This window comes from Hibiscus syriacus, unplaced genomic scaffold, assembly GCF_006381635.1.
Source record: "Hibiscus syriacus cultivar Baekdansim isolate YM2019G1 unplaced genomic scaffold, ASM638163v2 tig00117005_pilon, whole genome shotgun sequence".
Classification (NCBI taxonomy): Eukaryota; Viridiplantae; Streptophyta; class Magnoliopsida; order Malvales; family Malvaceae; genus Hibiscus; species Hibiscus syriacus.
The window spans coordinates 1,987,201-2,059,289 of NW_024063519.1; the positions used below are offsets into that span (position 1 = coordinate 1,987,201).

The 72,089-nt window shown below is 35.4% G+C and overlaps 1 protein-coding gene, 1 long non-coding RNA gene, 1 other non-coding gene and 2 pseudogenes across 3 annotated transcripts in view; 3 read left to right on the forward strand and 2 right to left on the reverse strand.

Annotated features, from left to right (window-relative positions):
* The first annotated feature begins 24,892 nt into the window (after positions 1–24,892).
* LOC120195054 lies at positions 24,893–26,827 on the forward strand (annotated as a pseudogene).
* A 148-nt stretch (positions 26,828–26,975) lies between these two features.
* TRNAM-CAU lies at positions 26,976–27,060 on the forward strand. The gene is given in 2 exon segments: positions 26,976–27,013; positions 27,025–27,060. It is a non-coding gene; the product is annotated as a tRNA-Met (tRNA).
* A 7,625-nt stretch (positions 27,061–34,685) lies between these two features.
* LOC120195099 lies at positions 34,686–38,052 on the reverse strand (annotated as a pseudogene).
* Positions 38,053–66,758: 28,706 nt separating this feature from the next.
* Positions 66,759–68,077, reverse strand: LOC120194988. The gene is made up of 3 exons (XR_005523024.1): positions 67,853–68,077; positions 67,541–67,723; positions 66,759–67,163 (listed from the first exon to the last, which is right to left on the reverse strand). It is a non-coding gene; the product is annotated as an uncharacterized LOC120194988 (long non-coding RNA).
* A 1,925-nt stretch (positions 68,078–70,002) lies between these two features.
* Positions 70,003–72,089, forward strand: part of LOC120194874 (14-3-3 protein 7-like) — a 2,637-nt gene continuing 550 nt past the window's right edge. Inside the window, exons 1-5 of the mRNA XM_039197051.1 lie at positions 70,003–70,165; positions 70,832–71,138; positions 71,216–71,303; positions 71,444–71,553; positions 71,816–71,964. Of these exons, the coding sequence (XP_039052982.1) occupies positions 70,099–70,165; positions 70,832–71,138; positions 71,216–71,303; positions 71,444–71,553; positions 71,816–71,964 (721 nt within the window). The 5' untranslated portion in view covers positions 70,003–70,098. The remainder of the gene's footprint in view (positions 70,166–70,831; positions 71,139–71,215; positions 71,304–71,443; positions 71,554–71,815; positions 71,965–72,089) is intronic.

The window sequence follows — 72,089 nt, forward strand, 5'->3', positions numbered from 1 at the left end:
GAGTTGAGTCCTGGCATGTCTTATGAGGAGAAATCGATAATAATTCTAGCCAAGGAAGTGAAAGAGCTGAGAAACAAGAAGATCCATTTGGTAAAAGTACTTTGGAGAAATCATAGGGTCGAAGATACTACTTAAGAAATTGATGAAGATATGAAGCTTCAATATTCAAATATTTTTTATCTAGGTAATTTTGAGGATAAAATTTCATATTAAGAGGGGAGAGTTGTAACACCTTGAATCTCGGGTTAGTAGTTCGGGTCAACCCAAAGCCCAAAGTTAAGCCATTAGACCTTATTATATTAGTTGGACCAAGTTGTTGTTAGTGGACTTCAGTTAGGGCCCAAGAGTTAATGAAGAGAGATGAACAATTCATGATAATAGAAGTAAAGGGACTAAAAGTATAATTACCCATAGTTATTTTGAAAGTTGAAAATTCCTCATTATATTATGTTTTCACTATGAACAACCCCCTAACACAACTCACCGAATGTTCTTCCCATCTTCTCATTTTTCTCTCTTCTTTTATCTTTTTTTTTAAGTAGGAATCTCAAAGAAATTCAAGCCTAGTTGGATCCATCCAAGGTAATATTATTAAACCTCATTAATCTAGCTTCATTTTGAGATCTCTTTAACTAGTTTTTATCTATATAACCAAAAATAGGTCTTGAGAGATTTGTGGGAATCTATGGATTCTAGCTAAGTTTTGAGTTATAGAATTTGTTTAGATGTTATTCAACCCCTAGATGGATTGGTAATATATTTTCTCATTTTGTTTAGTGAAGGAGATAGAAGAAAGCTCAAGAGCTAAAGGAAACGAAAAGTTGAATCTTGAGTAAGTTGAGAAAGTTTCTAGCCATCCAAAAAGCAAGGTAACACCTTTACAACTCTTCCATACTCTTAGTGAGTCATTAGAAGTTCAAAATAATTTAAATGGTTGAGTTAAACATGATAAGAATTTTCATGGTTAAATTCTTGTTTTAGAGTTATAAATGTGTTTAAAGCCTCTATTATGACCATTGTTGATCAAATAAAACTTTAAGCATGTTTAAGGACCTCATTAAGGTCTTTAGGATTGAATTAGCATTTTAGTATGTGTTATATGATTTCTGCAAGTAAAGTATCGATACTATTGGGATAGTATTGATACTAGTTCTTCATTTTGGGGAAATTCATGAGTTTCTTAGCAAAAATATCAATACTCTTTTAAGGGTGTCGAAACTTTAGGTCATAGCTTTGAAAATCTCATAAAGTTTCGAAACTAGGCATAACATAATGTTTAAAAGTATCGATACCTATATAAAGTATCGAAACTTTTATAGTAGTACAAGACTCTTGGGTTAGTACTGATACTTTCAGTCTGTTTTGGGAAAAATGTCAGTTTTTAAGGGAATTAGACTTGAGGTTCCCAACACTTATTTTTATCATAAAATAAGGCTACAAGTGAGAATATTATTGATATTAATTACACTTAGTAACAAGATTTATTAGGATGACATAAAAATAGCCTTGGATGATGCTTGGGAAATGACCAGAACACCCGAGTTCCTCTAGAAAATGCTAGCATTATCGAAAGTATAGATTCAGTTTGGATATATCCTTAGGTAGGGCCGAGACCCTTCTGGCTAACTATGTTTATCGATGCCTTAACACTCTTTAGAAGAAATGGTGGGTTAGTCGGGGTATGGTTTTTGATGCAGAGAATTCTTAGGGTCATATCCATGGTAAAATAGAAGGGTGTGTAAGCTCCAAGATGCAGAACCCTCAGCCGCACCATGATGTCTACCATATCGTAGAGAGTGAGTATTCGATAATACTCACTAAAGCAATTTTAAAGCAGACTAGCTTGGGAGCAAAGTCCAACACTCAAGGAATGGGCTAGTAGATAGCAGAACAAATAGTAGTTGACTCGATAGCTTGAGCGTGTCATGAACACTTTTAGTATGACTCAGTTGTTAGTGTAGCACTGGGCTAGTTAGCTCAACATTTGGAATTTGTTTCATTACACAAGTTAGTTGGAGAGCAGTCTGAGGACCTTTTGTCAATAGTGATCCAGACCCAGCTAGTGCAGAGTATGTTTCGACTTCATCTTTATAGGGCATGTATATTTGTAAACTCCGATTTGTATATTTTTGTATGAGTCGTAACTCATTATAAACTATGGTTTGTATGATTTAAACATTATTTTGTGAGCTCCTAATGTAAACTATTTTATTTAAATTATAGTTGATTATTTTAGCATGAGTGGTTACAAATGGTAATTTTAAAAGAAAAAAATTGGTCAGACACTCTGGTGGTTCCGTGTGGCATTCTGATCGGCCGACTGTGTGTCATAATAGTTTAGGGTGTTACATTTAGATTAGCTATGCTTTTGAAAAAATAATAGTTGAGTGACCAAAACATAAATTTATTAATAGATGGGTGACCAAATAGTTAGTTTACCCTAAATAAAAAAATGTTTGAATTATGTTAAAAAATTAATTGATCCATTTAATATTTTTCTAGATTTAATCCATATATTTATATAATTTATTATATTTAAAATTTTTAAAAAAACTAGCATATAAATTATTTTAGATAAAATTTTGTTATTTTATATTATTCATTCTATAAAATTTTCTAGGTTCGCCACTACATGTGTTAATATATTTAGTTAAATTAATTTATGTTGGCTTGTATAGCTGCATCAAATTTAGTAATGTTGACAAACCAACTTATCTCAGTTTTTAAAGGAATCATTGTTAAATAGCTGAGAGTATTTAGATCATATAATGTTTAATAATCACCTTAAATTGATATATATATATATATCTATATATATATATATATCTATATAATATATATATATATATATATATAAAAGATTCGTCGAACTCTCTACAATTGAGTATTATGTACACAATGTATCTATGTATGATTGTGAAGAGCCTTACAAGATTTAATTTAGGTCAAGGAAAATCATAATTCGTTTTTGGTGGAATTAGATGCTATATCCAATTTGGCCGGATGGTCTTCTTGATGCCGACTAAAGTCTAAACGCATCAACCGCACTAAACACAATTAATGCTCGTTTTTTAAAAGGAAAAACAAATTTACAATACTAAAAAGCACAACTCCACGAACAACGCAATAATTGTATTATATTCGATTATTTTTCTCCTTACATGCCTCCCCTTCTGCTCTTCCTCAGTCATTTTCCCTTTCCTTATTCATCAAAATAAGTTGAAGGTTGCCGCATATCTGACAACCTTGCAGAAAGTAATATGGTACTGATATTAAACTAAAGTTGCAATTTTGAGCTTTTTTGTTTTTTGGTTTGACAAGTACATGCAAATATGCGAAAAAATAGAGATATTTGCATATTCCCACATGAATCCATGTTCCAAACCTCCTATAATCACAACATGATATAAGTAAAAAGCCAACTTCCGCACAAGACAAGTGCCAGCACAAAACACGAAGTCTCGCCATTTTCTCTTGAAGGAAATGTATGTTTATTATATCCTTTGTTGTAAAGCTAGCTACCTATGGTTTAAAACACACTCCATCGTGTTTTTTATGATTTGTTGCCAAACAAAACTAGGCCTTTATGTGGGGTTCATGAGCAGAGATTTTATCATGGTAATAAAAATAAGGGTAAATTACAGGGTTTTTCACTCTACTTTACTCTCTCTCTTATTTTACTCACCGAACTTTTAATTTTTCTAATTTGCTCACTGAACTTTACAGATTGAATCATTTTGCTCACTCTATCGTTAATTTTTTAATGGCGTTATGATGTGTCATAGGAATCAAAACGATGTCGTTTTGAAAAACTCAAATATACTCTAAAACGATGTAGTTTTGGTGAGTAAAATATGATATAGAGTAAAGTTTAATGATTCATGGTGTAATTTACCCTTTTTCCTAATGACTCATGGTGTAATTTACACTTTTTCCTTCTCTTCTCCATTTTCTCTCTGCCAGCCACCACACCATTTTCATTCAAACCACCGTCGACCGTTGTAGATGATGGTCGTTCGGTCCCAAAATGGGATGGATCGGTTCGTTTCGACCCCGTGAGTTCGGATCTGATGTTTGTTTCACCAAAAAATATCCCAAAACCCGTGAATTTGGACTAAAACGTTTCAGTTCCTAATTTTTTTTAATCTCAAATTTTTGGATTTCAGAGCAACTTTTGATAAAATAAAGGTCGGATTCGAACTCACGAAGTCGAAGCAAAGCGACCCATCCCAATTTAGGACCAAACGGTCGATAATGGCATCCAACCACCTTATGTTTTTACTTCAGTTTTTAAAATTATTTTCTATTCCATAATAATAAAAAAAATGCCATGTTAAAGAGAAAACGAGAGAGTATTCAATTTGTAAAGTTTAGTGAACAAATTAAAAAAATTAAAAGGTTTGTAAGCAAAATAGAAGAGAAAGTAAAGTAGAGTGATGAATGATGTAATTTACCTTAAAAATAGTTAAAATTAAAATAAAAAATAAAAATATTAATAATAAACAGGGGTTAGTTTGCCTAAGTTAGGATGTTGGCAGTGCTAGCGTTAGGGACGATGAGACAACTATAAGGAAACTCTTGAGTTGTTTTTTTATGAAAACTGTGAAAGTCGGTAAACTGGCTGGCTATTTTCTCCACGTGGGGGGTCGTATCACTCTTTGAGAACAATGAGCTGGACTTCATCTACTTTCTTCTCTCCATTTTATTGTTCTATATTATTTCCTTTTCCTTTTCCTTTTCATTGTAGTGATTTGATGGCTGAGTTGAGACCCACTCCACTGGTTCTGGCTCCGTGATTTCCTTCCCATCAAACCATGCCAATCAATTGGCCATTTCATGTTGCATCTATCACTCCAAAACCCACGTCCTTGCTTCATACAAAAGTCAATATTCTATCCTCACCACTATCACATCAAATGTGAGCAATTTAAATTTGATTTAATCAAAGTTATATAAAAATTTGATTCAGATTGACTCAATTTAAGATTTTAATGAGTTAAGTTGAATCAATTTTAATTTGACTAAATAAGTTTATTAATAACTTGTTAATATTTTTTAAAATTTTAAATAGTTATTTTAAAAACTTATTTTATTAAAAAGATTATTAATTTATTAATTAATAATAAAAACGTGGTAAATGATTAATCTATTAATTTATAATATTAGAAAATTTTACCTATAGTAAAAAAAATAAGATAAAAAATTTAGTGAGCTAAATGAGCAACGAGCTGAGCAATGGGTTTAATGAGAACAAGTCGAGCAACAAAATTTTTAACAAGCATGATTCGAGCAAAATTTAAACGAATTTAACGAGTCGAGACAAAATTTTTTAACAAGCATGATTCGAGCAAAATTTAAACGAATTTAACGAGTCGAGCAACAAAAAATTTTGACGAATAAAGAATCGAACAATATCCAAATCGCAATTGACTCGCTTAATAAACAACCCTAATTGTATCGGATTGAACTCAGAATTGCCTTTTTTTTACCTTGTGATGAACCACTGTTTCAGTATCTGATACCCAATATATATATATATATATATATTAGATCAGCGTCAAGATGTTTTTATTGCAGTCGGTCTTAAAACAAATCTTTGTACAGTTGTCTTAAAGTAACCTCCTAGGTTCATGATGTCTAAAATACGAAAATCTTAATATATTAATAAGAAAAAACGCTATAAAAAATGTTAATAAATTTTAACGGTAACACGTTATCTAAAACATTATTTTTTTATCGAAAATATTAATATTAGGCACTATCTAAAATGTTTAACATTTATAGTAAAGTGCTACCTAAAATATTATTTTTTATCGAAAATATTAATATTGGGTGCTACCTAAAATGTTGTTTTTTCTACAGTAAATTAGGTAGCGAAATTAACATTTCCGGTAAAAAAAATAATGTTTTACCGAAAATATTAAAAAATATTAATATTTCTTATAAAATTTTTTCTTAATCGTATATTAAGACTGCTTACAACAGAACTGAAGTAGATCCATGGAAGCTACGTATGAGAAAATCAGAAGGGTAGGTTAGGGTTAAAAAATATTTGACTTATAGGTGACCTATCTTTGGACGTATAGGAGCTGTTTCAGCAGCTGCTTTTAACTCTTTAGTAAATGTTGTGTTACAATTGTAGATGTTCGGTTTTGTCCGGGACCAAGTCGGAGCAGACCCGAAGCAATGAAAGCCCAATGATCCAGCAGAGAAGCCTCCAACCCACGTGAATACTCCCTGGAAAACAAGAACAGTTATGGGGGTTAACAAGTTATCAGAAGTTACCTAAAAATGGGGTAACCACTGGAAACTAAAGAGAGGGGGATATTAGAGAGCATTTAGCAGAAAACAAGGAACAAGGGGGGAACGAAAGGGGGATCAACAAAAAAAACAGAGAGGATTTCATCAATAAGGGGGGTCCGAACAGAAAATAAAAACAAACAAAAGGAATCATTTTGCAACAGTGGATTCAACGAACAAGAAGAATAGCCATTGTAACGGAAATTTCACTCACCATTGTATCAAAAACCGAGGAATCAATAGAAAGCAAAGAACTTTTTCTGGTATCACCCATATTTCTTTCAATTTTCAGCTTTCTTTATGAATGTTTTTCTTTCTAAGTAAGTAGAAAACGTGAAAAATCAAGAGTTTATTTTTGTTACCTTTTCTTTTGTTCATCCCATCGCTGCTGGAATCTAGGTCATCGATACTTAGTAGAGATTGTGTTGTGGTCTAGGTGGATTTAGGTTTTGGTTCTGTCATAGGGTGGGTTATTTGTGACCATCGAGAGTGGAACCACTGGAGAATGGACGATTTATGGCATGGATAAACGATTGGGTCTCGAATGAGGGGAGGAATGAGGACTAAAAAAACTTGAAAGCTTTTAGATAGATTAGGTTGGTCGCTTGGGTTTTGTGTAGTCGTGGTAGGTAGTGATCGGAGCGGGAGCCACCGACGAACAAGGGGTGGCGTGCAATGGTTCTGAGACTTTTGAAGTCTCTGCCGCTGCGTGAAGAAGGAATAGAGTTGAAGAATGAGTCTTGATGTGTGTGCTTAGGATTAGATTTAAATCTTAGTTTAGGTTTTATATTAGAACTTTAAGGTAAATAGTTTTTTAGCCATTAAAGTTTTAGGGTTATTTATGTTTTAATTTTGTCTTCTTATTTCATGAACATTTGAATTTAGTCATGGATGCTAGTAAATTTATTTTTCGTTTACTTATACATTTGGCTCGTAATTCTTTTCATGTTATATCTTAGTGATTGAATATAATCTTTTCTGCTTTTTTTTTAATTTAGTTATCCATTGTTTCGTTCATTTAATTTTAGTCACTAAATCGAAATTTCCATATTTTTAATTTGATTTTCATATTTGTAAGTGTTTCTTTTTTAGTCATCAGTTTATGTTATTTTTTTTCTTTTTCTTTTTTGTTTGTCTTCGCATTTAGCATGTAATTATTGGCGTTTTAGTCTTTAAGTCTAATATGTTGTTTTTTAATTTGATCTTTGTATTTCATGCTTATTTAATTTTAGTCATAAATATTAAAACATATGCATGGTTTATGATTATTAATTAAAATATATGTATATAAATTTTTTTTGCATGTCACGTTGTATGTTATTTTTTATTTTTGTATAATTAATTTTTGGTATGACATACTTTTTTCACAAATTGCATGATAGCCTCATTTGCATAACTCGACATATTACATAATTGGATTAAGGGTAATACTCTTTTTAATTTAAAATTGTTTTAAGTGGGCCGTCATAACTGATTTGAGGTCTGTTTTTAATAATTTTAAAATAAAAGTGTATCCCGAAAGTGAAACCAAAAAATTGATTCGTCACCTAGAATTTGGGAACGAGAGAAAAAGAAATGTTTGTTTATTTAAATATATCGAGAAAAGGTTGTTATATCTTTAAGATCTGGTCTCGATATTTGTAAATAATCGAACATTCTTTATCTTTCTAAAAACGACTTGGTAATTTTAATTTAATTTGTTTGAGTGCTTTTGAATGTTTTTAAATTTACGTCATTGTTTTATGGGATCAAAAATCAAATTAAGTTCGAATTTATAAAGTTCAATGTAAGGACGTTAATTAACCGACTAGGTACCAATTTAGGGCGTCGTGGGGGTGCTAATCCTTCCCTATACGTAACCGACTCCCAAACTCGGATTTTGGTAACGCAGACCTTAATTTGTTGTTTTAATTAAAATTAATTTTTATTTAAAATAACAAATATCTTTAGGTGCCCAATCACACCCTAATCAAAGATTGGTGGCGACTCTTTGAACAATATGTTTTTAACGAAAAGAAAATTTCAAATTTTTCGAAACAAGAGGTTTTTAAATCTCATTTGTTTTTAAATTAAAAATCAATTGAAAAGGGTAAATTAAAAATTAATGTGGTTTTTCAAAATCTCACCTTTTTTTCACCCTTTTAGAAAAAAATCGTTTCGACAGCTTGACAACTCTGCTGGGGACTTTTTTTTGGAGGGTCAGGCCGATAGTCAATTAATTAGGTGTCTTTGCAATTGAAAATTACAAATTCGTTTTAATTTGGTTTTTGATCCCTTGTTTGGTTTTTAATAAGTTTCGTTTGTATTTTGATTTCTTTAATTTAATTCGATTGACAATTAAATAGTTGTATTAATCTGTTTGTTAATGATTTCAGAATAATTGTTTGTTTTAAGATTTGATTTTGAGTGTATTTGTTTTTTTCGCTTTTCCTCACACACTGCACAGTTGCATTTTCATGACATGAGCTAAAACCCCGCTCCGTCCTAATTAAGTAGGAGAGAGAGACTATGCCCTCGTGTGGTTTTCACCTCCGCATGGGATAGTGGATCGCTCCTGGAGCTCACGCCTTATGGTCCTCGTGATGGTAATCACCTCCGTATGGACATAGGGAGGTGTGTTCCCTCGAAATTGAACTCGATCCCCTAAAGCCTGTGATGGGCCAGGATTGAGGGTTCGAAAGCCCAAGGGGGCACCGACAAGGACAATTCGAGAACATATTACTTTAGAACCTAACCTAGCATATAGTGGACATAGAGCCTAAACTTAGGTGGAGCCTAACCCGAACCTTAAGAATCCCGTGAGGAGGGTACACAAGGAAAAGCTATTTTGAGTCATTTATTTTCGTTTTTTCGAATAAATGCATGCGAACTAGATATCATGCGGTTAGATTTATTTTTCGAACAAGCATGCGAATTAGATATCATGCGGTTAGGATTTATTTTTGTGAATAACAAAGCATGGGGGTAGATATCATGTTGGGTAGGATCTGATAAAGCATGATTGGGTAGCCAGCATGTAGGTAGGATTCTTGAACAAATTATTATCCCGACTTAATTGCTTTATGTTTGCTAACCGATCTCTTGTTGTCTTTTGTCTTGTTTCTTTTCTGTTTTGCATTGTACTATCCATTACATGGTGTTGATTTGGGATCGATGTCCATATAGAAGGCCAATAATATGGAACGAACGGTTCAGAAAGAGGTTGAAGACAATGTTGATGTTCTGAGGTGGTCGGAACAGTCCCAACTGACCAATGGGGACAGTGTGATGCCTGGATACGTGTCGGAGTTATTTGGTTATACTCACATCAACGTGCGTCAGAATGATCTAAGTGAGCTAAAGGAGATATGGGGAAGATGGACAGTAGCCGATAAGGAGATGTTTTATCAGTTATATGGCGATATTCCTTATCTTCTCGATGTTCCTATTGACCGAAATTTGTTTAGAGCGTTGGCGCAATTCTGGAATCCGGCTTACAACTGTTTCACATTTAGTAGAGTGGATCTAACACCAACGATAGAGGAGTATCAAGCTTTGGTCCGTTGTCCGAGGTCCCAAATAGATAGAATATATACCAAGCTGCCAGTCACTCCTTCGTTTAAGAAGAAATTATTATTGATGACCGGAATTAGTGAAGATTGGGTAGTCAGAAATATTAAGAAGAAGGGAGACAATGAGTGCATTTCTTGGGCTGCTCTGAAACAAGTAATTGATTATCACCCTGACAAGAGAAAGAAGCTTGACTTGTTTGCTTTAGGGATTTTTGGGCTCGTTATTTTTCCAAAGGTGCTAGGATATGTAGATGTATCAATCGTTGATATGTTTGAAAGATTAGACAAGCGCGTGGATCCAGTTCCAGCTATTCTAACTGAGACGTTCCGGTCTTTGAGTTCTTGTAGGCGCGAGGGAGAATGACGCTTTATAGGATGTGCGTCTTTGCTGCTAGTGTGGATTCTGAGTTATTTCAAACATGTTGAAAGAGCACCAGGACGAGTGTTTCTAGAGGGGTTTTCGCCTTTGAAGGATTTTCTTTCTAGAGAATGGCCTGGGGACTTCACTGAAGAAAAATGGATGGTCATCTTCAAGGATATCAGAGATGGTGATATTTTATGGCAAGCTTCGTGGAATGTCTCTTCGGCTATACTTTATCGATGTGGAGAGCGAGATTGGGTTCCTTTTCCAGGTATATGGGGTTCTGTTGGGTATGCACCGCTACTAGTTTCCAGACAGTATGGGTCAAGGCAGTTCATTCCAGCCACATGGGACTTGGTAGGGTCGGATTTTGCATTCAAATGAGATCAGTATAAGGGTAAAGTTAAAGGGGTTGCTGAGGCCTGGAAGCAAACTCGTCGCGTGAATTTGTTCATCTATGATCTCGAGTTATCTCAAGAGTACGAGCAGTGGAGAAGCGGTTGAGTAAATGACAACATCCCGATAGTGAATCCTGAAAATATTCAGCCGGTGGAGGAACAGTTAAGAGTGGTGCCATCTCCATTAGAGTTAGCCAAGCGCGATTTCGAAGCAGAACGGAGACAATGGAGAATGACTTTACAGAAGATAGAAGATGAAGTGTATCAAAAGGGATTAGAGATTGACATTCAGAAGAGTAGAGCAGATTGAATTGAAAAAGTAGAGAAACAACTTCGGCTAGACTTTGACGATCTTCGGTCAACTTATCAGCGAATGGTAAAAGCTCAGGTAGGTTCTAGCTCGAGTAAGTATGTCGAATTGAGGCAATAGGTGGCGAGCATCAAGAGAGTAGCCGGAGAGAGTCAATAAGAGCTCAAACAAAGCAGGCACCAAGTGAAGATTTTATCGAAAGAAAAGGATTCTTTAGAGCAGTAGTTACAAGAGAGTCAAACCCATAACGAGAAGTTGAAGGAGAGGATTTCAAGTTTAGAGACTATATTACGACAATATCGAAACAGGGAATATATCTCAAGCCGTGGGGAAGTTGAGAGTTTGAAAAAACAAGTGAGTGAGCTTGAAGCCATGGTTCAAGATTTTCAGAGGCAAGCAAGTGAGCTGTCGATAGTTCCTTATGAGGGGGATATACAGTGGCGTTTTCGATGGGAGCGAGCTCAGGCGAGAGTTAAGCAAAGAGAAGACCTTATTGCTTGTTACTTAGGACACGCGCGGAGAATAGCTCAATATTTGGTCATTTTATCCGAGGAAGCTGCTGATGTGACTGAAGAACTAGATCCCGAGGCTGAAGAAAACCAGAATATCGTGGAGTTGCTAGCACATGTACAACAAATAGGAGAGATAGTGTAGATTTATTTGTGATATGTTTCAACTTTGTAATTGAACGTCGTTCTAATATAAAGAGTTGTTCTAAGGAGTCGTTCCAGGATCAACACCCTGCATTTTGCATATGCATTTTTAATATATTTAAATTTTTGCATCGCATTTTATTCATTCATAATCATATGTTTCATATTCATTAATAAATATCAGCAATAACAAAATGACTCTGTGACAAAGTAATACTGGAAAATCCCAAGCATACCTACAGAACCAGGAAGAAAGTTATGGAGGACAAACTTGCCCAAATTGAGAAGGCTCAGTTGGAGTTACAAGATAATATTAAGAAAATGCAAGAAGATATGATGAATGCCCAAAAGGAGATGTTTGCCAAGTTTGCGAGTATATTGGAAGGAAGAAATCCAGAACATGGGAAAAGCCCTATGCCAGAAGGTGTAACAGAGGACCCACTTCATCATCCAGGGTTAACCCCAGAACAATCTCAGAACGTTCAAGTGACCCCTGCACATGTCGGGAAGGTGCACATTAATCCAGTCGGTGCTTCTGTTAACGTACAGCCTGGATCTAGTTCATATCAGGAAGAACATCAATATCATCAAGTTTCGGACCTTGATGAAGAATCCAAGAAGGACCAAAAGAATTCGTTGGAAGAGAAATGGAAACAGCTAGAAAGAGAGGTCAAAGCCATGAAGGAAGATACTAGTGTCTATGGATTCGACGCAAAAGAATTAAGTCTAGTTCCTGATCTGGTCTTGCCTCCAAAGTTCAAGGTTCATGACTTTGAGAAGTTTGATGGTACCAGGTGCCTCTCTGCGCATATCACAATGTTTTGTAGGAAGATGACCGGATACATAGGGGACGATCAATTATTGATACACTGCTTTCAGGAAAGCTTAATTGGCTCGGCAATCCGGTGGTATAACTAGCTGAGTAGAGCTAATATTAAATCGTGGAAAGACTTGGCTAAGTCCTTTATTGAGCAATACAAACATGTAAAAGATGTTAGACCCAACAGGATGATATTGCAAGGAATGGAAAAGAAGTCTAACGAGAGTTTTAGACAATATGCTCAAAGATGGAGAGATGTAGCGGTGCAAGTCCACCCGCCATTGGAAGAGGAGGAAACAAATATGCTTTTTGTCAACACCTTAAAGGCTCTTTTTTTCTCGCATCTTATCGTAATCCTTATCGAGTTTTGCTGATGTAGTTACGGCAGGAGAAATGATTGAATGGCAGTTAAGAGTTGAAAGCTCGAGGGATGAGAGTCTAGTAAGAGGCCACCAACGAGGAAAAAGGAAAATAAAGTCAGTAATGTGAGGCAGTACGATTCTAATAACATCATTGTTTCCCGTCCTCAAGGAGTAGGGTCGTCAATACAAAATGATAATAGACAAGGAGTAAGGGACCAGAGGAGAGAGATGCCTCAATTTGATCCAATTCCGATGACTTATAAAGAATTGTTTCAGATTTTGTATGATCGGCATGTGGTTTCACCGTATCACGTGACACCAATGCAACCTCATTTTCCCAAATGGTATGATGCTAGTGCTCAGTGTGAGTACCATGCAGGGAACCCTGGCATTCCATTGAGAATTATACTACTTTTAAGAAGGTTGTCCAAGCTTTGAGAACGAGGAATGTCATCAACTTTGGTGACAGTGAGCAGCCGAATATAGCTCAGAATCCATTGCCAAGCCATGCAGGGGTAGGAGTTAACGCGATTACTGAAGAGAAATGAAAGAGAATTGTAAGGAATGTTAGTGAGGTAGTATCACCCATGAGTTGGGTGTGGTGCCAGATGTCAAGGTAGGATTGTTGAAGCCCAGTTTGATGGGTGAACAGTTTAACAGTGGAGAGGTATGTCAGTATCATAACAGTGAAAGACACAATATTCAGTAATGTCTTGACTTCCTATCTTTGGTACAAGACATGATGGACAGTAAAGAAATTGAGTTCTTTAGAGAGATTGCTGAAGAAGAGGAAGCAGAAGTTTACGCTTTAGAAGGATTGTCTAAAGGGGTATACAATGCCAGTTGTCCCCTAATTATTACTTCCAAGAATCGAGTTGTTGAGAAGGTAGCCCCGAAAGTGGTTATTACACCTCCATCTCCATTCCCATATCGGGATAATAAACAAGTGCCTTGGAGATATGATTGCCAGATGGGAGATGTAACAAAAGAGAATGAGGAAGTAGATGTGACGCTTTACTAGAAGCGGTAGGTGTTATTCTCTTATCCACCTAAAGAGTCTGAGAAGAAGTTGCAGTTGATAAGGGGAAAAGGTTGATGTGCAGATAGAAGAAGATAAGCTTGTTATCAATGAACCGGTAACCGAGAGTGAAGCGGTAGAATTTTTGAAATTTCTGAAACACAGTGAGTACAGTGTTGTTGAATAGTTACACAAGTTGCCTGCCCGTATTTCTGTTTTATCATTACTTTTGAGTTCAGAGGCCCATAGGAATGCTCTGTTAAAGGTTTTGAACCAGACTTTTGTTCCGAAAGAGTTGCCCATTGAAAAGTTGGATCGGTTAGTTTCTTATGTACAAGCTGATAATTTTTTATCTTTTTCTGATGATGAAATCCCTTCTGGGATGGTTGGTAGTCAGAAGGCTTTGCACATCACAGTTAAATGTAAAGGGCATGTGTTATCCCGGGTCTTGGTTGATAATGGTTTAGCTTTGAATGTGATGCCCTTAGTGACTCTAAAGAAGCTTCCATTAGATAGTACACTTATGAGAACCTGTCAAAGTGTGGTTCGAGCTTTTGATGGGACTAAAAGAGAAGTGTTGGGCAAGATTGATGTTCCTTTGAATATTGGTCCAGCAACTTATGAAGTGGAATTTCTCGTAATGGACATTATGCCTACGTACAATTATTTGTTGGGAAGGCCTTGATTCATCAGGCCGTGCAGTTCCGTCCACATTGCACCAGAGACTGAAATTTGTGATTGATGGAAGGTTGGTATGTATTCATGCTGAAGAGGACATTATTGCTTCTGTTTCTACTACTGCTCCGTACATTGAAGTAGATGAGCAAGCGGTCGAGTGTTCTTTCAGATCGTTGGAGTTTGTCAATGCTACATTCTGTCAAATTGTACCAAAATGGGACTCAAGCTGACCCTTGGAAGAGGAGCAAAAGTTGGGAAAGGGTTAGGAAGTCATTTACAAGGACCAGTGAATCCAATATGCCCTGTTACTAAAAGATCGATTGGTTTGGGGTATCAGCCAACTCCGAGGGATAAGCTGAGGGGAATTAAGAAGGGTCAGGAATGAGAAATGCCAGATTGGCTGTGAATAGGCAATTATCCTGTACCACCGGGCTTCGTGTTGAACAATTGGACCGCGGAAGAACTGCCTGTAGTTTACAAATCTTTTACAGAGTAATGCACTGGAACTTTCTCCTTGTTGTTCATACCCTGGGGCAATAGGTGATTTTATGTAAAGGGTTAAGCTGTTTGTTTTTTCTTGCTTTCAATAAAAGATGCATTCTGTTAGTTCCAAATGGCAAACATTCTCCCATGCATTTCATTCATTCATTCTTTGTTGTATATATGTATGTATTTATTTCTTTCTATTTATTTATATGGGAAAAGATCCTCCCATATGTATATATGTATATATCTTCTCTTTCATTATTTTTTCAGGAGCTCAGATATCAATACTATGAATGCCAATGACTCTGACCCGGAGATTGATTTCGAGAAGCCTATATGTCAAGGGGAAATTGAGGATTGTGATGATGATGGAGGATGTGAACTACCTTCTGAATTACTGAAAATGGTGGAGAATGAAGATAAGCAGATTATGCCTCATAAAGAACCTACTGAGATTTTGAATTTGGGGACAGATGAGGATAAGAGAGAAGTAAAGATTGGTACCACTCTGTCGGTTGGAGGTCGACATGATCTGATAGAATTGCTTCAAAAATACAAAGATGTATTTGCATGGTCATATGAAGATATGCCGGGTTTAGATCCAGAACTGGTTATTCATAAATTGCCAATAAAGTCTGAATGTAAACCGGTACAACAAAAACTGAGAAGAATGAGACCCGAGATGCTGCTCAAGATTAAAGAGGAAATGAAGAAACAATTTGATGCCGGGTTTCTTAAAGTGGCCAAATATCCTGAATGGGTGGCGAATATTGTCCCAGTACCGAAGAAGGATGGGAAAGTTCGAATGTGTGTCGACTACAGGGATCTCAACCGAGCTAGTCCAAAAGATAATTTTCCTTTGCCACATATAGACACGCTAGTGGATAATACTGCTGGAAATTCTTTGTTCTCTTTTATGGATGGTTTCTCTGGCTACAATCAAATTAAGATGAACCCTGAAGATATGGAAAAAACGACGTTTGTTACCATGTGGGGAACGTTTTGTTATAAAGTAATGCCGTTTGGATTGAAGAACGCAGGGCAACATATCAAAGGGCCATGTGACGTTATTTCACGACATGATGCATAAAGAGATAGAAGTTTATCGATATGATTGTCAAAGCTAAGACAGAGAACATATTGGGAATTTGAGAAAGCTTTTTAAAAGACTAAGAAGATGCCAGCTAAAACTCAACCCAAATAAGTGTACTTTTGGGGTGACATCTGGGAAGTTATTGGGATTTGTAATAAGCCAAAAAGGAATTGAAATAGACCAAGATAAAGTAAAATCTATTTAATACTTGCCACCCCCACGAACACAAAAAGAAGTCAGAGGATTTTTTGGGAGATTGAATTACATAGCTCGGTTTATTTCGCAGTTGACTGAAAAGTGTGATCCCATATTTCACCTTCTTCGCAAGAATAACTCAGGGGAATAGAATGAGGATTGTCAAAAAGCTTTTGAAGCAGTGAAAAGATATTTGTCGAGCACTCCAATCTTAACGCCACTCATCTTAGGCAAACCCTTGATTCTTTATTTGTCAGTTTATGAAAATTCAATGGGGTGTGTGCTGGGGCAACGTGACCAAACTGAGAAGAAAGAAATGGCTATTTATTATCTCAGCAAGAAGTTCACTGAATGTGAGACAAGATACTCGCTCATTGAAAAGTTTTGATGCGCTTTAGTATGGGCTACCCGAAGGCTTAGACAATATATGTTGTATCATACTACTTGGGTTATATCCAAGCTTGATCCCTTGAAATATCTAATGGGTGTGCGTGCATTATCTGGAAGATTAGCTCGTTGGCAGATCTTATTGTTCGAGTTTGACATCCAGTATGTAAACCAGACAACAATTAAAGGAAGTGCTATAGCGGAATTCATTGCAAGCAGGGCTTCGGAAGAATATGAGTCGTTGAGCTTTGATTTCCCAGATGAAGATTTAATGGCTATTTCGGTAGAAGAAACAGTTGCATCCACTAGCAAATATTGGAAGTTGAACTTCGATGGTGCTTCAAATGCCATGGGACATGGAATCGGGGCAATTTTGGTCTCACCAGAAGGAGAGCATTATCCTTTTACCAGTCGGCTTAATTTTGATTGTACAAACAATATGGCCGAGTATGAAGCTTGTGTTCTGGGTCTTAGAGCTGCTGTTGAACGCAAAGTAAAAATACTTAAAGTTATGGATTCAGCTTTGGTAATACCAGCTCAGGGAGAATGGGAGACAAAATATCCCAAGCTTGTAGAATATCGTAAGTTGGTTATGGAACTTGTTGAAGAATTTGAAGAAGTAACTTTCAATTACCTCCCCAGAGAAGAGAATCAAATGGCGGATGCCTTAGCCACACTGGCAGCGGCATTTAAGATGAGCGAGCATTCAAATATGATGCCCATTGAAATGAAGGCTTATGAGTATCCAGCCCATTATTTTAATATTGAAGAGGAAGAAGATGGAAACCCTGGTATTATGATCTTGCAATATAAGGTATCAGAGTTATCCAGAACAGGCCACTGAGAATGATAAAGAACCATTAGAAGAATGGCATCAGGTATGTCTTGATGGTGAGACTCTATACAAGAAAAGTCTGGATCAGGTCTTGTTAAGATGTGTGGACGCGAAAGAAGCCAAATTGATTCTTGAAGAAGTGCATGAGGGAATATGTGGTACCCATGCTAATGGGCATGCTATGGCTAGGCAGATTATGAGATTTGGGTATTATTGGTCAACTATGGAAACAGACTGTATTAATTATGCCCGAAAATGTCACAAATGTCAGATTTATGGAGATAAGATACATACTCCTCCTCATCCATTGCATGTAATGATAGCGCCGTGGCCATTCTCAATGTGGGGCATGGATGTTATTGTACAAATTTCGCCCAAAGCTTCAAATGGTCATCGCTTCATTCTGGTAGCCATAGATTATTTCACCAAGTGGGTAGAAGTGGCTTCTTATGCAAATGTTACCCAATCAACAATATGCAAATTCTTAAAGAAATAGATCATTTGTAGATATGGTTTGCCCGAGAGAATTATCTCCGATAATGCGTTGAATTTAAACAAGATGATGGACTCGGTCTGTAAACAGTTCAAAATAAAGTATCATAATTCCACCACTTATCGCCCAAAGATGAATGGGGCAGTAGAGGCTGCTAATAAAAACATCAAAAGGCTTATAGAGAAAATGACTGAGACCTATAAGGATTGGCATGAGAAGTTGCCCTTTGCTCTGTTTGCTTATCGAACTTCAGTACGGACTTCAACTGGGGCAACTCCGTTTTCTTTGGTTTATGGGATGGAAGCTGTCTTACCTATTGAGGTAGAAATTCCCTCACTTCGGATTTTGTCAGATGTAAAGCTCAATGAGGCGGAATCGGTACAGGCTAGGTACGACCAATTGAATTTAATTGAAGAAAAGAGATTGAAAGCTATTTATCATGGTCAGATATATCAAAAACGTATGATACGGGCACATGGTAAGAAAGTTCGCCCTCGAGAATTCCTTGAGGGAGATTTGGTGCTTAAAAGGATTTTGCCTATTCAGAAGGATTTCAGAGGAAAATGGATGCCCAATTGGGAAGGACCTTATGTTGTCAAGAAGGCCTTTTCTGGGGGAGCTCTAGTCCTAACTGAAATGGACGGATCAGAATTACCATATCCAGTGAATTCCGACGCTGTTAAGAGATATTTCGCTTGAAGAATAAATAAAAGAGAAAAATGAAAAATGAAAAAAATGAAAAAAATAATAATAAAAATGATAAGAAGAAAAAGAAGAAAAGAAAAATGAGAAAAAAGAAAAATGATGGAAAATGAAAAGGAAAAAAAGAAAAATGGAAAATGGAAAAAAATGAAAGAGAAAAAAAAAAGAAAATGAAAAAAAAAAATAGAGGGTTCAAGATGAAAACCAAAAAAGGGCGTCTTGGAACCAAATGAGGTCTCAAGTTGAAAACCCGCAAAGGGCGACTTGAGTTGAGTTTGAAATTCAGAATTCGTGCATGGTGAAGGTTTTGAATTGATTTTGGATGTGGAAAGAGCTCCTGATATGGTTAGTAACAATGACAGTTGATGATCAGGGTTGAGACCAAAGATTAATGAGTCTCGATGGAAATAATCAGGAGAGAAATTAAATGCACATGAGATTCAATACTGGTTTAGGGCATCCAATGATAGAGATTTGGGAGTTTAGAAGTAGCTTCATACTCTTAAGCATCACAATTTTGGAGATCTTTTTGACAGAAGCTACACTCGAGATATTCTAACGTCGTGCCAGTTCAAAAGCATTTGCATTATTGATATTTGAAGACGCCTACTCTTTTGTTCTTTTACTGTTTCCAGTTAAAAGTTTGCCATGAAATTACCTAAAAATTCTTTGAATTATATAAATAAAGAGATGTATTTTCTTGTTAATTTTCCTTTTGGAAGCATCTTATTTTGAAAGGTTAAAACATATAACTTAACTTGAAATACATGAGATCATTTTGTATTATTGAGCAAAAGGTTTTGGGAAAATATAGGTATTATGAAGCTGACAATGGTTTAAACATGTAAGTTTGTGTGGCTACGGGAAACTAAAATCTTGGAATTCATAAGAAATCTCGGCCATTAAAATACGACCCAAGGATATTGTCATTTATCAAGAAGTTGGTCATGGGTATTAGTGGGTTTCAAGAAAGAAAGAAGTCAAGGTCCTGTTAAACCGAAAGATATGGTATTGAGATTGTCAACTGGAGTGAACTGGTCAAATGTTTTGTACCCAAGATGAAACCGAGTTCCATCAAGATCAAAGGAGTGGATTTCCTTCGAAGAAGAAAATGCATCAAATTGCATATTGCATCATTTAGGCATGAATAGGATCATGGCATTCATGATACTTAAGCATTTGCAGATTTCCCAATGATAGTTGAAGATTGAAGATATTGAACCATCGAAATGAAGATAACTGGTCTTGAGATTTTGATAAGAATAATGTTCATACGAAAATTGAGTCAAAGCAGATTCAAATATCCAATGGCTTCCAGACAAGTTTTCACGATGAAGATGGATTTTAAGAAATTTTCTCAAATTCTAAATTTTTGAGTATAATATTTTTCAAACATATATTAATGATTGATAATGTTTGATTTTCAGGTTTGACATTCGAAACAATTCAATCTTAAGCCTTCACGAAGAGTATGAAGCAAATCATTTAGCCTTCACGAAGAGTTGTGAAGCAAACTCATTTTATGAAGATCGAGTCTATACTCTGAAGGAATAGGGATGGACAGTTCGTTGAAGATTGTTCGAGTTCTATACTCTGAAGGAATAGAGCGGACCGTTTCATGAAGATTGTTCGAGTTCTATACTCTCTGAAGGAAAAGAAAGCGGACACGTTTGTTGAAGATTGTTCGAGTTCTATACTCTCTGAAGGAATAGAGAGCGGACCCGTTTTATGAAGATTGCTCGAGTTCTATACTCTCTGAAGGAATAGGGAACGGACACGTTTGTTAAAGATTGAGTCCTATACTCTCTGAAAGAATAGAGAGCGGGCATGTTTATTGAAGATTTTTCGAGTTCTATAATCTCTGAAGGAATAGAGAGCGGACCGTTTATTGAAGATTGTTCAAGTCTTATACTCTTGAATGAATAGAGAGACACATTTTGAAGATTGTTCGAGTCTTATACTTCCTGAACGAATAGGGAGCAGGCTTGTCATTTGAAGATTTTTCAAGTCTCATTTATCCCGACGTAACAGTGAGTGGTTTAATTTTTTGAAGTTCTCATGACCGGACAAATTCGATCATCTTTTGATCTTTGCTCTATTCTCATTGCATGACAATGAGCAAAGAGGGGCAAGTAGATGTTCGGTTTTTTTCCGGGGCCAAGTCGGCAGACCCGAATCAATGAAAGCCCAATGATCCAGCAGAGAAGCCTCCAACCCACGTGAATACTCCCTGGAAAACAAGAACAGTTAAGGGGGTTAACAAGTTATCAGAAGTACCTAAAAATGGGGTGAAGATTTTTCAAGTCTCATTTATCCCGACGTAACAGTGAGTGGTTTAATTTTTTGAAGTTCTCATGACCGGACAAATTCGATCATCTTTTGATCTTTGCTCTATTCTCATTGCATGACAATGAGCAAAGAGGGGCAGATGTAGATGTTCGGTTTTTTCCGGGGCCAAGTCGGAGCAGACCCGAATCAATGAAAGCCCAATGATCCAGCAGAGAAGCCTCCAACCCACGTGAATACTCCCTGGAAAACAAGAACAGTTAAGGGGGGTTAACAAGTTATCAGAAGTTACCTAAAAATGGGGTAACCACTGGAAACTAAAGAGAGGGGGATATTAGAGAGCATTTAGCAGAAAATAAGGGGGGAACTAAAGGGGGGATCAACAAAAAAAAACAGAGAGGATTTCATCAACAAGGGGGGTCCGAACAGAAAATAAAAACAAACAAAAGGAATCATTTTGCAACAGTGGATTCAACGAACAAGAAGAATAGCCATTGTAACGGAAATTTCACTCACCATTGTATCAAAAACCGAGGAATCAATAGAAAGCAAAGAACTTTTTCTGGTATCACCCATATTTCTTTCAATTTTCAGCTTTCTTTATGAATGTTTTTCTTTCTAAGTAAGTAGAAAACGTGAAAAATCAAGAGTTTATTTTTGTTACCTTTTCTTTTGTTCATCCCATCGTTGCTGGAATCTAGGTCATCGATACTTAGTAGAGATTGTGTTGTGGTCTAGGTGGATTTAGGTTTTGGTTCTGTCATAGGGTGGGTTATTTGTGACCATCGAGAGTGGAACCGCTGGAGAGTGGACGATTTATGGCATGGGTAAATGTTTGGGTCTCGAATGAGGGAGGAATGAGGACTAAAAAACTTGAAAGCTTTTAGATAGATTAGGTTGGTCGCTTGGGTTTTGTGTAGTCGTGGTAGGTAGTGATCGGAGCGGGAGCCACCGGCGAACAAGGGGTGGCGTGCAATGGTTCTGAGACTTTTGAAGTCTCTGCCGCTGCGTGAAGAAGGAAGAGAGTTGAAGAATGAGTCTTGATGCGTGTGCTTAGGATTAGATTTAAATCTTAGTTTAGGTTTTATATTAGAACTTTAAGGTAAATAGTTTTTTAGCCATCAAAGTTTTAGGGTTATTTATGTTTTAATTTTGTCTTCTTATTTCATGAACATTTGAATTTAGTCATGGATGCTAGTAAATTTATTTTTCATTTATTTATACATTTGGCTCGTAATTCTTTTCATGTTATATCTTAGTGATTGAATATAATCTTTTCTGTTTTTTTTAATTTAGTTATCCATTGTTTCGTTCATTTAATTTTAGTCACTAAATCGAAATTTCCATATTTTTAATTTGATTTTCATATTTGTAAGTGTTTCTTTTTTAGTCATCAGTTTATGTTATTTTTTTCCTTTTTCTTTTTTGTTTGTCTTTGCATTTAGCATGTAATTTCGGTTAATTGGCGTTTTAGTCTTTAAGTCTAATATGTTATTTTTTTAATTTGATCTTTGTATTTCATGCTTATTTAATTTTAGTCATAAATATTAAGACATATGCATGGTTTATGATTATTAATTAAAACATATGTATATAATTTTTTTTTGCATGTCACGTTGTATGTTATTTTTTAATTTTGTATAATTAATTTTTGGTATGACATTTTTTTCACAAATTGCATGATAGCCTCATTTGCATAACTCGACATATTACATAACTGGATTAAGGGTAATACCCTTTTAATTTAAAATTGTTTTAAGTGGGCAGTCATAACTGATTTGAGGTCCGCTTTTAATAATTTTAAAATAAAAGTGTATCCCGAAAGTGAAACAAAAAAATTGATTCGTCACCTAAAATTTGGGAACGAGAGAAAAAGAAATGTTCGTTTATTTAAATATATCGAGAAAATGTTTTTATATCTTTAAGATCTGGTCTCGATATTTGTAAATAATCGAACATTCTTTATCTTTCTAAAACGACTTGGTAATTTTAATTTAATTTGTTTGAGTGCTTTTGAATGTTTTTAAATTTACGTCATTGTTTTATGGGATCAAAAATCAAATTAAGTTGAATTTGTAAAGTTCAATGTAAGGACGTTAATTAACCGACTAAGTACCAATTTAGGGCGTCGTGGGGGTGCTAATCCTTCCCTACACGTAACCGACTCCCGAACTCGGATTTTGGTAACGCAGACCTTAATTTGTTGTTTTAATTAAAATTAATTTTTATTTAAAATAACAAACATCTTTGGGTGCCCAATCACACCCTAATCAAAGATTGGTGGCGACTCTTTGAACAATATGTTTTTAACGAAAAGAAAATTTCAAATTTTTCGAAACGAGAGGTTTTTAAATCGCATTTTTTTTAAATTAAAAATCAATTCAAAAGGTAAATTAAAAATTAATGTGGTTTTTTAAAATCTCACCTTTTTTCACTTTTTAGAAAAAAATCGTTTCGACAACAATATTTATAAGATTGTGATATGAGATTTAGAGTTGAAGGTGAAGCATTCAAAGACCTAAAAAAGAGGCCCAAAATGGAAACTCTGAACGGCCTACTCTTCTTGGGGTTAAATAATGGATCTGAATAGAAAACCTAACATTTTGAACCATAATAAATCACCAAACCATGGGTGTCTAATTTAAAGTCCGATTTTATAATTCTACAAAAGCACAATACAAATATAAAGATGGATAAATGATCCTTTATTCATATACCAGCAAATTACCTGCCCATCATCCACCGGGACTGCTTGGCCTAAACACCAATATTGAATAAAAGAAATAATCTTTACTGGTATGGACCTGCAATTGATATATTATCATATATAATCACACTGAAATCTTCTGTCCTGACCGGACAAAGAAAATATTCTTTACTCATATGGACCATGTCAAGGTTATGGGTGGGCGAAATTGGGCAACTTTAAACCAAATGATGGGATGCTGAGGGGTTTTTTTCCCAACAGGGCAGTCCGAATTTGTTTTTACGAAAAAGTGCACAGACACTTATTTTAGGATATACGATATTTTCTACCATGATCATCACATCAAGATAATGAGTTCTTAAAAATTATTTTTTATTTAAACATTTTATCTTAATGTCATAAATTTTAATAAAAAATTATATTTTATTAAAACTCATCACCTCAACATGACGAGTTCTATGAACAATATAGAAAATGCTGTACTTATCCTATTTTACCTAATAATTTTGCCGTTTACCCTATTAGACCAAAAAGACTGTTGCTGAGTTTTGAGGTCGGACCTAAATTTCACATTTGCTGATATTTTGAGTTTATCCTTGTATGATAATTAAACTGTATTGATATTTTGATTTAAAATTAGGGTAAAGTATAAAAATGGTCCCGACTAATCGACTATAGAAAGTTGCTTTATTGATTCTATTGAGTAAAAGTTAAAATGATCACATGATTATTCATTATGTTCTAAACTCATTATTTTTCGTTAAAAAATTAACGACAATTTGAGCTGGATGTTAACCTTCTGACTGAGATATGATAAAATATGCTCTCATAATCTCAAAGGACTATCATATCTCAGTTAGAAGGTTAACATCCAACTCAAATTGTCGTTAATTTTTTAACGAAAAATAATGAGTTTGGAACATAATGAATAATCATGTAATCATTTTGTAACTTTTAATAGTCGATGGACTCAACAAAGCAAAATCTTATAGTCGATAGACTATTTTATAACTTTTAATAATTGGAGGACTTAATAAAACTCAACAAATCAATTATTAACTTTTAATAATTAAATGACTCAACAAAACAATATCTAATAATTGAGGTACCATCTGTGTATTCTACCCTTCAAATTATTGATAAAATGTTTGTAGAAGTTAATCACGATCAAAATCAAAACCGAACAAAACATGTCCAAAGGACTTGCAATTAGCTGAGTCAATTGTAAAAGTAATTAGATCTGTGCAATCCGAACATATGGGGTGGTGGCGCAGTTGGCTAGCGCGTAGTTCTCGTAGCTACCGAGTTACCCTGAGGTTAAGATGCCGAACATTACTCACCCTATTTTTCTCTTCTCTTTTCTCAGTTCTGGAGACAGGCTTACGCCACTCCGCGTCATGCAGGCCTGTACGCAGCTTTAAAATTGGATGGGCTTTCCTTTACGTTTCTTTTGCTCAATTGGGATCAGACACCGTGCACTTTTTCACTTTGCATGTTTCAATGTCCAAACGTGGACAAGGTTCTTGTCACTAAGAATTGTTTTGCAGCCGGCAATGGTTAACAATGCTGTGTTTGAAGTTAAGTCTAGTTGTGATTCATGCTCTTGCTGGATCATTTTGGTGAAAAAATTCCATTTCAACGTTATGTAGTCATTTAGAGGTCATATATTTCGTGTTATAGGTGACTTCAAGAGCAGCTTCTTTCTGATTTGTGGGATATGAGGAGCTTTCTCTTGGTCCTTTTGAGGTCGAACTGTTCCACCTGTGGACCATAAAATTCCTCTTAGGTGGCCAACTGGGAGAAGATGTCATTTGGGCTGCAAATGTTAAAATTACAGGTGATATTTTCCTCTGGGCAGTTTAAGCAAGTGGTGAGTGGATGTTTCACTTTCACGTCAGTGAACTTTCGCATCTAATTGACTTCTTGCTATTGCAGAATGCTGTTGCTGGAGGAACAGCAGAGTTCTTTCCTGTTCAGTTAGGGACAGGTGTAGAAATTTATTTAGGGGTCTAAATTTAAGAAATTATATTAAAATTTTAGGAGTATGAAATTATAAAATCTCAGAAGTGCGAAATTAGATAATTCATATAAAATATAAGGGGAATTAAAATTTCTAGGGGTGGACCGCACGGAGCATCCCCTCATATTTGATGGTGTGGAAGATTATTTTCATCAGATTGCTGAAATGATTGGACTGAGAAATGAATGTAACTTCATACAAGCAGGGGTAAGCCGAAATTTTCCATGGAACATACATGCTGAGCCTTACCCATTCGTATATTTAATTCTAGTTAGGTCATTTCTGTTCAAGCTTCCTGGTTGACCTACTTTTTGAAGTTATTATCACCTCTTACATGGCTGTATGAGCAAATTGTTAACGATACCTTTTGCTTGCTCATTGCAACTTTCTGAAATATAAACCCGACTTTAAAGCCTTCTTAATAGCTACTATCCACTAGATTGCCATCATTTCATGTAGTTTCTTTTGCATTATCAAAAGCAGTTAATGTTTCAGAAGGCTTGGATATAGGATGTGATTATGGTAGCCTTGGAGCTCGTCTCTTTTCCATACATCTCTTAGCCACGTGTATTGCGAACTATAAGTCATCAGGCAGCCAAGTTCAACTCACTCTTAAAAGGGGTCTTCCTGCACATATTTGGTACTTCTAATTCAAAACAATTGCCATATAACCCATAACCGTCTCTTTCATTTGATATGCTGCATTGTTCATGCTGCAGTATTGACTGGGATGAAAAAGGTTAAAAGGGTATCAACTAACGGGTTTGAACTTTGCCAGTGTACAATTTGCTTCTTTCTCTATCAATTTATCCTCCCCCAAAAACCCTGATATGTTATAATTTCTCATGTTGACAGAGTAAATTTGTGTTGGGACATAGACATAGGGCTAGAATCATTTGTGTCAGGACAAAAAGAAAGTTTGGTTAAATATTATGTAAGTAGAAGTTCTCTAATGACTGTTTTAGAGAACTTTGTTATTTGTTTGCTCCTGAAACTGAATTCTGCCAATATCTTGTGTGTGTTTAAGCCGATTGTTATTAAACTTTTATGACAAAATGTGTGCTACAGATGGTATTTTCTTGATTGAAGCTGATACAGTTCTAAAGCCTGGTGGATACTTTGTGTGGACTAAAAGACACCAAACATATCAAATCATAATTAAACCGAGCTAAGATTTTGATTTAAAAGATTTGGTAAAATGTTTATAGACGTTTAATCTGACAACCACCTTAAATATCAAAACTGAACAAAACATGTAAGAGGACTTCCGATTAAAAAAGACAAATAGAAAATTATCTAAATATGTGCCTCCCAACATCAGGGGTGGTGGCGCAGTTGGCTAGCGCGTAGGTCTCATAGCTTCTGAGTTATCCTGAGGTCGAGAGTTCGAGCCTCTCTCACCCCACTACATATTTTTCTCCGTTTTAGGCAATGCTGGTATGCTGCTCCGCGTCATGCATGCGCCTGTATATTGCTTTGAAATTGGATGGGCTTTATCCTTTACGTTTCTTTCGCTCAATTGGGATCAGACACCGTGCAAAATTCACTTCTTCAATTAGCCTGTTTTAATGTCCTAAAGTGGACAAGGTTCTTGTCACTAAGAATGGTTTTGCATCTGATCCCGTCAGGGATGGGTACCAAGCAGCAAGCAATGGTTAACATTTAACAATGTTGTATTTGAAGTAAAGTTTAGTTGTTCCACCTGTGGACCATAAAATTCCTCTTAGGTGGCCAACTTGGAGAAAATGTCATAGGGGTTGCAGATGTTAAAATTACTGATCAAGAAGTCCTTAAAACTTTACTGTACCATGTGGTCTTGATGTTGTTGTTATTCATGCATGTATTGAGGAAGCCTGGTTCTGGTCCTTCTACATGTAGCAAAGGAGAAGATGTTGAATCTCCATATTATCAACCTCTTCAAAACTGTATAGGTTTTGAACAAGAATCAACTCGTACCATTTGGTAATTCGGTGTTGCAATGTTATGTTAGAAGTAGATTCCATCAAGCAATATTGATGACAGAATTTCTGACTGTCCCTTTGACTTGTATGATTTATCAGGTCTACACCCAGAAGAACTCAATGAGGACAGGACACTGCACACTGTAAAACGGCTGCTTGTAATTACTGGTCTTTTTTGTCAACCCTGATATTCGATCATCAATCCAAGAGATTTGGTGACGATGATCCTTCTCCACCTTACGCCATGATCAGGAATGTGATAGACATGAATACTTGCTATGGTGGTTTTAATGCTGCATTACTGAAAGCAGGGAAGTCTGCCTGGGCATGAATTTAGTCCCCACAAATGGACAGGGGCTATATTGGTGTATTACACAACTAGCTATAACATTTTTTTTTCTTTGTTGCAATGTTGGTCAGTACTATCTATATATGAAGCTGGAATATGAGCCATCTTATGTCATGGGAGGAATCTTCATAGACAGGTTGCTTCGTCCTTTGGTACTAACCCAAAGATATCATTTTATTTATTATCTCCTGTTAGTAACGCAAATACTAAGGTTATTTTTAGGGTGTTGGTTACCCTTTATTTAGGCATTGGTTGCTGTGAGTAAATGCAAATTGATAATTTTACCCCTCTACCACTCCTTTTAAAAAGGGATAGTCCCTCTCCCTAATTGAATGCACAATTTAATGGTTTCGATATTTCCTTTCTGGAAAATTTCCTGTCGAAGAGAGCAGCACAAGTGGGTTCTACTTTCTCACTTCGGGTGTACGAGGTTTGGAAGACGTGTTAACCTTGGCGGGCAACGTCCATTTCAGGATTATATCAATATGGACGAAATTGCTTCTAAGGCAATGGCTTCCATCCATACCACGACACAATAAATCGTTTTATTTTTCTTTTTATTTCTTTATTATTTGTTAGTCAATACTAATGATTTTGTCTTGCAGCAGTATTATTTCCTAACAATTTAGAAGCCATTTTATTACTACTGTCAAACACGAACAAAGATGTCACCTACAATAATTTCCAGAAAAATTCATAATGGATGATGTTTTAATAACAAAATGATCAGTCAAGCGACATTAAACAATGCAAGGCCATTGGTTTTGTAGATACAAAGACAACTTAGCTGAAATAGAGGTGCAACAATATTGGAATATGAAGTCTGGAATACACGAGTGTATTCTAGAATATGCAACGTGTGCATGTGCTCCTAATATGAGCATTGTGTGTGTGAGTGAGCTATTGAAGTCTGTTATGAATGTTGGAGTCTGTTATGAATCTGTTATAGAGGTAGAGTAAACTTGAAGGCACAACTTCTATATAAGTTGGTTGTAATGCAGAGTATTTTCCTACGGTTAATAAAAAAAGCTTCTTATGTCATCTCTCCCTCTTACCGTCTCCTTCCTCATTTGCTAACTCAACTCAGCCTTTCATCACTTTCATCCTTCATGGCAGCATTCTCACATGGTATCATTTGCTAAAAGATCCTGGTGTCGTTTTCTCTTCCGTCGTTGCGCCGACGATTGAATTCATTTACTCTCACTTTCTTCCTTCTCCTACTGTGTACAGATTCTGCAGAAAACATATTTGTTTTCCCCTGTTTTTCGTTGAGATTGCAACTTGGTCTAGTGTCTTATTGTAAATACATGGAGAAGAAGCTCATTTCAATGGCTCCTCTACTTTTAATACTGTGTCTTCCTTTCGCATTTGGTGAGCAAAAAGACTCTCTCTGCCCTAAACGATGCTCTCGCGTCTGACCCGTTCAATCCCCAGATCCTCGCGGTTCACGACGAGCTTATTGAGGTAATCACAAAGACAGAGGAGGGGATGCTTAATCTTAAGCGCTCTTGTTTACTTCGAGAAGCTGATTTAGCGTTAGATGTTTCGAATCAATCAGTGTTCCAAAAGATGGAATCAAGAGATTTGGTTTCTTGGAATGCTATTATTGATGGTTATGTGGCAAATGGTTATTGGCTGAGAGCTTTGGATTTGTTTTAGGAACTAATCTATGCAAATATGTTTGAACCAAATTATACGACTCTTGTTAGTGTTCTTTCTGCCTGTGCACACTAAAAGGATCTCCAGGTTGGAAAAGTGATCCACGGGTATATTCTTCAACATTCTTGCTTATATGCAATTACACCGGTGTCAAATGCCCTTGTTAGTTTCTATGCAAAATGCAATGACATAGGAGCCGCATATCAAACATTTCTGATGATTCCTTGGAGAGACTTGGTTTCATGGAATTCTAGTCTTGATGCATTTGCAGAGTGCGAATATGATGCTCAGTTTCAGGGACATTTAAACTGCATGCTGGGGGAAGGATTTAGGCCAGACTTCATCACTGTCTTAGCTATCATACAGTCTTGTGTCCGCGTTTCAAGTCGAACGATTCGAACGGAAGGAGGCATCGGTACTTCCGATTCAAGTCGAACGGAAGGAGGCATCGGCACTTCCGATTCAAGTCGAACGGAAGGAGGCATTGACACTTCCGATTCAAGTCGAACGGAAGAAGGCATCGTCACTTCCGATTCAAGTCGAACGAAAGGAGGCATCGGCACTTCCGATTCAAATCAAACGGAAGAAAGCATCAACACTTCCGATTCAAATCGAACAGAAAGATGTATCGCACTTTCGTTTCGAGTGTTCGTCTTTTCATCAAGAAGGTTGAAGAAGTCGGGAGAATATTGGAATATGAAGTCCGGAATACACGAGTGTATTCTAGAATATGCAATGTGTGCATGTGCTCCTAATATGAGCATTGTGTGTGTGAGTGAGCTATTGAAGTCTGTTATGAATCTGCTATAGAGGTAGAGTAAACTTGAAGGCACAACTTCTATATAAGCCGATTGTAATGCAGAGTATTTTCCTACAGTTAATAAAAGAAGCTTCTTCTGTCATCTCTCCCTCTTACCGTCTCCTTCCTCATTTGCTAACTCAACTCAGTCTTCCATCACTTTCAGCCTTCATGGCAGCATTCTCACAAACAATTAAGGAAGTAGGAAACAACTGACAATGAAGAACTTGGTGCACGTCCTCCAACTCACCTGTCTTTATAACTCTATCGATATGAACTTTAAATGCACGAAACACTTCTTCGCTCATTTCAAATCTGTCGAGCAAACCGAAGCTTGGAGTTTGTCAGGATCATGATCCCTTCCTTGAGGTTGCGATTCTTCAATTCATTGAAAGCAGAAAATTGAAATATATATAAAATAAAGGGGTAAGTGCGGATGGCCAAAGATATGTATTTATATATATTGCTAACCTACCCTACTGTTCTTCTTGTTGTGATAATCGGGAGTTCCATAATTTCCATCTTATTTTCCTAACCGCGCCCCCTATTATCTTCTTCACCAGAAAATCGGTTTTCATGATTGATCGAAGCTTTAGCGCCTTCATGAGCTTGATGACTTTGGCCCGGCTAATGAAACCATCAAGACACTCTTTAGGTTTGGCTTTGCGTCTTGATGGGGAGTGGAATAGTGGCCGCTACCAACTATAACGTTGGCACCGTGAATAGTTGCTGATTTCACGATATTTTTTTTTTTTAATTTTAAAATTCTCCTATTTCCTCTAGTGGTCAGTTCTTGAAATCAAGGGTAGTTTCAGCTTTCACACATCCACGTCCAGGTGAACCAAAGAGATTTTTTAGGACAAATAAGTTGCATAATTAGCACTTATAATTTTTAATTTATTCAATTAGGTCCTCAATTTTTCAATTAGTGACTTAAAATTTTAATTCTTGTTTTATGAGGGACCAAATTGAATGGTTAATGTCATTAAAGAAACTTGAAAGTTTGATTAACAAATTCAAAGGTTTGACTTCTAAATTCAAAGGTCTTTAAACTCAACTTTTGATGCAACTTGAAAATTGAATGGTTAATGTCATTAAAGAAACTTGAAAGACCAAATTTTGAAGTGTTGCACATCTAAATTCATGAGCCATCTCACATATTGATGGGAATAAAAGAACAGAGATACGGAACTTATCTTTTGTTTATTTTTCTTTATGAAATTTATTTTATTTACTGAGACTGATCTTGTTATTTTTTTTCCTCTTATGATTTTGAGAATAAATAGATTTAAAGAGGTCGTAACTCAAAGAAGTAAATGTCGCAGGAAATTCTAGAATCACTCTGATTAAAGATAATGAGAGGACTCGAGAAAAAGACATGTTAAGAATGAAAATGTTTTACTGAGTTGTTACGAGGTTATATTATTTAGACTTATTGCCATTTTATCAATGTTTATTACCACATGAAATTGTTCATTCCTAATTATTGCATGCTTATGGAAGAGGAATTATTAAGAATAAACCGTTATGAGATATTTATATATGATTAATTGAAAAGTAGTGTGATAGAGTGAGAATGTACGTTTAGGATTGATTCTGGAAAAGACTTGGTACTTAAGATTGCCTAGTGCAACACCTCTCTCTTTTTTTCTATAGACCTACTTAGTGCATTTTTTATTTCTATGTTCACTATTTCAATTCATAAAATATTATGACTAGTATACACTTTTTGTAACTTAGAGAAGGTGCTGAAGTGAAATTTGATACTCTTATTAAGATAAGACTTTTAGTCATAGTAATTGAATTGTCAACGATTTCTTTAAAGTCAATATTTGACTAATATGATATTATTGTTTTAGACACCATAAGATTAGAGAATGTGGGGTAGCTGGAACTAGTTTTCTACCCTATGAATGTTATAGAATGTGGGGGTATGAGATGATAAGTCTTAATTTAGTCAGACAAGAGGTTGAATACCTTATGAATCTATCTTGGGTAAGAATCCTTAGAAAAGAAAATTATTTATCCTTTGTGTTTTTACTTGACTCATGAGGTAACATATGAATGGTTTAAACCAAGTCTACGATGATAAGAGAAAACATGAGTTCATAAAAAAAAGAGATAGTACTTAGGGATGGCAAAAAAACTCGAACCCGACGGAGAAAATCGAAAACCGAATTAAATGGGGATGGGGAAAATCCGTTTATGCTAAATAGGGGCGGGGATGGGGAAAACCATTTATGCTAAACGGGGACGGGGACGGGTTTGGTAATCCCTGGCCCGATACCCATTTAAAAAAATGTTTATGCTAAACGGGGATACTCGTTTCCCCGCGGTTTTCCCCGATTACCCGATGGGGATCCCCGTTAAAATCCCCACGATTTTTTAAGCGGGGACGGTTACGAGTTTTTTAAACAGGGACGGGGGACCAATACCCGGCCCGTTGCCATCCCTAATAGTACTCAAGTTGAAGTACAAGAGGATTATATTAATCTCTTAACTTAAGAGTCGAGGGGAATTGGTCTTAAGCCCATTTGATTAGGAATTAATGAATTTATAGCTCAGGTTTTGGGTGGTTCTAGTGAGAAGAACTTGATGAATTCACTGGTGTGAAAAAAATGAGCTTTACACTCTCAATGAATTCATAGCCCAAAATTTGGGTGGTCCTAGTGAGTCGGACTTGATGGATTCGCCAATTTGAGACGTTGAATTTTATGCTATTAATGAGTTCATAGCCTAAGATTTAGGTAATCCTTGTTGAGACAGGCTTGATGAATTTATCAAATTGATAGAATGGACTATTATATGTTCTTAATAAGCTCGTATCCCAGGTTTTTAATGGTCCTTGTGAGACGGACTTAATGAATTCATCAAATCATAAAAGTGAGAGGTTGAGCTTTCTAAATGCTCTTAATGATTTTATATCCCTAATTTGGGTGGTCTATATTGAGATAGACTTGATGAAATCACCTACGTAAGTGTGAAGGATTAGCCATCTTCTATGAAAGATTTTGGGTGATATTTCTAAAGCACTTACCAGCATCTTAAGGTATATTTGACTAAATCTGTTGATCTATCATAGAACTCACTTGGTGAAGAAGTTAATCGTGTGTTGTGAGTTTACCCTTATTTTAACAAGTTCCATATTCGTTTACTTGTTAAGAGAAGAATTGCTCATTACACTATGTATTAGCTCCAGATACGTTCACTATTACTTAAGCGACTAGTTTCATTGTTGCCTTTTTCGTATTAAAAAATTTCTACTTATTTGCATTAGAGGGGGATTGTTAGTAATGCAAATACTAAGGCTATTTTTAAGGTGTTGGTTACCCTTTATTTAGGCATGGGTTGGAGTGGGTAAATGCAAATTGACAATTTTACCCCTTTACCACTTCTATAAAAGGGATAGTCCCTCTTCCTAATTGAATGCATAATTTAATGGTTTCGGTATTTCCTTTATGGAAAATTTCTTGTCGAAGAGAACAACATAAGTGGGTTCCACTTCCTGACTTCGAGTGTACGAGGTTTGGAAGAATGTGTTAACATTGGGGGCAACGCCCATTTCAGGATTACACCAATTCGGACGAAATTGCTTCTAAGACATTGACTTCCATCCATACCATGGCACAGTAAATCATTTTATTTGTCCTTTTATTTCATTATTATTTGTTAGCCAATGCTAACGATTTTGTCTTGAAGAAGTATTATTTCCTAACATCTCCTACTTTTTCTCCATTCCTGATCAATGGATTAAGTTTAATGGTTGATGTGTTAATACATGCCAAACACTTTTCTTGTAATTATTACCAATAATCTACACGAACACTCTTGTAAAGGAAAAAAGAAAGAAAGATAGTAGATGAAAACAAAAACGATTCACATATCTTTGTATCATTATTACTATATAAGTACATGATTTGAGGTTGTGAAAAAGTTTTACAGATTAAGATTTTAGCTATGCAGCATTGAGAAAGAAAGAATTGCTTGTAGGTGCATTTATGATGGAAATTTATAATTCGTGTTATGTTTGTTTTTCTACCAAATCAATATAGTGCATGGTGTGATTGATCCAAATCAATTTGAGAAGTCAATTGAATCCTTAAACCCTAACCCTAAACACATCCACTGATGATCCCTGGAACGGAATTCAAGTGTTCATCTCGCTCCCACCTGTCAAATCAAGACCTATTCTGGATCATAACCAAGGATGAGTTTTGATGGAGTTATATTCGTTTTATGTAAGCTCAAACAAACATCTTATGTTAAATTTTAGCAACAATGAAAGATTTTGATTATGTGATCCCTAATCCAAAAAAAAAGAGATGTAATCCACAGAAACAAGTTTTCATGCACCAACACTTGATTAAACCACACAAACTCAAATCAAATTACCAAAAGGAAAACATAACAATAGAGATCTGCATAGCAAGCAGTCTTTAGGGTCGCACTCACAAAGCAAAATAAAGAAAATGGTTCCCATGAATTTCCAGGTAAATTACGGGTAAAATATCTAACGGGATGAAGAAGCCTGTGCAGGTGACTTCAGAGATGAGTGATGAAAACTTCGGCTGTTCGGTTTATTCTTCTTCTTCTGCCCTATTCCTACATTGTTTCTATGCACGCTGGAGGATGTTGAACTGCCTTGGGTTGCTCTTTTTGATGCTTTTCTTCTAGAGCTCAAACTTCCACTTCCTAGTGCAGCTTTGGCAACACTATCAGTGAGCAGTTCCCTTGCCCTTTGTGGTTTAATGGGTTGCTTGTTCAGGTAAGTAAGCTTAGGAAGTAAGCTACAAACCGCCTTTCGCAGCTGGTCATCGCTAATGTTGCTCTGAACTGGATTTCCCAACAGATTCAATGCTTGCAATGAGTTGTAGTTTGCAACAAGCTGGCCCAGTGCCTTTGTTGTTGTTATCTTGTTGAAGCTCAGGTCTAAGACTGTTAACTTCAAGAGCCTATGCAGCCCTTCCATATCACTTAACTTGTTCCCAGCTAGATACAGTTCTTTGATCAGTGTGCAGTTTGACAACCCTGGCATCACAAAGGAGACGATATAATTTTAGAATTGCATGCGAGTTATTTAAGGAGAATATTTGCATGAAAGAGGTTCGATCATTCACGAATTAGTTACCATGTCCAATTCGAGAAATTCGGTTATAACTAAGGTCAACAACTCGCAATCGAGTTAATTCTCTAAGCCCTTCAATGGTGCTGATTTTGTTTCTTGACAAGTTGAGTATATGAATGCCCTTTGGCAGTGATCCGGGAGTAATATGGGCTGCCAAGAAAGCAAGAATGATAATCATGATCATATATCAGAGTGCAAATTGTGAATTAGTTATAATCTTAAACGATCATCAAGCTTTTTCGAGAGCTTACTAATAAAGTTGTTTGACAGATTGACAGACCGAAGGCTGGAGAAACCTGAGATGATTGGAATGGCTTTCAAACCTATTCCTGATATGTGTGCAACGGTTGAGGAAGAATTGAGAGTTTGAATGACACTATTTGCATGTAAAAATCTCCTCAGACAGATTGATATCCGAACGGCGAGTCAAGTGGGCTGTCTTTCTTGCTGGTGATTTACCAGTGTCTGGAGAAGGTGGAAATGTGATGCCCTCTTCATCATTTACATCATCAGCAGGCTGTGAGCTTTGGGTTTCTAGATCCCTTACCCACTCATCGACTCTTGTGAAGGATGATGATGGAGTGGGAAATGCAACCCATTGGTTCTGAGGCCATAAAGCAGAAACTCCATTATGAAAACCATTCCAGCTCTGGTTGTCATCACAGTTTCCAGTGAAGTCTTTGTTCAAGGACTCCCCCGTAAAGGATCCTGGTGATTCCATCTTGCTTGATTTCATTGCTTGATGTAGCTCAATTGTATCTGAAGAGTACCCTCCTTGCTGGTTCAAAGTAGCAGTGATAGGAACAGGTTGCGGTCCTGTTATCCAATTGTGAGAGTTCCGGTGGCTCCAGAGTAACAATTTCCACCATAACCTTCTGCTTCTGGAAGGTAGGACCTGACTGGACGAATGTTTTTTCAACATCACTCGGTCTGCACTGAAACGAGTCATCACAGAAGCAGGGCTTCCGAGATTAAAATTGTCCATTTCTCTTGCAGATAATTCCTGCAATTCTTCAAATGACTTAGATGGAGGCAACTGATCAGTCACCTTTCTTAGCACACCCCTTGTCCCCAAATCCGAACATGAGCGCATAAGCTTCGGTGAAGCCCAGAAATCAACCCTCCTCATCCCAGGATCACTAATATGTCCACTTTGGACAATATCAACAACCTTTTCAACATCTTTAGCCGCTAAGCACATATATTCTTCCTTTGCTTCAGTTTCAAATGAATCTGAAGAAGCCACCCTTTTGATTCCAAAATCAAATTCTTCACTTGAGTTAGCCACATGGGTTTGGAGATCAAAGTCAGAAAACTCTCTCTTAATTGAGGCATTTTCTTCATGCTCATCTTCCCCTTCATATGCTTTCTCTACTGCTTCACATCCAACAGGGCTCTCATGGTTGATTACCTTGACATTGCAATCCTCCTTAAAGCCAACAGGTAAAGGGACCGTAAAAGTTGTTGATTTTGATTCATCTCCCTCGAAAGGCTGTACCGCTTGTTCAAGCTTAATCTGGAGTGTTCTACCTTTGTTTTGTTCATTAACTTCTGATGATGGATCACCCCCCTGCAGGTAAACAGATTCAAGACGATCAGATAAAGCAGGAAATCATTGCTTACACAAATTTGAAGCATTATGTAAAATTTTTGAACCCCTTTCTCACCTTATCTTTCTTTTTCTTCGCGGTCAATAATTTGAAACAATTGAATTTCTCCATTTATGTAGGACTTGGTCAAAATCTCAAAGAAGCCTGAATGTTTGTTTTCCTTCTTCCCCCTCTTGAACGTATAGAGTATTGATGCTCACATCTCTAACCGATTCTAATTAAGCTTTGATAACGGAACTCGAGTTCGCAAAGATCACATCGGAGAATGATTATTCAAACGTTAGCCGTAATCAACAGGAAGGCACCAAGCCAAGGACCGAGTGCAATCGGATAGTGAACGACCATCGGAAATGAAAGGGCCGATGCCTTCTCCGGCTCGAGAAGGTCTAACTAGACTGTCGGCCAGAGCTGAAATCCCAGCTTCTCTTAGGAAGCTTCACTGAATCCGTCTTTTAAACCTCTCCTGTTTAACAACAGAGAAAGCAGGTGGCTAAGAAAACCCCAAAGCACCTTTAATGTAAAGTTAATTTTTTGACACTTATTTGAGGAAATATGAAATGCCCAGATTTCCTTATTACATAATCCCAAAACCATTGAGAAAAGAATCACACAGAAGACGTTATTTTCTCTTTTCCAGGTTCTCAATTCTCTCTGTGTCTCTAATTAATAGAATACTTGGATCTGGAATGCTCATAAAGTTTTCGTCACCGATGATTTACAAGTTACTTAAATGGAACATAAGAACAAAACAAGGTAGCAAACCTGTTGAAGCTAAACTCCGCCAGATTGTTGTTCAAAAACGTCTCTCTTGCTATCAACAAAAAAGATTCCAAGCTTTTACATCTTCTTATAGAGGGACTATTTGAGAACGAGGTAAAGGTGGTGAACTGGAGGGCGTAAAGCCGTAAACGGCTAGACTGGAAACAACAAAGAAGAGACTGGAAATAGCTGGAGTTTTCACAGCAAAAGTAAAATAATACTTGAAGATACTATTTTTTTTTATCCATTTTATTATTATTATTATTAATATTATTATTATCATTATTAATATTATTATTATTATCATTACTATTATTATTAGTATTATTATTATTATTAGCATTATTATTATTATTATTATTATTATTATTATTATTAGTATTTATTATTATTATATATATATATTATTATTATTATTATTATTATTTAAATAATTACAACTGGACCGGCCCAGTTACAAACCAACCGGAACCGGTCCAGACAACCAGAAACCCTAAACAATTAGTAAGGTTTCAGCTAGGGTTTCTAAACCCTAGCCACACCCAGCCGCCTCTGAAGCTTCCAGAATCCCAGCCGCCGCCTCACTGCCAAGTGGTCCAATGGCCCACTGCCGACGCCTCCGCCGCTGCCACGTCCCGAATGAAGGCTCCAGAAGATCAACACCGGCCGTCCACGCCAAGGCTACGAGGTGAGTCACCACTGGTAGTCCGGTGACTCACCGAAGCCCTCTCTTCGGACCGGTCCGATGACCGCACCGGTGGTGGCTATAAAAGCCACCACCCACCTGCGAGACAAAAAAGGAGGGACAGAACGAGACACAGAAACAAAAAAAAAAAGAAGAGAGAAATAGAATCGAAAAAAAACAGAGAAAACAACAGCTACCAACGATCCCAGTCCACCACAACAGAGCAAAACAAAAGGAAAAAGGAAGAAAAGAAACTTACCGAGGGAACCGTTGGTCATCAGAGCCTTTTTGGAGCCATCGGAAAGTCAAGGTCGAAGGTATAAACTTTAGATCTACGCATTTCAGTAGTATTTTAGGCTAAAAAACCTATGGATCTAGCTTTAGGGAAAACCAGGCTTTAATTTAGGGTGGGATTTATAATTTCCGGCCACCGTATATGGTGGCCGGCGGTGGTTTTGACGGTGGCCCACGGTGGCCGACCGATAACCAGCTTCCCTCCGATGAGGGAAGCTAGAGAGAAGGAAAGAGAGCTTCTTCTCTCGTTTTGAGAGAAGAAGAAGAAGAAAGAAATGAGCTGCTGGCCCTTCGGGCCAGCTATGAATGGACTTAAATAGCCCTCCCCAAACGACGCCGTTTTGGGGAGGGATCTGTCCGTAATTAATAAAAAGATTAACCTCTTCCGTCATCCCTTTAGTTTGTAATCTTTACCTTTTAGTCACTGAATCGAATTTTTGATTCTTTTAATTTGGTCTCTACATTTTATTATTTATATTTTAGCCATTAACCGTATTAATAATATATTAAGATAAATTTCATATTTAGTCCTTTAATTTGATAAATAATATTTTAATCCCGAGTATATTTTAATTTATTTTAATATGATATTCGAATTTATATAGTTTTAAATTAGTCACTAAATTAATAAAATACGAAAATAACATGTTTAAACCCTATAATTTTGATTAATTATGAATTAGGTTTTTTTTTTTAATTTTTACTATAATTTAGTCACTAATTTTAAATATTTTCATTTATTTTACCACTTTTAAATATATTGTTCTAATTGTATTTTTATTGTTTTAATTGTTTATATATTTAAATAATTTTACTATTATTATATAGTCATAAATATATATAATGAATAATAAATCATATTTTTTTAATAAATTATTTTAATATTTTTTATATATATCGAAGAAAAGGACAGTCTTAATACAACTGGATGTCCTATTCTAATATTTTAAAAAATTAAACAATATTATTTAAATTAATATTTATCAATATCAAAGAAAAGAACTGTCTTAAAGCACCTAGAAGTTCTTTTCGGATATTTTTTAATATAATTTTTGAAAATAATAGGATTAAAATTAAATATTTTTGAATTTTTAAATTTTAATAATAGAGACAATTTAAAATTAAAAAGTACCAATTTTGGGCGTTGTAGGGGTGCTAATCCTTCCCTAAACGTAATCGACCACGAATCCCTTTTTATTATTAAAAAGAATGAATTTTTGGTTATAAACGCAGATCAGTTTAATTTTTTAATTGATGTTTTCTTAAAACTCTTTTAAAAAAAAAATATTTTTAGGTATTCGACCTACCTGACCCAAAAGGCCGATGGCGACTCCCAAATTATTTTCAAAACCATTTATTCACATCAATTTCCCAGCCAAATTTAATATTTCGTGCCAGGACAAAAACCGGTTACGACAGCTTGGCGACTCTGCTGGGGATACGGTCAAACTTTTAAAAATTAATTATAAATTGTCTCTATTAGTTAAAAATTAAAAAATTTATATATTTAATTTTTAATTCTTTCTTTTCAAATTTTATTTATTTATTATTTTTATAATATTTATATGTTTTATTTGCAAGTATTTTATTTCAGTATTTATTTTTTATGTCAAAGGTATGAACATTTCTCCTCACACACAACACTTGCATTGCATAACATAAAGCTCTATAATTGAGTTGTCCCTTTTAAGTGAAAGTGAAAGCAACGTCTTCGTGAGAATTTATTCTCCGTGTCAGACCTAGCAAGTAACTTTCGGGGTTCATATGCTCTATGTCTTCGTGAGAATTTATTCTCCGTGTCAGGCATAGAGAAATGTATCCCCTCGAATTGAACTCGATCCAATTTAGTCTGTAATGGACTAGGATTGAGGGTTAGCAACCCAAGGGGGCACTAACAAGGACAATTCGGGTACCTTTACTCATAGTTCTAAAACCCTGCATATAAAAAACCTTAGAAACTCTTCCGATCCGAAGTCATGCCGAAATTTTGTCCAAAATAGGTGTACACACAGGAGAAATGAATTATGTCTTTCCTGTTAATTTATTTTACATGTTTATTTAAATTATTTAGAAAAGCATGTTTAAATTAAATAAATGTTATTATCCTTTAAACTAACTTATTTTCTTTTTGTGTGTTCATTATTTTTCTGTTTGCATTGCATCATACAGGATAAAAGACATTGATCCTTGTGTTAATTGTCGCATTGGAAAGCCTTCATCTATGGATAAAAAGTGTTCAAATCAAATAATTCTGAACTCAGAAGTAAGACAGTGGGCTGAAGATTTACAAAGACAAGAAGGAGATAGTCTGCAGGATGATTATGTATCTGACTTGGCCAGTTATGCTTCAGTTTCACTAAAAAGAAATGATCTGCAAGATTTGCGAGGTATTTGGGAAAGTTGGGATTCAAACAAAAAATTGCAGTTTTATCAGACTTACGGAGACATCCCATATTTGCTCTATGTTGAAGTTGATGATGAATTAATCAGAGCTCTAGTTCAATTCTGGAATCCAGGGTACAATTGCTTCACTTTCAATAAGGAGGACTTGGTCCCTACTATTGAAGAATACACAACTTTGCTACATATCGAAGGGGCTTTGGAGAATCGAATCTATTCAAAGTCAATTAAAACTCAACCCTTCCGAGTTAAATTAGCAAAAATTGCTGGAGTACGAGAAGAATGGGTAGCATCCCGTACAAAACAAAAAGGCGAAAGCGAAGGCATTGCTTGGACCAACATTATTCAGAGCCATCCCAGATATTAAGTACGATTCGATCTATTTGCTCTGGGTATATATGGTATGGTCATCTTCCCAAAAGTATTGGGATATATTGAAGCTGCAGTAGTAGACTTGTTTGAACAACTACCAAAGAACATTAATCCTGTTTCTGCCATCCTAGCAGAGACCTTCAGATCATTAAATGCTTGCAGAAGGTTAGGAGGTGGACGATTCTCAGGGTGTACTCAGTTATTATATGTTTGGATCCGTAGTCATTTCTGGAAGACAGAAAAGGTTTCATACCGACGCTTTAATACGGATTACTCACCATTAAAAGAATTTCTGGAGCAGGAATGGCCGAAAGAAATTAAGAAAGATATGTGGATTAATGCCTTTCGAAATATGCAAAGCAATGACATTGTTTGGCGAGCCCCGTGGCAAATACAAAGGGAATTCATTTACAAATATGGTGATTATAACTGGATAATGTTGCTCGGATTATGGGGAGGAATTGGATATGCACCACTGCTGGTTATAAGACAGTATGAAGGTCGTCAATTTGTACCTGTCACTGCTGGACTACAGTCATCTGAGTTCGCACTTCACAGCAAAAATTATAAAAGAAACATCATGGAAGCCGTTACAGCTTGGAAAACAACTTTTTGTATTCGAGCTAAAGCAGCAAAGGAAATGCTAACTCCTGATTATGAAGAATGGAGATCTGTCAGAAAAAACGAAAATATTCCTCTACCAGATCAAAATGAGGATATTTCTATGGATGATCGCATCAAGGTGATTCCATCAGAGATTGAAATCCTGAGAGCTGAGTTTGAAGCAGAAAGAAAAGGTTGGTCGAAAGAGTTAGATCAAATGAGACAAAATAAAGCTATGTTGGGGGTTGACATTGACTTTCATTCATCACAATGTGCAATGTTGAGAAAAGATAAAGAAAAAGGTGAGGATGAGTACAGAGCCTTACAGAAAGATTACCAGGAGTTATATAAATCCCGAAAAGCATCAGGACCCAGCCAATCGACGGTACAAATGACCAGAGAATTGAACATTGAGAAAAGACGAGTTGAAGATCTAAAAGGGAAGAATAGCTGTCTACTCAAAAGCCTGGAAAAAGGAAAGCAAAAAATGGAAGATTTCGAGGTCGACAGACGAGAGCGAATTATAAAACACAAGGCTAAACACCGTGAGATCATGAATGAAATGCAAAAAGAAAAAGATCGAGCCAAAGATTTAGAGGAGATGAAGAATGACATCTTTGTTAAATTTGAAAGCGAGAAAAGTATCATGTTCAAGGGATTTGAATCTGAAATGAACCAGTTGATTGTTGAGCTTGAAGTCAGAGGCCAAAAGATAGAAGAATCCAATGTTGAAAAAGAAAAATGGGAGCTGGAAAGAAAAAATTTCAATACTAGACTTGAGGTAGAGCAAGAGGCTAGCAATTGGATGCAAAGATGCAGAAACAAAGATGTTCAAATCCAGAAGCTTAATCAAAGAACGCAAGAAGCACGAACAAAACTTGAAGAGGATTTGGATCAGTCTAGAAACAAAAACTCAGAGTTTAATGCTTACATTTTGCAACTGGAAGAATCATTGTTTCAAGAAAAGGTTCGTCTAGGACCTAATGATCTCAAGGAAAGTAATGAGGAAAATGCTTCATTGCGAAGACGCATTAGAGATCTTGAAAAAATTCTGCACAATTGTCAAGTCAGAATCACTGAGTTAGAGCAAACTCTTGAAGGAACAACTGAACGATGGCAAAAGTCAACTGAGTTCTATGTCGAAAGAAGTGAAGAAAGAAGCAATATGGTGTTCGAGGCCATGGTACAAATGAGCGAGGTTGCCAGATATGTTGGGGAACTAGCTGTTGAAGCCGAAATAATTGAGCATCACGTTGATCCAGTTTCTAAGTGTGGAAAGAAGGTGTCATGGTTAATGAAAGAAATTATAGAGCTTAATAGGAAAGCTACGCCTTATCTGTAGTTCTGAACTATTATAAAGAAACTTTGTATGCCGATGAAAGTTGTTCTATGACAGTTAACTTTTTGGGATCAATATCTTTTTGCATACATACATTTTGCATACATTCATCATTCATTTCATAATTTTCGCTATGAATTATTTATTAAGTTAAAATTCATTAATTAAAATTTGAAAAAATAATATAAAAGATTTTTCAATCGCAGTTACTCTGGCCAAAAGAGAAATACTACATCACTACGGTACTAGACAAGCCACTAAGAGAATTATGGAGGATAAAATACAGCGTATTGAGGAACAGCATCATAAAGAACAAGAGGAAATGAGAATGAAGCTGGAAAAAATTGAAGCCAGCATTGCAAATTCACAAGACAGTATGATGAAGAAGATAGAGGATATGTTTAAAAGGCAGGCTATCAGTGGAAAAATGCAGGAAAATCATGTATCTTTTGACCAAGAACCCATATACCCTCTAGGTTTTCCACCAGAATCAATTTATCACTCTGGTACTACCCCTATACAAATCAATGCTCGTACATCTGCGTTACAAGAAGTCAAACCACATGAGGAACAACAAGTGGATCCTGCATCTTCAAGCAAAAATCCGCTTATATCAGATGTGAAAGTAGGGGATCTTAATACTGATCAGTTAATCCCAGATTTAAATGAGCTGAATGAGAAACAAAAAGCAAATGAAGAACTGACCAAACAGATCAAGAGCTTAGAAGAGCGAATGAAATCCGTGGAAATAACTGAATCATTCTATGGATTTGATGCTAGTGAGCTGAGTTTGGTTCCAGACTTAATCCTCCCTATCAAGTTCAAAGCTCCCGAATTTGATAAATATAACGGTACTACATGCCCTTCATCCCACATTACTATGTTTTGTCGAAGAATGGCAGGATATGTGAAAGACGAGAAATTGTTAATTCACTGCTTCCAGGATAGTTTGACAGGACCGGCTTTAAAATGGTATACTCAATTGACTAAAGCCAACATTAGATCCTGGAAAGATTTGGCTAAAGCATTTTTAGAGCAGTACCGCCATGTGACAGACATGGTCCCTGATAGATGGACTCTACAGAATTGGAGAAAAAGAATAATGAACATTCAGACAGTATGCCCAGAGATGGCGTGACACTGCGGCCCAAGTTCAACCACCTTTGTCAGAAAAAGAGGCCACAGTGATGTTGTTCATACATTGAAGGCTCCTTATTTAAACCATTTAATGGGGAATGCAACAAGAAATTTTGCAGATTTGGTCATTTCTGGAGAATTAATTGAAAATGTTTTGAAAAGTGGCAAGATTGAATCGAATGATGGGTCTAGTTCCAAAAGACCTACATACCGGAAAAAGGAGAATGAAGTCAACAATGCAAACTCTTACAGCAAGGATTTATCGAAAAGTGTTACAATAACCCAACCAAGGGTTAAGAAAGAGGAAACAAACACTAATCGAGCAGATTTCAGAGGATCTCGAAAGGAAATGAAAGGTTGTCTTTTAACACCTTTACCAGTACCATATGCGAGATCTATGATTCGCTGTTAAAAGCAGATGTTATAAGGCCTATCCTTGGTTCCCATGCAACCACCATTCCCTCCTTGGTATGATACAAAGGCACACTGTGTTTACCATGAAGGAATTACAGGACATTCTATTGAAAACTGTCTAGCATTCAAAAGAGTGGTTCAAAATTTGATCAACACTGGGAAGTTGGAATTCAATACACCATCCGCATCAAGTCATCCATTGCCAAATCATGGAGATAAAAACGTGAATGCAATTCAGGAAGAGAACAGAAAGAAAGCAAAGACTGACATTTCTGAAATTAAATCTCCGTTTGTTTGGATTTTCCAACAACTTTCTTTAGCCGGTATAATTCCACAACAATTCAGGCCAGAGCAGAATGAAGGCAAGAATTATTGTGAATATCATCAGGAGAAAGGGCATAAAAAACTATGTCCTGAGTTTAGAAACTTGGTGCAAAAATTGATGAACAATAGAGAAATAGAATTCTTTGAAGAAGAACCCGGGAAAAAAGAAAATGATGTTTGCTCATCAGAAGATTCTAAACCAAATCAAAGAATAAATGATCCTGTGATCATTAATGTGAAATCATCCACGGTGATTCCGGCACCAATAAGGCCAAAAGTAGTCATTACCACTCCTCTACCATTTCCATACAAAGATACCCGCAGGGTACCTTGGAATTATACTACCCATGTTTCAATGGTAGGAGGACCTATTTCTTAGATAAAACAGAAGAGAAAAAACAGAGTTTGAGTACAACATCGACATCTGAAGCAGTGAGCGAAGTCGGTTTCTTTACGAGAAGTGGGAGATGTTACTCTCCCGAAACATCTAATGCTTCAGAACAAGTGAAAGCAAAAGGAAAAGCTGTGGCAATACCTCAGAAGGTATTTGAAGATGAATCCCTTCCAGCATTCAATGAACCTGTGACAGAAAAGCAAGCTCAAGAATTTTTGAAATTCTTGAAACATAGTGAGTATAGTGTGGTTGAACAACTACACAAACAACAGGCGAGAATTTCTATTCTTGATCTTTTGATGAATTCAGAAGCGCATAGGAATGCTTTGATGAAAATTCTCAATCAGACATTTATCCCTGAAGATATATCCCTCAATAAACTTGACAGAATTGTGGGACATATAGCCGCCGACAATTACATAACCTTCACAGATGATGAAATACCAGAAGGCGGAATGGGGTCAGTAAAAGCTTTAAACATCACGACACATTGTCATGGTCTGTGTTGCCAGGAGTATTGATTGACAATGGGTCTGCCCTCAATTTGATGCCTCTAGTTACACTTCAAAGAATGCCTCTGGATCAATCACACATGAAGAGTTATCAGAATGTGGTACGAGCCTTTGATGGTACCCAAAAAGAAGTGCTTGGGAAAATGGAAATACCGTTATTAATCGGCCCAGTCGTGTACAATATTGACTTTGTGGTGATGGACATCCCCCCACATAATTGTCTATTAGGGAGGCCATGGATTCATTCAGCAGGAGCCGTTCCTTCTTCATTACATCAGAAATTGAAATTTGTTGTTGATGGACAAACTAATATGTGTCAGTGCTGAAGAAGAAATCATTGCGTCTAACAAGCGATGTTCCATATATCGACACCAATGATGAGGCTCTTGAATGTTCTTTTCGAGCTCTTGAATTTGTAAATACAACTTTTGTTGCAGAAGGAAGGAAAATTCCATATCCCAGATTGTCTGATTGCACCAAGATGACGGTACAACAAACTTTAGGCATCGGAGCTAAAGCTGGAAGAGGTCTAGGAAAGAATCTTCAAGGGATTTCAGTTCCTATCAGTATAAAGATGAAAAAAAGACCGTTTTGGGCTAGGGTTTAAGCCCAATTTTCAGCAAAGGAACAAAGAGATGAAAGAAGATGTGAAGATAGAAAGGCAAAATTGAAAGGAGGAGAAATCCTTTGGAAATACATGTCTTTCCCACAATTGAAAACCATATTCAGATCAGGGGGAACAATTAATGTGGAACAGCAGCTTGTTGAAGCTTTTAAAAAAGGAAAAGTTGACAAAAGATCAAGACATAGTTGAAGAAGCTATGAATGGATTATTTATTAACATGATCATGAATGACAACAAGACTGGCAAGTACTTGGATAGGATTCGACCATGTCTTCCTGGAGAAACACTCACCAATTGGACCACTGAAGATCTTCCTATAGTTTTAATATTAATGCAGAGTAATATTCAGAACTAATCTTATGTTTAGCTCAAAAATATGAAAACTTTTTGTTATCTTGTAAAAGAAATTATGTTAAATATAAGAAATTTTCTTTAAAATTTTCAGATGGCATCATTCTTTACATTTTATTACATTTTTACATTTCATAAATTTACTATTCTTTCGGAAATGTTCCGATTTAAATTTGCAGGTGTCACAGTGTTAATAGCATGTGTATTCCTAAATTTAATCCAGTGATAAATTTAGAGCAGCCTATATGTCTGGAAGAAATCAATGGTTGTGAAGATGAACTAGAATGTGATGTTCCTACTGAACTATTAAGATTGGTAGAAAAAGAAGACAAACAAATTCTACCCCACAAGGAAGAGGTTAAGACTGTGAATTTGGGAACAGATGAAGAAAGAAAAGAGGTGAAAATTGGTACTACTCTGACAATCCAGATAAAACAAGAATTGATAAATCTCCTTCAAGAGTTCAAAGATATATTTGCATGGTCTTATCAAGATATGCCTGGTTTGAGCACAGATATAGTGATACATAAGCTTCCAATCAATCCAGAATATAAACCGGTCCAACAAAAGCTCAGAAGAATGAGGCCAGAAATGTTGTTGCAAATCAAAGAAGAAGTGATGAAACAAATCAATGCAGGTTTCCTACAAGCATCTAAATACCCAGAATGGGTAGCCAACATTGTTCCCGTACCAAAGAAAAATGGAAAAGTTCGAATGTGCGTGGATTACAGAGATCTCAACAAAGCTAGTCCGAAAGATAGTTTTCCATTACCCCACATAGATACATTGGTGGACAATACTGCAGGGCATGCATGGTTTTCATTTATGGATGGATTTTCAGGATATAATCAGATAAAAATGAATCCTGAAGACATGGAGAAAACAACATTTATAACCATGTGGGGCACATTCTGCTATAAAGTGATGCCATTTGGATTGAAAAATGCAGGGGCAACGTATCAAAGAGCCATGGTAACTTTGTTTCATGACATGATGCACAAAGAGATTGAAGTATATGTAGATGACATGATTGCCAAATCCAGAACAGAAGAAGAACATATTCAAAATCTGAGAAAGCTTTTTCAGAGGTTGAGGAAGTATCAATTAAAGCTCAACCCCGCAAAATGCACTTTTGGGGTAACTTCTGGGAAACTTTTGGGATTTGTAGTCAGCAAAAAAGGAATCGAGATTGATCCAGATAAAGTAAAAGCAATTCAAGATCTTCCACCACCCAACACAAAAAAAGAAGTTCGAGGCTTTTTGGGGAGATTAAATTATATATCTCGGTTCATTTCTCAATTGACTGACAAATGTGATCCAGTGTTCAAATTACTTCGAAAGAACAATCCTGAAGTCTGGAATGAAGAATGTCAGGAAACTTTGGATATTATTAAGAAATATTTATCCAATGCCCCAATTTTAGTATCACCAATGCCTGATAGACCATTAATTCTCTATTTGACAGTCTTCGAAAATTCGATGGGATGTGTACTAGGACAGCATGATGAATCAGGAAGGAAAGAAAAAGCTATTTATTATCTGAGCAAGAAATTTACTGATTGTGAAGTTCGATATCCACCAATACAAAAATTATGTTGTGCTTTGGTGTGGACTACTCGAAGACTCAGACAATATATGTTATACCATACTACTTGGTTGATATCAAAACTTGATCCTTTGAAGTTCTTAATGGAATCACCAGCTTTGACAGGCAGAATGGCTAGATGGCAGATGTTATATCTGAGTTTGATATATCTATGTCAACCAAAAAGCGATAAAAGGAAGTGTTATAGCTGATTTTCTCGCCAGTGTATCAAATGATTATCAGCCTTTGAACTTCAATTTTCCCGATGAAGATTTGTTGTGCATATCCATGAATGAAGAAGTCAGAATAAATGATGAATTTGCAACTTGGAAGCTTTATTTTGATGGAGCATCTAATGCTTTGGGACGAGGAATCGGGGCAGTGTTGATTTCTCCTGAAAATGTTTATTATCCCTTTACAAGTAGACTGGAGTTCTTTTGCACCAATAACATGGCAGAATATGAAGCTTGTGTCATGGGGTTGAAAGCAACTATAGAAAGAAAAATCAAATTTCTCAAGATATATGGAGATTCATCGTTAGTGGTGTATCAATTACGAGGAGAATGGGAAACAAAAGATCCCAAATTATTGGAATACCGAAATTTTACACTCGAATTAGTGAAAGAATTTGAGAGAGTTACCTTCAATTATCTCCCTCGAGAAGAAAATCAAATGGCAGATGCTTTGGCTACATTAGCTGCTATGTTTCAAGCAACTAAGAAGGTTGATATGATGCCAATCAAAATACAAGTATATGAAATTCCTGCACATTGTTATAGTGTGGAAGAAGAGGTAGATGGTAAACCATGGTATCATGATATCCTGCAATATATCAAAAATCAAAGTTATCCACCAAATGCATCAGAAATTGATAAAAGAACCTTGAGAAGAATGGATGCTGGATATTTTCTTGATGGAGAGATTATGTATAGAAGAAGCAGTGATCAAATGCTGTTGAGATGTTTAAATACCAGTGAAGCTCGAAATGTCATTGAAGAAGTACACAGTGGAATATGTGGAACACATGCAAATGGTCTTTCCATGGCCAGAAAAATAATGAGATATGGATATTATTGGGCTACCATGTACACAGATTGCATTGATTATGCAAGGAAATGTCATAAATGCCAGATATATGCAGACAAGATTCATGTACCCCCATCTCCTTTACATGTAATGACAGCACCCTGGCCATTTTCTATGTGGGGAATAGATGTCATTGGGGCAATCACACCAAAAGCATCAAATGGACATTGCTTCATCCTTGTGGCAATTGATTATTTTACCAAATGGGTTGAAGCTGCGTCATATACCAATATTAAGAGATCCACAGTCTGCAAATTCATAAAGAAAGAGATAGTTTGCCGGTATGGCCTACCAGAAAGGATCATTACAGATAATGCTCTGAATCTGAACAACAAAATGATGACCGAACTTTGTGCACAGTTTAAGATCAAACATGCAAATTCAGTGGCATATCGTCCAAAGATGAATGGGGCAGTTGAAGCAGCAAATAAGAACATCAAGAGAATCATTACAAAGACTACTGAAACCTACAAAGATTGGCACGAGAAGTTACCTTTTGCTCTATATGCATACCGAACTACTGTTCGAACATCTACTGGGGCAACACCGTTTTCTTTAGTCTACGGGATGGAAGCAGTCTTACCAATTGAAGTTGAGATTCCATCGCTCCGAATATTGAGAGAAATAAAACTGGATGAATCTGAATGGATCCAAGCTAGAGTTGATCAATTGAACCTTATTGAGGAGAAAAGATTGAAAGCTATTTGCCATGGACAGATGTATCAAAAACGGATGATGAAGTCTCATGACAAAAAAGTACATCCAAGAGAATTCCAAGAGGGTGATCTAGTACTAAAAAAGATCTTGCCTATACATAAAGATTTCCGTGGGAAATGGATGCCTAATTGGGAAGGGCCATACGTTGTGAAAAGGCCTTTTCCGGAGGAGCATTGATCTTGGCAGAATGGATGGAAAAATTCTGAAAAATCCAATAAACTCAGATTCTGTCAAGAAATATTATGCTTGAAGAAAAAGAAAAGAAAAAAGAAAAGAAAAAGAAGAGAAAGAAAAGAAAAAAAAAGGAAAAAGAAAAAGAAAAAGAAAAAAGGGGTCAAGGTGAAAACCCGCAAAGGGCATCTTGTAACCAAAGGAAGGATTTGAGTTGAAAACCTGAAAAGGCGGCTCAAATGCAGGTTGATATTAGGCATCTGGCAATTGAACTCTCTTAAGATTTTGATGGTTTGGAAGAAGCTTCACATCTACAAGCATTTTGACAACGTTTGAGATCTTCCAGACAAAAGCTTCCATCATTACTCTAAATTGTGTCAACTTGATTAATTTAGAAATATTTATGCTTATAATTTGTTGAGACATTTGAATTTTTATTCTTATGCTTGTCATAACTTTGAATACAATTTTATCTATTTCAAGTGCAATTTATTTGAGATTCAATTTATTTTTGAAATTCAATTTATTCTTTTCTATTGAATTAACATAATTTTGAAATAAATTAAAGATTTCTGAATATCACTTTATGTTAATACTTTTTAAATACATGGAATACAAAATAAGCAAATCATCACCATTTTGAACAATAAGGGTGTTATGTTAGATATTACCGACAACAAGGTCGAATCCACCAAATCTACTCATCAATTGCTCCAATCGACCACCGTTCAGTTCTTGCACATCTGTTTTCAAAACAGTAGAAGATGATCTTTGCAGTACTGATTCCAGCAAAAAGAAACAAGACATTGATATTACTAGGAAACAGATTCCATTTTCAGCACTCATCAAGAACATACTTCTGGACACTCGAAGGTGGCTCATTGTCATAAGCTTCAAAAGCCTTACAGATCCTTTCTGTCAATTTGGCATTTCATGTACATGTTTATAAACAGTTCAACTTTGTTCTTTGATCCCATGAAAGCCCTCATTCTTTGTCAATGAAAAAGCATCAGCACATGAATGAAGCATGATAGAGAAAACTCTGTTGGCAGATTATGAATATTACTTTTTTTTTAGCGTAACAGCATGGAAATGCTTCGAATCTACAAATTCTGGCTCTACATCAAATAAATGTTGTGATATCTTAGTCCAATCATTGAATTTAGAAGATGAATTTATCAATAGCATCTTCTGGAAGTGTTCTTTGAGTTATCTAATATGGTTGGACAGAACATAGCATCTTCTGGAAGTGTTCTTTGAGTTATCTGATCTGGTTTAACAGAACTAATCAGTGAATTTAGAAGATGAATTTATCAATAGCATCTTCTGGAAGTGTTCTTTGAGTTATCTGATCTGGTTGATCAGAACATAGCATCTTCTGGAAGTGTTCTTTGAGTTATCTAATCTGGTTGGACAGAACATAGCATCTTCTGGAAGTGTTCTTTGAGTTATCTGATCTGGTTTAACAGAACTAATCAGTGAATTTAGAAGATGAATTTATCAATAGCATCTTCTGGAAGTGTTCTTTGAGTTATCTAATCTGGTTGGACAGAACATAGCATCTTCTGGAAGTGTTCTTTGAGTTATCTGATCTGGTTTAACAGAACCAATCAGTGAATTTAGAAGATGAATTTGCCAATAGCATCTTCTGGAAGTGTTCTTTGAGTTATCTGATCTGATTAGACAGAATAGCATCTTCTGGAAGTGTTCTTTGAGTTATCTGATCTGATTAGACAGAATAGCATCTTCTGGAAGTGTTCTTTGAGTTATCTGATCTGGTTTGGTAGGAACTACAGAACCAATCATTAGAATTAAAAGATGAACTGCATGATCGTCTTCATTAAGAAGTTTCTTTTCAAGCTTCTTTTGCTTATTCCTTTCCCAAAAATCATAGCACAAGTTTAGCCTTTGCTTGTAACTGGGATCATCACGTAATGGCTTCCCATCTTTTACCGGAAGAAAGCTATTTGAAGTTTCAGCCTTTGAGAATCCCATTTTTGTCAAATATAACAGTTTATTCTCCTCATCAGAATCAGAATTCAAGATTTTCTCGGTATTAGAAGAACTACCGATATCTGTGAAATCATCCTGAAAGATTACTTCATAATCAGATGAGTTGCTATCAGGATTAACATGTTGCCTGAATACAAGCTTTTCAAGAGCCTATACTATTGAGTTTTATTCTCGAGAGGTTCTGTGACATTATATCTACATCTACATTTGTCAAAGGAATTTCAAAGATTTTAGCAAAGATTCAAATCTATCATTTGAAAGATTAACATTGCAAGGTAGAGTTCATAATGAGAAGAACTCGTCATCTGAAGAAGGAAGAAGAAGTTCATAATGAGAAGAACTTGTTCAACCTTTTGCCTGAATCCATCATTTGGTGGATCATCTTTTCCAGAGAAAGTTCATAATGAGAAGAACTCATCTGAAGAAGGAAGAAGAAGTTCATAATGAGAAGAACTTGTTCAACCTTTTGCCTGAATCCATCATTTGGTGGATCATCTTTTCCAGAGAAAGTTCATAATGAAGAACTCATCTGAAGAAGGAAGAAGAAGTTCATAATGAGAAGAACTTGTTCAACCTTTTGCCTGAATCCATCATTTGGTGGATCATCTTTTCCAGAGAAAGTTCATAATGAGAAGAACTCATCTGAAGAAGGAAGAAGAAGTTCATAATGAGAAGAATTTGTTCAACCTTTTACCTGAATCCATCATTTGGTGGATCATCTTTTCCAGAGAAAGTTCATAATGAGAAGAACTCATCTGAAGAAGGAAGAAGAAGTTCATAATGAGAAGAATTTGTTCAACCTTTTACCTGAATCCATCATTTGGTGGATCATCTTTTCCAGAGAAAGTTCATAATGAGAAGAACTCATCTGAAGAAGGAAGAGAAAGTTCATAATGAGAAGAACTCATCAAGAGTTTATTCAACCTTTTGAATGACTCTATCACAGAAAGGAGGTCATCATCATCCCCAGCAGAGAGTTCATAATAAGAAGAACTTATTTGGAGAGAGAAGAATTTACTCAATATCTCCATTATAATCAAAGTAAAGTCAAATGGATAAAAATTTTATTATCTTTTCATCTTTGCCCTATTCTTGTTAACACAAGAATGAGCAAAGAGGGGCAGCTGAAGATACTATTTTTTTTTATCCATTTTATTATTATTATTATTAATATTATTATTATCATTATTAATATTATTATTATTATCATTACTATTATTATTAGTATTATTATTATTATTAGCATTATTATTATTATTATTATTATTATTATTAGTATTTATTATTATTATTAATATTATATATTATTATTATTATTATTATTATTTAATAAATAATTACAACTGGACCGGCCCAGTTACAAACCAACCGGAACCGGTCCAGACAACCAGAAACCCTAAACAATTAGTAAGGTTTCAGCTAGGGTTTCTAAACCCTAGCCACACCCAGCCGCCTCTGAAGCTTCCAGAATCCCAGCCGCCGCCTCACTGCCAAGTGGTCCAATGGCCCACTGCCGACGCCTCCGCCGCTGCCACGTCCCGAATGAAGGCTCCAGAAGATCAACACCGGCCGTCCACACCAAGGCTACGAGGTGAGTCACCACTGGTAGTCCGGTGACTCACCGAAGCCCTCTCTTCGGACCGGTCCGATGACCGCACCGGTGGTGGCTATAAAAGCCACCACCCACCTGCGAGACAAAAAAGGAGGGACAGAACGAGACACAGAAACAAAAAAAAAAAAGAAGAGAGAAATAGAATCGAAAAAAAACAGAGAAAACAACAGCTACCAACGATCCCAGTCCACCACAACAGAGCAAAAACAAAAGGAAAAAGGAAGAAAAGAAACTTACCGAGGGAACCGTTGGTCATCAGAGCCTTTTTGGAGCCATCGGAAAGTCAAAGGTCGAAGGTATAAACTTTAGATCTACGCATTTCAGTAGTATTTTAGGCTAAAAAACCTATGGATCTAGCTTTAGGGAAAACCAGGCTTTAATTTAGGGTGGGATTTATAATTTCCGGCCACCGTATATGGTGGCCGGCGGTGGTTTTGACGGTGGCCCACGGTGGCCGACCGATAACCAGCTTCCCTCCGATGAGGGAAGCTAGAGAGAAGGAAGAGAGAGCTTCTTCTCTCGTTTTTGAGAGAAGAAGAAGAAGAAAGAAATGAGCTGCTGGCCCTTCGGGCCAGCTATGAATGGACTTAAATAGCCCTCCCCAAACGACGCCGTTTTGGGGAGGGATCTGTCCGTAATTAATAAAAAGATTAACCTCTTCCGTCATCCCTTTAGTTTGTAATCTTTACCTTTTAGTCACTGAATCGAATTTTTGATTCTTTTAATTTGGTCTCTACATTTTATTTATTTATATTTTAGCCATTAACCGTATTAATAATATATTTAAGATAAATTTCATATTTAGTCCTTTAATTTTGATAAATAATATTTTAATCCCGAGTATATATTTTTAATTTATTTTAATATGATATTCGAATTTTATATAGTTTTAAATTAGTCACTAAATTAATAAAATACGAAAATAACATGTTTAAACCCTATAATTTTGATTAATTATGAATTAGGTTTTTTTTTTAATTTTTACTATAATTTAGTCACTAATTTTAAATATTTTCATTTATTTTACCACTTTTAAATATATTGTTCTAATTGTATTTTTATTGTTTTAATTGTTTATATATTTAAATAATTTTACTATTATTATATAGTCATAAATATATAATGAATAATAAATCATATTTTTTAATAAATTATTTTAATATTTTTTATATATATCGAAGAAAAGGACAGTCTTAATACAACTGGATGTCCTATTCTAATATTTTAAAAAATTAAACAATATTATTTAAATTAATATTTATCAATATCAAAGAAAAGAACTGTCTTAAAGCACCTAGAAGTTCTTTTCGGATATTTTTTAATATAATTTTTGAAAATAATAGGATTAAAAATTAAATATATTTTTGAATTTTTAAATTTTAATAATAGAGACAATTTAAAATTAAAAAGTACCAATTTTGGGCGTTGTAGGGGTGCTAATCCTTCCCTAAACGTAATCGACCACGAATCCCTTTTTATTATTAAAAAGAATGAATTTTTGGTTATAAACGCAGATCAGTTTAATTTTTTAATTGATGTTTTCTTAAAACTCTTTTAAAAAAAAAATATTTTTAGGTATTCGACCTACCTGACCCAAAAGGCCGATGGCGACTCCCAAATTATTTTCAAAACCATTTATTCACATCAATTTCCCCGCCAAATTTAATATTTCGTGCCAGGACAAAAACCGGTTACGACAATACTAAAACAACATACGCGCATGAAACACGGTTGTAACGATTGCATAGTGGTTGATACGTGTCCATTGAATGGAATCTCAACCTACCTTTTAAAAAATGCTACCATAAATTAATAAATTTCACTACGCCCTCATGCATCGTATTTTGTCATCTTCCCCATAAATAATTAATATTAACATTATACTTTGGTTAACTACAACATTAGTTATTGAACTTTTAGCGTACTTTAACTGTGGTCTTTCCCCCCCAAAAAAAAAAACTTCAGTCTCTAAACTTTTAAAACTTTTATTACAACCACTTAATTATTTTTTCCACTATAATTAAGCGTAATTAAGAGAATGGTATGACATGCTAAAGTCTTATTCCAAAAAAAAAAGCTAAGGTTTCAAATTTGTAATTACAACAAAGGCTAATTTTTTTTATGAACTGAGTAGTCGTTGATTAATCCAAATAGTGAAAAAGATTTATTTGACAAGAATATTAGCATAGTTAGGTTTTAAGTTAATATGATGGTTAACAAGGATAGATCATAAAGTTTTGGCTTTTAAATTTTGATTGAAATTTGTGGAGATTGAAAGATTTTTTGACGAGTTTGAATTGAAGAAAAGAAAGATAAAAATAATATGAGTAGTTTGATGATCTTTTGAATAACAAAAAATTAAACAATGGCAGAAGCAAAGATGAAAAGAGATGACAATCTAATAAAAATTGAAAGGTAAATCTTTTTGATATATCACTATTAACTATTGGATCAACTTGAACTTAATTAAGTTATTTTTAATCAAATAAAGTCAGTCCACAGTTGGAATTGATCGACGACCGCTTAGTTCATCGATGATTAAATCTTGGCTATGACTATTAATTTGGAAAGTGAAGGTTTTTATGGAAGAACAATGCAACGTGTCATATCAATATTTTTTAACAGCAATGATTGTAATGAAGGTAAATTAAAAGATTAGTGATTATAGTATAAGTTTTAAAAGTTTAGTGACCAAAGGTAAAGTATCCAAAATATTCATTACTACCAGTGTAGTTTATACTCTACTTTTATGTAATTTCGTTTTACTGTAGTGTACGGACGATCTTATTATTATTTTACAAAAAAATATTTATCGAAAATATGTGGGCAATTTTATATTAAAAACCCAAATAAATAATAATTTGAAAAATAAGGCAATCATAAATTATTTGAAAGAATAACCCCAAATCTTCTACATCGAACAATCTCAAAGCCTGTAAACCGCGTATTAAATCTTCTCACCCTCCAACACGTGAAATACGTCCGACGTGGGCGCACTTTCCAAGTAAGCCAAGAGATTTATGGGAGACCTCGCTACCTGCAAAGCGCGATGTTCTTTCGAATTTTGTATAATAGTCTAATTTGAAACGTAGAAATTAAATGAATATAATAAATAAATATAATAATAATAATAATAATATTATTAAATATAATAAATAATTAAAATATAATAATATATATAGTAATTAAAATAGATATTTTATAAAAAATAATTCTAATATATTTTATAAATTTTGAAATAATAAAAAATTATATGTGTAAAATATTAAATATAATAAATAATTAATAATATTATAATTATAATATCTTTTGAAATTTAAAAGATAAAAGTTGATAGCAATCTCGAAACTTGCAAACCGCGAGATAATGGGAACATAATAAATTATGTGTGTTTACAACGTAACTTGCATCTTGTAGGACGCAAGTTGCATTTAAAACCGCGTTTTCTCGAGTGTGAGAATAGCTAATAGAGCCATTCACTCCCATTCATCACCATACACATCCCTTTCATATATTCAAAGATTCAAATATTTCATATTATGGCGGCGAGTCTGTTGAGACATGATCAAAGTCATGTATTCAATTATTGGAGGCGAAATTATGAGGTAAATTAATTAATATTATTTTATATTTTTACTATTTATTTATAGATTAATTTAGTTTATTTTTTTGGTAATTAAATAATTTTTTAATATTTATATTTTGTAGGGATATGAACGCGTATTAGAGTGCCATATAAATCGTGTGACACCGCTTGATGCGGATATTATTGACTATTTACATTTAACGGGTTTCGGATATATCAGTAGTATAACTGGTGACGGTGTGAAGTAGCGTCCTTCACTTATAAATGCGTTGGTGGAAAGATGAAGATCGGAGACACACACTTTTCTTTACCGTATGGGGAGGCAACTATTATCCTGCAAGATGTTACATTTCATTTGGGATGCATATTAATGAAGTAGCTATTACTGGTGTTTCAGGCTCCCCTAGAAACGTATGCTCGGAATTGATTCGCCTGATGATGCAGCGATGGTGGAAAAATAAAAATTAAATTTTTTTTATGAAAATTTTACGAACCTACCCAGAATATGGAGCATGAAGTGAAGGAGATAAATATAAATGTTTTTATATATGAATATTTATTAATATTTCAATTTATTTATTTAATTTTTTGGAAATTAAGTAGTTATATTATTTTATTAATTTTTTGAAGCGATTTGCTCGTATGCATATACTATGAGTTATTGGGAGAATTTTAATGCTAGACAAATCTGAAATAAGGTGCATCTGATGTGGTTGAATCATTTGCAAAATTTGAGTGATTCAATAAATATAAGTTGAGTATTCGCAGTTTTGACATTTTTATTCCAGCAGCTTTTTAGAGTCGTTGATCCGACGAAAAATGTTATTGGAGGGTGTTTATAGTTGTTGCAGTCGTGGGTCTGGATCTAAATGACATTTTTATGCCCGATCCTTAAAACACATGCCCCATATGAATTTTCGTTACTTAAGAGGTAAAAAATAATTTTTATCTATTTTTATAATATTACTAACAAATAATACAATTCTATTATATTAATGATAGGTAGACTGATGAAACCTCTTACGCTCACTTACCAACACATCAATTAGACTTCAGACTCTTGATCGATAAGTTTGGACATAACATAATAAAATATTTTCCTTCGACTTTTATCTTATAATTTTAGAATAATTTAATATAGTTGAGGTTTTTATCTAACAAAGTTATGTAATTTTAATTTTATAGTTCCTATGGACGCCTTATTGCGATGCTACTATTGTCGACTGTATACCGCATGAGATTCGGGTGACTAATGCGCCCGTGTACATCATGTCAATCCCGTTGATCTTGTACGAGATAGTCGAGTGACATCCTACCAAGTGCGTTATTCAACAATTTAATTGTGTCCAATCAATTTTGTCACATCCACCTTGCTTGGATGAGTTGTATCGGTTGACGCGACAAGGGAATACGAAAATTAATCGGGCAGACCATAATGCGGTGTATCTAAACGAGTGGGTCCGAAGATCGAGAGGACGCCCATGACTCAACCCATCTTCGACCACAACGTGACATATAATTATATGCGGTGGTACCAAGAATATGGGATGCCACATATATTAACCAATGAGGAGCAAGCGCGAGAATTATATGTTCCTTCATAGAGTCACCCACGGATGGGGAGTCAACATGGGGAGAGTCATGAGAGAGAAAAAGAATACAACAAGGTGCATACTCCTCATCAATAACAACACAAGGACTTCCTCAGACACCGTTGACACACCCTGACCTTGTCTTCACCCACTTGACTCAATCAATATTTCAACAAAAGAGGAAGTTCTCGAAAGGTTTCCTCACCGATGTCTTTGACCAGTTGAATTCACCGCCGACACAATTGGTGGCTAACTTTGGATTTGGTGTTGTTGAGCAGACGTCGCCGCCGAGCATATTTTACACCGGTCCCGATTCCAGTACTAGTTGTGGGTCGATTCCATATACAGTTGTCCGTCCTGATGATGATATTACTGAAGAGGAAGAGGAACCACAGTTACATCCGCGTCAGACTCGTCGTCCACAACGATGTTGAACTGGTGGACATAGGTATTATTAGCTGTTATTTATTTCATTATTCAAAACTAAAATATTTGTACAAAACTATTTTATTTTGAGTTAATCAAAATATTTTCAGCGAAAATCTCACCCTGCATCCCGCGATATCTATAGTACATTAGCGGAACCACGCATCTTGCAAAACGCGAGATACCAGGATCTCCTACAACCCGCGTTATTTGGAAATCAGTTCTTGCAACCCACGAGGTTCTTGAATGCCAATAAAACAACTGTAATTAAGTATTATTGGGCAACAAATTAGCTAAAATTTTGAGGAGAGAAAGTCTTATTGCTTTGGTATATTATGATGGTGAAATGATCGATGATACATCTCTCGGTGTCGTGTTTCAGTCCGCACACACTTTGACAATAATGCTACCAACAAAGTTAGCGTATAATAAGTTGATGAATGAAGTGAAGAAAAATGTCCCACATGCTCGCAATACAAAATTGTTACCCTTGAAGTATCGACTATTGACGTCGTTAGAACCATTAACGTACAAGATATACACAGTTGAAGAATTCCCAAGACGGATAATATTCAACGTATATCTCTTCTGCGGATAACATATCTACACATATAGAGAGACATTCTTTTACTAGTGTACGTGACGTTGATATTGGGGAACCAGTTCATGAGTGGTCTCGTGATCGACGAACACCTACAATAGCTGCTAACTTTGATTTAAACGAGGCTGAACTATTCCACTTTGAGGGGGATCATTCTGAAGAAGAACCAATAAGAGATCCCAGACTCGATGGTGATGAGTTAGGCCCCTTATATGAAGAACCATAAGACCTTGACATGCTACCAGAAGCATAAGACAATGAAGAATATGGCGCAGCTACAACAGTTCCACTCGCTGCAACGTCTATTTCTTATTACCAATTACCATTGTACTTTACAACAATTTATATGAAAGCATTCAACGCTCTTGAATTTGTTCAATTCTCACACATTGAGCAATACAATCAATTTAGTGATGGTGATCTCTATGTTGGAATGGGTTTTTAGGTTAATATAATGTTTTAATTTTTTATTAATTATTTTTATTTGTTTATTGGTAAGTTGGCAATTTTATTTACTCTTTTTAAGAATGAGTTTTAGGACAAAAGAACAAGTTGTGGCTACAATAAAAAAACTGCAACATACGTCGCTCTATCACATCAATTGTGGAAAAAATTGATGTGGATAAGTACATCACTGAATTTCTCCACAATAAGTAGGGATGTAATTGGAGGGTTCGTGTATCATGGTTGAAGACAATAAACAACCTTTGAAAACACACAAAATAAGTCCAATCACACACATGTACCACCAACATCCTGAATCAAGATCATCGTAACTTGGATGTATAAGTGCTTTTTGAAGTCTTCATTCCGTTACTCGAATCAAATCTACGTGTTACGATTGTGACATGTATTGCTTCAGTTACATCGCTATACGGGTACACAGTTGACTACCAAAAAACATGGTATGTAAGGTATTGGGCTCAACAAAAATTGTTCGGCTAACGGGAGTAATCATACAACGAATTATAGTCATGGCTTAAACTGATGCAGAAACACATTTCGGGAACAGTTGTAAAATTGGAAGCAGTCTGACGTACGAAAATGATAGTGTTATATAAGTTGTTTGCAGATCTACCAGATCTTTTAGACTTTTATGCAGTGCATTAATGCATTCTGACACCGCAAGCTAATTGTTCAAATCGACGACACTTGGTTATATGGTTGATACACTCAAATAATTTTATTGACGGTTGCACAAGACGTCAACAGAAAATCTATTCCTATTACCTTCGTAATTGTTGAAAATCTATTCCTATTACCTTCGTAATTGTTGAAAATGAATATATCGACTCTTGGGAATTCTTCCTTAAGAAATTACAAACATATGTTCTATCACATGTGATACATGATAGAGATGATGTGATTTGTCTTATTTCTAACAGAGGCACTGGTATCAAATACGCACTCCAACGTATGGGTCCGTCTTACCAACCCCTAATATTTATTAACTGTACTGTTTACGACATATTGCTGCAAACTATTTGCAGAAGTTCAAGAGTCAAAATGAGCGTCTAATGGTATTTCGAATGGGTACGTCTTTCACCCTTTTCGAGTTACCATGTCTTTACAAAAATTATTTCAAATTAATTGTTCTACTTTTTATTGATAGGTTACACACAGTCAGTACGTGAGTTTGAGGATCTGATGCAGGAACTAAGACACGTGAATTCTGAAGACTTCAATTACCTTGCTAGAATCCCAAAGGAGAAATGGCTTCGATCTTTTAATAGGGGCAGACGGTGTGGTCACATAACAACGAACTTGGCTGAGGCAATAAATTCATCACTAAAGAGAGTGTGCCATTTGCCTATCACGTCCGTTGTCAAAACGACATATTATCGACTAACAACCCTTTTCGCAACCTTGGGAAGGCAAGCAGCTGACTGGATGGCAGGTGGCCACCAAATTCACCCAGACATCCTCAAAAAATTACAAACATTTCAACAGCATTCCAACTCGATGAGTGTCATATGCTTCTCTCGCGAAATGTCATTATTTCGTGTATCAAAATTTGTGAGGCCATTGGAAGGCATACAACACAAGCATACGTGGTTAATTTAAGAGAAAAAACATGCGAGTGCAGATTCTTCCAAACTTTCAAATACCTATGTACGTATATCATTGTTGTTGTTTCTTCTGTTCGGATACCCTACATGAGATTCGTTGATCGAGTTTACTTACTTGAAACTATATTCAATGTTTATGAATACGAGTTCTCTCCCATTAGAAATTAATAGGATCCAGATGAAGCTGATGATGAACCTACAATACGTTCAGATTATGCACTACGATGAAAAAAATCGGTCGTCCATGGTCAACCGAATTTTTTGTGACGAGGATTTGGTCGAACATCAAGAAAGAACCGAACAACCGAAATTATGATCTATATGTAGGAATCCTGGACACACGAAGAATAAATGTCCCAATTGTTCAGGCCCACGTATAAATTAAATGGGCTTTCTGCATTATTTGTTTTTAATTAAAAACTCATATTACTTAGTTTTCAAATTTTTTTATTTCTTTATGCACCAAATCATGCATTCCAATATTTTCCAACACGATTTTTACCCCATTAAAATATCTAGTATATGGCCAAATTAGCCTTAACATAAATATAAATTGCAATACTATACTTGTAAGCATATAAATTCTGAAATCACTCATATTTACAAGCTAAAAATAATACTCCAATATGTCTATCAAACCATTTTTTTTTCTTCCTTCACAAAACCAAGATTCTAACCATTTTCAACGTCATTTTTATCCCATTTAAAATATCTTGTATATGATGATATTATAGTCACCTTAAAGATAAATTGCAACACTAAGCGTTTATAATTAAAAATTAAAAAACAATCAATTTCCCACCCGGAAATAGTATCCAAACAAGGCTATGCACACTAAAGGGAGGGTATGGAATCTATTGTCTTCAAGCTTTGCAAGTCGGGAGGTCCCCTATAAATTTCATGATATTTTGGATCATAAATGCTACCTCGCGCTTCGCAATGCACGAGGTCGTTTTATCTAATTGTTTTATTGACTTACCTGGAAAGTACACCCACGTCGAACATATCTCGCGTGTTGGAGGGTGCGAGGATTTAACACGCTATTTGCAAGATCAAATAATTTCTGGAGATCTTATTTCTTTAAATAATTATTTATTTAAAGTTTTTAATATAAAATTGCCAATTATGTCCGCCATTGGATTGGTTGTTCGCATATTTCTCGTGGGAACATAATCTGAAAAAAATATAATGATAACAGATTTAACAGTTCTTTCGTACGAGATTGATGTTACAGACTTAAGGTTGAAGAGTTTCATTGGAGTGTCTGCCTGTGCTCTGTGCATTGCTGACTTGGTTCGGTCATCGGTGCCATTGACTAAAAGAAGCCAACCTAGATCTCTCGTACTAAACAATACTCTCATATGATCCATTTCCTCACGAGTCACGACGGTGATTAAAACAACCTTTGTGGAAGTTTTGTTAGGTTTTTTTTTACTAGCAATTTCAAGTAAAATATGATTGGATTGGGTTTTCTTCAGTTTTCAGACAACTTGGCGAAGCTGCATGCCTTTGCAGAGGATATCTGACAGTCAGAGTACGACACTATTTCTCTTTCAGATAGATGATGATGAGACAGCAAAATTTGTTTGTCGTAGACTGTACCGTGCAATATCAGCCCACCTGTGAATGCCTCTTTTATCCGTCTTTATCTTGCTTAGGTCCTCACTGACGTTTTTACCCTTTTTTAATATTATTATTTCCATATTCCTTTTTTTGGGGAATATTTATTATTTTCATATTCTATTGTGTGATATCTAAAAAATTACCCTAAATGTTGAGAACCACGAAATCAGCATAAAGGAAGATCAATAATTCAATCATCATTGCGTTTGGCACGACTGCTCAGTTCACGCAATCAACCACAGTTCCTCTCAATCCCTCGTAAAACCAACAAATCATAATAAAATGCATTATTAAAAAAAGTATTCAAAATACCTGTCATCAGGAAAGGGGAAGTTTTGAATGCACTACTATGACATGCACATGCTATATGTTATGGATCTTACTTCTTACTACTCCCTTGTCACATCCCCCCACCAGAAAAGTTTGAACAATATATATCGATCCTGTATTTTCTAGGAAAAAAAGAAATAAATTAATCGAGTTAGGTGTAACCTTATTTTAATGAAATTTAAATGAAAAAAAAGATGGATGTTTTTACCAAAGTAATTTAAGGTCCGTTTTACAAAAAAAAAAATGTCCATGACCATGAGCATATACAAAATATTTCTTACCTAATGACGCATTTAAAGCTTGTTTCAAGTTGATCTTGATTTTGATCGCGACAAGAAGAAAACCGGTGTTAAAAAGCTCTGCCTACACCACCATCTATGTCGGGGACCAGAAGCCATCCTCTTACTTCCTGAAGTGAACTTGACAAGGTTTTATATATTGCCAATTTGGGACATTAATCAGTTTTTCATTAATTCCAAGTTTTTTTTTGGTAAAAGATATACGGGGGATATATAGCTCTTGGGAATGCCAGGGGCCATGAATAGTGTGCCAAAAACACTGAAAAATATGCAAAATGAATCGGATGTTAATGAGGTTTTTTGTTTCCTTTTCCATTTGAACCTTTGATACTCTCAAAGTGTACATTTAGTCAAATTAAAATGATTGGAAAGTATTTTGTCACACTAGCTAAATCTAACACGTCGATACCTTACTTTATCAGAATTAGATTAGGATTTTCGTGTTTACAAACTTTACATTCATCTAATCTATACCTATAATCCATCATTTATGAGTTAATAGATCATACTTACCTATATTTCATCATAATCTTCAAAAAATTTATTTAGCACGAGATTAACATATATATGGTTAGGATCCAATTGCAAAGTGTAAACTAAAAAAAAATTATACCTTTTTAGAGTCATTGGATGAGAGAAAATGAAAGGCTAAGATTAACAGTAGAAAATGAAAATATATTTTTTTGGGAAAAAAGAACAATTAGTCAACCTCAGCCCTTGATTTCCTCTCCTCTAATGATCCTAAAAGCTAAAAGAGTTCTGCACATACACAGTGTAAGTAAATTCTAACCCTATATATATTGGGGCACGATCTAATTACACGGTGTCTATGTAGGTCTCTTTTAGTCTTACACCTTTTTAAGGCCAGAGAAATTAAAGGATGAGACTAACAGTAGAAAATTAGAATAAATTCACTGAAAAAAATAAGAATTTAAACTCAACTTTTAACCCTAAACCCTAAACAATTATAATCGATATACTTTAAAATCAATCATTTTAAGTACTCGACCAAATAATCTTAAAGTTGTAATATTTATATATCATGCCAACCGCTAATCTCATCCGAACCAACCCAATAGACTCAGAACCTCAAATCAAATCAAGCACCTTAAATTCATAATCTATACCCACTTACAACCTATTAGAATTTCGGGGGTTGAACCGGATCTTGTGAGAGTTAGGGTGAATTGGACTGGATTGGCCCGTGGTGGTTTAGGGCTTGAGTTCGAAATAAATTAGCATTAAACTTAATTGCGAGTCTAACATTCTATAACTCGCCCTAGAAATAAAATAACTTCAAAACTCACACTAAGAATTAACCATTACATTTGTTCCAATAGATAAAAAGAAACTTTATAAGCAATAAATCAATGATTAGTAAACCAACTCACACTAATTCAATTAATCAATTAACTTAAAACATAATTTACCAAAATAAAATTTGAATATGAAATGGTGAGATTTGAACTCACACTTTTAACATTTACAAACGTTGTTAAAAATGAGTGAACGAAAAAATGTTGTTTTCTTAGATATGCTATTTTTCCTAATTCGAATGATTTACGGGGGGCCTATATCTTATTTGAACAATATAAAGATCTATTATTTTAATTTATATTTAAAAAGTTATATTCTATAAAAAAAATTAAAAGTTGTATACATTTAGCATATAAATCCTGGGTTTACTTTATTTGGTTTGCAGATAAATAACTTTCCACGTATATTTAACTAAAACCCATGATTGAGCCCACGAAAAGAGATTCGGTTAAAATTGAGGTGGCCCAAGTTAAAACCGACCAGGTTTGGATTCGAATATTTCAGGTTTTAGATCCGGGTTAGACCGCTTGTTTCCATTTTTTGTCAAGGGTAAACTACGCCAATGAAACACAGCTGAACCGTTACATGCCGACATGGATAGTTGACTGCCACAGCTGGACCATTTTGACCTGCTCTTCTTCTTCTTCAACCCAATCCCATCTTCTTCCTCAACCCAACCTCTTATTCTTCCTCAACCCAATTGCATCTTCGGGTAAACAGATTCAAGATCTTCAAGTTGAAAAAGTTTCCCCTGAAGATGTGCATGTACCTACGGATTTTTCAGAGAAGTGCTGAGACATAGAAGATGGTGCTCAACGTGCACAAGATGTATGTGTGCAATAACATTGCAGCTTTCATGAAATGGCTTCATGATTCATAACCAGGTGACATTGCAGATGATGAAAAATCGAATTTTGGTTAAGATTACCAAAAGAAGCACGCATCAAAGAAGGAATAAGAAAAGCATATAAACACAAGGAAAGAAGACCAGCAGCGATAGTAAAATCACAAAACTCCCAACAAAATTATTGAAACTGTAGGAGATAAAGAGAAATTGATCTCTAATAACTTGTGAACTACCAATAAAAAAATCAAAGAAATAAGCCACCCTGAACTAAGCATACAAATATATGAAAACAGACGCACCTCTACTCCACCGATGCAAAAGAGAATCACCAGAACTTCAACAAACCAGAATGACATAAGCATGTAAAGCATGACCAAGAAACATGAATCAATTACTACAAAGAGAATTGCTGATGTTGTATTTATGTCGACAAAACCACCGGAACCCGAAGCTCCTACTTGTAGAAATTCTTCTGATGCATCCTGAGCAACAAACATCAATCAACAGAACATTTTCATGAACTATTCGATTCTACTAAAAATTGTTTAGCCATATATGTGCTAGAACAGAATTTTAACAAAGAACACATAAAATTAGGGCGTAGAAGTGACCTTGAGTAGCTTGGTCTGCTTTCCATGCGCCTTTCTTCATTTTGGGTATGTTCCATTAAAATAAATAAAAATTTGAAAAATTACGCTATTAATTTTTAGGATAATGTTTGGGTTGATTGGGAAGCTATGGAGAAGAAAAGTGAAGAGAAAGAAAGAAGAAGATGGGTTGAGGAAGAAGATGGGGTTGGGTTGAGGAAGAAGATGGGGTTGGGTTGAAGAAGAAGAAGAGCGGGTTAAAATGGTCTAGTTGTGGCGGTCAACGATCCATGTCAGCGTATAACAGTCCAGCTATGTTTTCTGTCACACCTATTAATAGTTGTTAACGTCGAGTGATCATTTTATAACAAACGATAATATTAGTGACCAGTTTGTGACTTTTTAAATATCAATATTGAAAACGAATACCACCCCAAACATGACTGACCATTGGCGTAGTTTACCCTTTTATCAACGTTGGCAATTTTGTCTACTCATCGGTTTAGCTTTCAGAAGTCATCATTCTTATGAGAGAATGATTGGCACTCTCACTACTAATTTGCTGTTTGCTTTCCATATGCATTGTTGTATTCATTGCAATTGCTGTGTTCCCTCCATCGCATTATCCTCAACCCGTGCTTGCTGTTAAGACACGATATCGTTTTGCTTATCACTTCTTTTTTCATGATCTCTCCATTAACCGGAACGCATGAGAAAACCTCCGCCGGCATAGGATTATCTAGTGAATCGATCGCAAGTTGGGTGATATTCGACTCGTACTATTTAAAAAATTTGTTGTTCGACTCCGTTCGTTATTTGTAAAACTCGTTAAAATTTTGCTAAGTCCGAGCTCGTTAAAAAAGTTTATTGTTCGACTCGCTTGTTACTCGTAAAGTTTGTTAAAATTTTTATCGGCTCGTGCTCGTTAAAAAAAACTTATTGCTCACCTCGTTGCTCCTTAAATTCGTCGCAATTTTTACCTTATTTTCTTAAATATAAGTATAATATACTAATACTATATAAATCTTAATATAAACATAAATTAATAAATTTAATCAAAAAATTATAAAAAGAATATATAAATCAATTTCAAATTCTAAACTTCAAAATAGTAATCCACAAAACATTAAAATAATAAATAAAGTTTAAATTTTAAGTATAGTAAAAATTAATTAATAACTTAAGGGCTGTTTGTTTACTTCAGAATGATTAAGCGCTGAATGATTCAAAGGCTCTGTATGAATTAACTCTGAATATGACATGTTGTTTGATAATGACTCTGAATCATTCAGAATGTACTTTTATGTTGAATCATTCAACATTGTTTTGCTAAATCAGTCATCATTGTTTTGCTAAATCAGTCAATACCAAATCATTCAGAGATGCGAAACAAACGCGCTGAATGCTGAATGGTTTAACATTCGCTTAATAATTCCATTAAAGGCAAACAAATAGCCCCTTAGTATTTTTTTGTTATTTATTAAAAAATTAATAGATTAACCATTTATTATATTTTTTAATATTTATTAATAAATTAATAATTTTTTGAATGAAATAATTTTTTAAAATAACTACTAAAAATATATAAAAAAAATTACGAGTTGTTTACGAACTTAACGAGTCGAGTTAAATTTTACTCAACTCAATTCATTATGATCTCAAGTCCAGCTTAATTTCAAATAAAATCAATCCAAATTAAACATTTATTGAATTCTAACGAATCAAATTTTAACCAAGTCATTAAGCACTCTGCCAGCAGCTATATTCATGCAAATTAAATTGCCAAAAATAATTTTAAATAATAAATTATTTAAAATGTGTCGCTTTGCCAAAAAGAAAATAATTAAAGGGAGTAAATTTTGTGGGAAGGACTAAATGGCGGTAATCCAAGGAATCTGACAAAGTCATCGGATTCACAATAATGTTGTTCCCTTCCGGTCACATCACTACTCCCCATGTGATCATTGTCGTCGTCAATCAAACGATCAAAACTTCTCCTGAATTCCTCACACGCACCGCATTGATTGAACTCTCACCCGCACAAAACATTTTTCATCTTCCCAAGGGTTGTTTTGACCTTTTCATTCAATAATTCCCTCTCAGAGAACTCAATCTGGACCGTCGATTCACCCTCCCCCATCAAACCACATCCAACATCCAAGATAACAAAGTACGGCATTCCTTAAAAGGCAGTTTCCCTTCATGTCCACAGGCTTTTCCAAACCGCAAAATCTAAAAGATCGAAGACTCAGAGGCAAAGAAACGTCGCGATGGAGAAGGAAAGAGAGCAACAAGTTTACTTGGCAAGACTCGCCGAGCAAGCTGAAAGATATGACGGTAAATATTTTGGTGGATCTCTCTATTTATTCGTGACTTTATTTGTCCTTTATTTTTCTCTGATTTGATTGATTGACTTGTTTCGTTTCGTTTTGTCTTTGTTACTTGGTTTCTTGCCTGATCTGTAGTTTAGAGTATAGTTGAGCCTTTGATTATGATTCGATGATAATATACTGAAAATAGGTGATGAAGTTGAGACTTGAGAGTGTAAGTAAAGTATTTATATTTTCTTCAGTTACAATTTAAAAGAAAAAGAATGTAGCAGTGGATGAATACTAGCTTATCTATGCATAAAGAACTACGATTTGATAGTGCATTTGCTAGTATTTTTTACTAATTAAAGTTAAAAAAAACTATTGAGAAATGAAATGCTTGATTTTTAAATTTGATGCGAAATTATTATGTTTGAATTGTTTTTGTTTTCTAAGTTATTGCTCATATTTTAATGAAAACTGGGGTTTTCTTTGCTTGCTTGTGTATTATAACAACTTTTGAAGAAACGAAAGGCAAATTAGCACACATATTTATATAAACATTTTCCGTGAAGAGATGTTGAAGCTTTGCCTTTTATAAAGGAAAAAAAATCTGTAGGACTCCTTTTCTAATTTGTTGGAACTTCAGCGCATTTGGAATCCTTTTGAATTGGAAAACATCTTACTATTTCAGAGATGGTTGAGGCAATGAAGAGTGTTGCTAGGTTGGATGTTGAGCTTACTGTGGAGGAGAGGAATCTATTATCTGTTGGATATAAGAATGTGATCGGAGCAAGAAGGGCATCTTGGCGGATATTGTCTTCAATTGAACAGAAAGAGGAGGCCAAGGGTAATGAACAAAATGTGAGGAGGATAAAGGAGTACAGACAGAGGGTTGAAGATGAACTTGCAAAGATATGCAGTGATATACTCTCTGTCATTGATAAGCACCTCATTCCATCTTCCTCGACAGGGGAATCAACTGTTTTCTACAACAAGATGTGAGGATCATCTTGCCTTTATATTTTGTAGATCTGCAAGTGTGAATATATCCTTATTTGTTGCCTTTCTTTTACAGGAAAGGAGATTATTTTCGTTATTTGTCAGAATTTAAGGCAGGAGATGATCGTACAGAAGCTGCTGATCAGTCTCTTAAGGCCTATGAGGTGTTTGAAACAACCCCCCCCCCCCAAAAAAAAAAACCAAAAAAATGTTTTGCTCTCTCTTTTGTCTTTCATCAGCCCTCTTATTCTATTTTGATTTTGTACCAGAAGTTGGGCAGTATTTATTGTTATTTATATTGTAGGCTGCCACCTCCACTGCAAGCTCAGATTTGCCTCCTACTCACCCAATTAGACTTGGCTTGGCTTTGAACTTCTCTGTTTTCTACTATGAGATCTTAAATTCTACCGAGAGGTAAGAAATTATAATGCGTCTCTCTCTCTCTCTCTCTCTCATAAATGCACACCTAGAAGTACTTTACTTGAAATTTGTTTTCATTTGGGAGAATGATAGCAATGCTAATATTTTCTTTCATTTTGTGGTAGTTTCAGAAATGATTTCCTTGCTTACCATTTGCTGTTTACTAATTTAGTAATTATAAATGAAGCATGAAGCTACGATAAGAGTTCCACTTTAGCAGCTAGTGTCATTCTAATGTGATACAATATCTGAGCAGGGCTTGTCATCTGGCCAAACAAGCATTTGACGAGGCTATTGCAGAGCTTGATAGCCTTAATGAAGAATCTTACAAGGATAGCACCCTTATTATGCAGCTTCTCAGGGACAATCTCACCTTATGGACCTCAGATCTGCCAGAGGAAGGAGGTAAATTCTTTGTGTGTATATGTGGTTAATAAGTGAAAATATGTTTATGACAACATTCTGATTGATATAATTTACTTTTTGCCTGACTGGATTTATTTATTTACGGTTAGTTTCAAGAAGCATGA